Genomic DNA, 72089 nt, shown 5'->3' on the forward strand with positions numbered 1-72089 from the left:
GGATCAAATGAGATAATACAGCACTTAAAACAGTGTCTGGCACGTGCTAGGCTCACACTGTGTCTCCTTGTCCCCGTGGTGGCTCACCCCGGACCAAAGCCTCTTCCTGTGTTAGTGCCTGAGCTTGAACCTGCGTTCCGGCGTGATCTCCTCACCCTGTAGCCACTGCTGAATGTGCTGAAGTCATGTGACAAGGGACGCATTTGACACCGTGAGAGGAACCAGAGTGGAGAGGCTGCACCGGGGCAGGGCTGTCCCTTCTGGGGTCCACACAGCCCTCTCCCCTAGTTCTGCAGCATTCAGTGGGGAAGCAATATAACAAGTTTGAAAAACTAATGACAAGTGGTAGATGGTGAAGATGTGTTATAAATCTAGATCCATCGACCTATAAAAAAGGAAAATCAGTTGAGACGCAAATCAACAAAGAATAGCTCATTTAGACCTGAAGAGAGTGTTGGGCTGTTCATCAGCTTCTCAGATAGACAGCTGCGGCAGCTGCAACGGTGTTAGGAAAGTGTGCTGGTCTGAACGTGATCACGGGAATCCACGGCTTGAAAGGTGTGAGGAGGGACAATAATGAGAAACCCAAACTGAAGATGTTCAGAACTAGCGATACGAGATGAGAGGTGGCCCCTGGGAACTGATGGAATCCATCTGTGCCGTGTGTGTCCTCAATGCAACAGTGCACAGCCACGGAGAACTGGGTCAAGAAGACTGTTGAATAACCTGGTTGTGTGTGCGCTGTTTTGCTTTGGTGATGTGTAGTTGGAACATTATTGATAGGACAAAGGTCATCTTGTGTCATTAACCATGAAGATCTCACTTCGGGTGTAGAGGCGCAGTGGCCTTGCCTAAGGTGGTGGTGACGCTAAAATTGAGAAAGCTCCCCAGAGATTAGCAGGTACAACATTCAAGTTAGGATTCTGGTGCTATGGACTGAGCACACGGCTTTGCACGGGCATTCTACCACTGATCTACACCTCCAAGCCACAAACTAAATAAGATATGTTTTGAGACAGAGCCTCATTGTGTCATCCAGACACTTGAACTACTGATTCCTCTGCTTCAGCTTCCTCAGTGCTGAGATTACAGACGCATGGGAGCACACCTGGCTGCAAACACCTTTTAAAGGATTGATTTCCTATGTGGAAAGACTGAAAAACGTATCATGTTTGGATCATAGTTTAAATAACAGTAAAACATATTAAGAGAAAGAATTTCAACTTCATTAAAAGCAAAAAGAAAAACTATCCCCCTTAGCACAGTCTGTAACGTACCGTAGCACTTCCTGTCTTAGTTGCTGTGTTCTGGTAATACTGGACAACACATTAGATCATTTAAAATGTCAGGAAAGCAAAGATGACAGTGTTGTTCAGGTAGAAGAAATAGTTGTACAGAAAGAGTATCCAAAAGGCTACTATAGACCATAAGAGAATCTAGTAATATGAGGATTAAATTTCTATACACAAAAGCCATTGCATGCATATATATATATATATATATATATATATATTTCACATTTTGGCAAAACAACTAACTATTCAGGAACAAAACTAACTTGAGCTATGCAAGAACTATTGAAGGAGTTTAGGTAGATGCTGTGGTAGGATGCAGAATAGGACTTCAATTAATACACGCTCCTGCTCAAAGGAAGATGCTGAGACACTCTGAACTGATGAGCAACTGTCATGAGACCTCAAGGGAAAATACCATCAGAATTGAGGAGAAAGAAGCATGCAAACTCTCACGTGCATATGGAAGTCCTTTCCTTCTGTCTATGTGTTGCTTTTATTGGCTAATGAATAAATCTGTTTCAGGCAATGGCTTAGTAGAATAGGGCAAGGCAGGAGTTCCAAGCAGATAGAGGAGGAGAGAGTAGGCAGAGTCAGAGAGAAGCCATGTAGCTGCCTCTGGAGACAGATGCCTTTGCTGAGCCCGCAGAACCCTGCGTGTAAGCCACAGCCACATGGTGATACACAGATTATGGAGATGGGTTAGTTCAGGATGTAAGAGCTAGCCAATAAGAAACTAGAGCTAATGGGTCAAGCAGTGATATAATTAATGCAGTTTCTGTGTGGTTATTTAGTCTGGACAGCCAGGAACGAGTGAACAGCCTCCCCCAACACAAAACTCGAGGTAAAATTAGAAAAAGAATGGGGGTAGGGCAAGTGTGGATTGCCAGACAATCGCTGAATAATAAACAGAATAATTAAAACCATGGGGCATGGGCCTGAGGAGATGGCTCAGTAGTTAATATCACTTGTTGCTCTTCCAGAGGACCTTAGGTTCAATTCCTGGCACCCACATGGAGGTTCAAAACCATCTGTAACTCCATTTCCAGGGGGTCTAATGCCCTCCTCAGGCTTCTTTGAGCACCAGGCATGCATGTGGCACAGAGACATGCATGCACTCAACATAAAAATAAAACAACAATTAAGTTATAATGCATAGGTTATTTGTATTAAAAATCAGTGGTAGAGAGCCACGCACTATAAAGGAGCATTTCAAGCCAGACAGGGGAACCTGATTAGTTAAAGCTGGGGACAACTGATCAGCCATCTGGCGTGCGCATTCACTCTCTACATTTAAAGCTGATCAAAGTCTTGGCCAAAATTCCATGAAGAAAGAGCCATAAAAGAACAAAGAAACTGTTACATAAACATTTTTAAATGTGTACACACACAAATACCCTGGTCCAAGTGGCGTTAGAGGCAAATGAGGAGAGAGTGCAGCAGGCACTAATAAGCTCTCATCCAGGAGGGATATCTGGAGGTACTTTAGCCCAGACTTTCGCCCACTCATGCACACATTGCAAGGGAGTTGCAACAATATTCAAGACTCCAATTAATAATTATATATAAATATTACATATTCATTATATATAATATGTTTATATATAATGATAATTAATATTAAGATGATATTAGAGGGCGCTATACCCAGCTGGGATCCAGACAAAGCCCTTGATTAGTACTAGTCGTAAATTGTCCCTACTTGATGTTCTGTGCAAGGTCCAGCTCCCAGCCTGTCACTCCATCTCTTCCCTGTTTGGTATACTTCCCCAAACATCTGGATGACAGTGTCCTATGCTGTACCAGCACACAGTCCCTAACAGAACCTGGGAAGCCCAGCATGACTTCCCTCCCTAGGGAGCAGGCTTCCTCCCTTTGATCAGGTTCTGGGGAGCAACTCTCTATTTGTACCCCATATGACCTGACAGTCAATGCTCAGAACTGTTAAAGGTTTTCTTTTCTTTTTTTTCCATTAAAGTTTTCAAAACAAAACAAAACAAAAACAAACAAAACCTCTTGATGTGTAATTTCTATAGATATTTCACCAAAAGCGATGGAAAAACAAGACCGTCTTCCCCTGAAATGTGCAAAAGTCTTCCTTGATGGCTTTGATCCAGGAAGACAGCAGGTGACAAGTAATACATGAATAGATAGAAGAATCTGAGTGCCAGCAGCCTGCTGCAAGTATCTGCATATGTTTTCTAGACTAATGGAGACTTTCCTGAGTTTACACATTAGAGAACAGATTGTCTTAATCCACTAAACACTTTTGCAGTTAGGGAAGTGTACAGCAAAGCAGCAAGGTGACTTTTGTCCCAGCTGTGTTGACCAGACCAAGAAATTAATGATGTTTTTTATTGATGACGATGCAGGGGGCTGACATCCTTATACCTGAACACTATGTAGAAATGTAAAGTATTGTAAACTATTTAGGAAACAATTTGCCCATATTTACCAAAATTTCAAGTTACACATCCTTGTAGAAGCAATTTCCTTACTAGGGTAAAATGTATTTTCATATGTGTCCAAAGGCGCATGTCTGGAAACCACCTAAATATCCAACAATAACATATAAGTTAGTGAGTTCTCAAACATTTACATATATTAATACATAAAGTCATTGAAAAGGATACAGTAAGGCTGGAGAGATAGCAGCAGGTAGAGGTACTTGCCACCAAGCCTGGCAACCTGAGTTCCCTATCCCTAGAACCCTTGTGATGGAAGGAGAGAGAACCTACTACAGCAGGTACTTCTCTACTCACACACAGATGGGAACGTGTCAGACCAGCATGCCGTGAAGTAGAACATTCCTAGACGTGTTGTGTGAAAGCCTGCACCCTTCTGTGCACTTCCCTCCCTTAGAAGAAAGACTGGTGATTGAAAGTCTAATGCCAGACAAGGACTTCCTTTTCGCCCAGATTCCGTTTCGTCTGAATTTGGTTATATAGATAGGCGTTACCTTTCCCAGGAAATAAATTAGCTTGACAACTATGAAAAATTTCTGGATGTGAGGGAATAACAAGATACCATGAGTTCCACACAGAACAGGAAGTCCACACCACCAATGATGCATAGCAACCAAGAATGCCAGAGAGAAATCTAACCAAGCCAACTAAGAGGACATATGAAATTTCTGCCCATTTTCCGTGGGGAATTTTTTAAGGCAAGATGTCTACAAACTCTGGTTTTGTAGCAAGAAACCAACAGGCAGGTAATTGTTAACAGAAAACCTCCCACAAGACTGATGATCAGTGAACTAAGACAAGCTGGTTTGAACCAGTTCTTTCCAGTCCCACAGTAGATATTTGCTGTCCTAGAGTTATCGAGAAGAGCAGATGGCCCTCTGATAAACCTTGCTGTGGGGAGAACCGGGAATGCAAGCCAGCAAACAGCTGGTGTAGAAACCACTTGAAAAGGATCGAAGAGACGAGGGGAATCTAGGGGTGGAAGCCAGCAAGGGGTGGAAGCGAGCGAGCGAGGGGTGAAGGTCAGCTGGAAAAACAACCCCTGCTTTGCAATGACCACAGCCATGGTCTGACACCTTATGAAAAACTCTCAGGCAAGGTTAGGCAACCCATTTTTGGCTGTACAGTCAGCTGCCTTGAAGACAGGCACACACTTTGTTTAATCAATAATGAAAACGCTGGGAAGAGTTTTAGAAGGACACACGTCTGCCTGACCTTGGGCTTTTTACTAGTGGCTTACAGAGGTTGGGGATGGCTGGCTGCAGAATTCTGGCCTGCATGTTCTAGGCCTCTGTCATTTGGGCACTGCAGAGAGGATGGGTAGAGGGGCTTGTGACACATGACATACCAACACCACACTGTGTGGCTCAATGACACCGAAGTTAAGGATACAATATTAATGCCACAGTTCAAGAATGAGACCACTACCACTGTTTGAGCCAAATTTGAAGCAAGTTTGATTTTTCTTAGGGTACACCTTAGACCAAACCAGTGACTGCCTCCTAAGCCAGGTTAAAGAGAGCCACCCAGAATGCATTCTTGGACCCCTTTTAAGAAGTAAAATCACAAGTAGTTTGCAAAGCAGGTGTCACAACAGAGAGACAATGGAGCAATAAGGAAGTTTAGAAAAATCTCAGAAAATATCATATGATTGACCTGTGATTACGGTTAGGGAAGGACAGGGCATTTTCAAAAAACAAGTCAAGGTCAGGGGTTGGGGCAGGCCAGGCTCCAGGAAACAGATTTAAAAACAGCAGCTCAAATCATTCAGTGAACGGAAGCTTATTTTTAACAATACAGAATAGTGGCTCCTGACTTCAAAATGGAGTCAGGCAGGTTCCTCAACTGCTAGTCCACGGCATGGAGAGCACCAGGAATACCAGGCTGGGCAAGAGGAGTGGGTCAGGGGGAAAGAAGGCCCAAACCAGGGTAGATGGAAAAGTATTTATGACAGAGGAAAGACTTGAGACTCAAGACAAACGATGGGAAAAGAGGCACCTCTAAAGACGCAACATTACTATTTAAGATGCCACTTAAAACATGGGGACTATTTTGTGTGCTTGTGCGTTTGGTTGGCTGCTTTCTGTGCATGTGGTCTATACAAGTGTTCCTGTGGGTGTGTGGATCAGTGTCTAGTGTCTTCCTCTACTAGAATGGCTGGCCAGTGAGTCCCAGGGATGGATCTTCTCCACACGCCAGACACACTGCTGCATGCCCATCTCTCCTGCACTGGAGTTACAGACACATGCCTCTGTACCAGGCTTTCACAGGTGTGCTGAGATCCAAACTCAGGTCCTCATCCTTAATGTGACATGTTCTTTCTTGACTGAAACCATATCACTAGTCCCTCAGTGGTTTTGTTCAGTTGTTTTCAGTTGGTCTTGCTAAGTAGACCATGTTAGCCCCAACTTGTATGTAGATCATGCTAGCCCCAACTTGTGTCAATACTCCTGCCTCTGTTTCCTAAGTGCTGGGATTGCAGGTGTGTAACACCACATCTGAGCTGGGAACTGTTTCATTTTAATATTGATTGTAACAGATTTTATTCTTTTTAATTTTCAATCGTATATAATAAGTACTAATAGATTTTCTGTACCCCGATAATAGGTTTCTCCACCAACACAGTAAGCCAAATCAAGTGGAATTGAAAAAGTAGAGCAGGTTTATTTGGGCAAAGCAACTTCTGAGTGCGTTCTCCAGTCCCAGAGATCAAGGCCAAAGAAGTCACAGGCACCAACTAAAGCAGGGAGCTTATATAGCTTGTAGAAGAGGGGTAATGATGTGCCCATCATAAGCTGGGTTTATGGCCAAGTATGGCCAAAAGTTGAATGCTTTAGTCAGGGACTTGGATAGCTGACAACTTCAGGGCATGAAGCTCCAGTAGCCGCCAAGAATGCAGAATTGTGGTTTTTGGTGTCTTCCCTTGTTGTGGAATGTTATTTTAAGGTGTGTCACATTGTTTATGCTGTGGAATATTTGTTTTAATGATGCAAAGATGTGTTGCATTCTTTTGTGTTGCATTTGTTTAACTCATGAAGCTGTGTTACTTTACCTGTCTACAACACCTGATTGGTCTAATAAAGAGCTGAATGGCCAATAGCCGGGCGGGAGAGAGAAAGAGGCGGGGCTGGCAGGCAGAGAGGATAAATAGGAAGAGAAATCTGGGGAAAGGATGGGTAGAGAAACAAGAAGAGAAGGAGAGAGGATACCAGAGGCCAGCCACCCAGCTATTCAGCAAGTCATGGAGTAAGAAGTGAAGAAAGGTATAGAAAATAGAGAAAGACAAAAGCCCAAAGGCAGAAGGTAGATGGGATAATCTAAGAAATAAACCAAGCTAAAGTTGAACATTTGTACGTAATAATAAGACTTCGTGTGATTTATTTGAGAGTTGGGTGGTGGCCCCCCAAAGAGTAAAGAGTAGAAAACAAAAACCAACAACATTCCCTTTGTTCAGAGATTTTCTGTGGGTGGGCTTTGGAGAGACGGGAATGGGGCTTTCCAGATCATGCAGCGGCGAGCTGGAGGCGCCAACTGAACAAGTACATAAGATACTTTTAACAAAACATGAAGTAAGTAAGGAAAACTAAACCTGTGACAAGTCTTTCTAACATGCCTTTTGTACTGCTGATAACGTTTGATACGAGTATATTAATTGTACAAAGCAGTGAGTCCCATGGTGATACTTTTGTACATATAGTCATATTTCAGACCTTCTCCAGTCGTCCCTCTCACCACCAGCAACTATTTTTAAGTCTTTAAAAAGGAAAACTAACATTGCTTTTCTAACCCTCCCCCTAAGAGATGAATGTGGGCCACAATATTACCAAACAATTACAATAACAGCAAAACTGGTAGACAGCCACATTCTGAGCAGGCGATGAAGGAAGATTGATCTCCAGCCAGGACAGCAGGGCTTTCTCCATGCAGCCATCATGGAGGGATCAGACTGTCCTGATTTTAGGGGCAGAAGGCAACCGCCTGCATTCCTCTCAAGGAGTGTTTTTCCTCTTTACCACCTGCCCATTGCTCATCCTCCTTTACACACATTTAAGACTGTCGGGAGACATGGCCTGCTGAGCATCCTGGTGACCCCAGATCTCTCACAGTCCTGCTCTGTACCCTCCGCCCGGGTCAGAGTGGTCACCCTGGAGCCACAGCACTGTGGCTTTCCTTTCTTTACTCCTTTTTGGATTCATTTCTGAATCATAATAGGACAATGGCCCAGTTAAAAAGACCTTGTTTCTTCTTCTTCTTCTTCTTCTTCTTCTTCTTCTTCTTCTTCTTCTCTTCTTCTTCTTCTTCTTCTTCTTCTTCTTCTTCCTCTTCCTCTTCCTCCTCCTCCTCCTCCTCCTCCTCCTCTTCCTCCTCCTTCTTCTTTCTCCTTCTCCTCCTCCCCCTTCTTCTTTCTCCTTCTCCTCCTTCTCCTCCTCCCCATTCCTCCTTCTTTTCAGTTCTAAAGATCAACCCCTGGGCCTTGTACATTACCACCTGACCAAGCTGAGCTTGACAATGTCTCTTTTTTTCTGGTAGTTGTGTGATGGCTGTCAGTGGGGGCTGGGGGTGTTGCTAAGCACCCCAAGTGATCCTTCTGAAAGTTCTGGCCCCCTTCAAACCTCACCAAAGAAAGGGAGAGAAAGCTGTCGTCTGCATTATGGTCTCAGTTTTGTGTCTTTAAAAGATGGGTCTGGCATCTTTACGGGGGTCACTGTGTCCTCTGGCATCCAGCTTTATAGCCAGAGGGAAGGGCGTGAACAATACGAATGAGGTTCTCTGAGTGGCTAGGAATGTCTGCCCTGAGGGAGCCAAGGATTCCAAAAGGATGCTCTACAAGGGCAGACCACCTCTGCCCCCTGGCTTAGTCGCCTCCAGAGAGGGCCTCCAACACGGGCCCTGGCTTCGGCAAGCTGCTTATTTTTCATCTTTGGGAATAAAAACTGCAATGGCTCCCAGGGATGTGGGGAGGTTTCCATGGGGTGAAACATCTGCCCAGGACGGGATGAGACCTTATTCATGGAAGCAGCACAACTACTGAGGACATCTCCGCAGAGCCATTGTCCAGCTCTGAGGCGGTTCGGGCTCTTGGTGCACGGTCATTTTCAGATCTGAGCATAAGATCTGTTGAGTGAATAAATGACTGTTTGCTAAATGTGGTGGTTTGTAAGAAAATGCCCCCCCCCCAGAGGAAGTGGCACTATGAGGAGGGGTGGCCTTGTCAGAGGAAGTATGTCACTGTGGAGGTGGGCTTTGAGGTCTTTTTTTCTCAAGCTTCACTCAGTGTAACAGGCAGTAGACTTCCTGTTGCCTGCAAGAAGTAGGACTCTCAGCTCGAGCCCCATGCCTGCCCGCCTGCGTGCTACCATGCTCCCCTTCATGATCATAATGGACTGAGTGTCTGAAACTGTACGAGAACCACCCTCAATTAAATGTTTCCTTTATAAGAGTTGCTTATAAAGTCATGGTGTCTCTTTTCAGCAATAGTAAGCTGTAAGACTGAAGTTGGTACCAGGAGTTGGGGATTGTTTTGATAGGCCTGACCATACTTTTGTTTGTTACTTTGGGTTAGGAAAGCAGTGGGATGCTTTAAGCACTGCATAATAGCATATTCTAGTAGGAGCATGTTAGACAGTGGTGCTGATGTGGAGAAGATTTTAGTGTGCTGCCTAAAAATCGTTCTTGTGATATTTTGGTGAAGAGAGTGGCTACCTTTTGCCCTTGTCCAAAGAGTCTACCTGAGGCTAAAGTGAAGAGTTTTGATTAATTCCCTTGGCGTAGGAAATCTCAAAACAGCCTAGTGTAGACTCTGTTGTGTGGATATTAGTGGTAACTCTGATGATGATTTATAATAAAAAGGAGCAAGCTGAGCAAGGAAAAATATTTGAGGAGAAAAAGGGCACCAGAAAGCGGAAAGGGGGTGGCGACCCCACGGCAAGCTCCCACTCAGCTAAGTTTCTAATGTGTGGGGAGTAACTAAAGAAAAGTTTAGAGCCGGGTGTGGTGGCGCACACCTTTAATCCCAGCACTGGCAAGGCAGAGGCTGGCAGATCTCTGAGCTTGAGGCCAGACTGGTCTAAAGATCAAGTTCAAGAACAACCAAGTTTAGGCAGTAAAGGAAAACAGAGAGCTGGTGAATATGTATTTAAACAAGGGGAAAATGTTCTCCAGCCCCAGCAAGCAGCAAACCTGGCCGCTTCGGCCACATGGTTTTGGCTTTAGAGATAGAAGAAACAGGTTATAGAAGTTGCCTCCAAGCCCAAGGACAGCCACTGAGTGAGGCCAGGTATGTGTGAGGGGCGTCCCTGAACAGAGGCCTAGGAGAGAGGCGACTGTGTGAAGCCGTGAAGTTGCAGCCTGGGTTGCCTTGGAGAACCTAAGATGTTGGAGAGGCCCGAGCTGTGGGATACCTGCTGAGGAGAACTGCTAATGGAGCGGAACCAGTCAAGAGAAAGTGTGCTGCAGACAACAAAGCTGGACGGAACTGGAGATGTGGAGAGCACTTTTGACATCAGACATGGAGATACAGTTTGGGGTTTGCCCTTCTGGTTTTGGTCTTGCATTGGTCAGCATTTTCCCAAGCTTCCCTGACATAGCCACCAGTCAGGATGTTTGATTCAGCCTCCCTGACATAACTAACCATCAGGCGGGATGCTTGGCTCAGTGACCCAAACTTTCCCCTTCAACATCCATCTAGAAAGGCTACTTTGGCTTGCTACGTTCTGGAAGGATTTATTTCTGTTCCCTCTTTTGGAGCACCCAGCACCCAGCTCCCAAATAAATCACACACAGAGGCTTATTATTACTTATAAATGCTGGGCCTTAGCTTGGCTTGTTTCTAGCCAGCTTTTCTTAACTTAAATTATCCCATCTATTTTTTGCCTGTGAACTTTAATCTTTCTCTGTTTTATATACCTTTCTTTACTTCTTACTCTGTGGCGTGCTGTGTAGCTGGATGGCTGGCCCCTGGGGTCTTCCTCTCCTTCTTTCCTTGCTCCTCAATCTTATTCTTCCCAGATTTCACCCCCTATTTACTCTCTCTGCCTGCCAGCCCCACTATCCTTTCTCCTGCCTTGCTGTTTATTAGACCATAAGGTATTACAGGTAGGCAAAGTAACACAGCTTCATAGAGTTAAACAAATGAATGTCAAAGAATGTACCACAGCTTTGCATCATTAAACAAATATTCCACAGCATAAGCAGGTGTAACACATCTTAAAATAAGACTCTACAACACTTAACCACTGAGCCATCTCTCCAGTCCTCTAGCAACACTCTCAAAGTTGCCTGAAGTTATATACCAATCTATCCAAGAGCAATTACTTGCCTAGACACTGCTTTCTCTTATCAGAACTCTTTCATAAGCCCTCCCCATTCCTCTTTAGATGCAGTGTACTAGGAAAGAGAAATGAGAGAATGTGTGTGTGTGTGTGTGTGTGTGTGTGCACGCGCGTGTGTGTGCACGCATTCACATGTGTGTGAAAGGGAGGGGGATCATTGGTTTCAAACGCCCCTGTAGGGTTGAGAGCAAGTCATGGGCTTTTCTCCAGGGTAAGGGTCTTCGAATCAGGAGCTGCACATTCAGGCTGCTGGACCTCACAGACTTCAGTGTCAGCCTTGAGAAGTCGGAGGTCTTTAGACTTCATTACACACTCATCCCAAAAATAATAGAATAAGGCAGGAAAGGTTGAACACAGTGGTTCAGGACTAACCTGGGCAACATAGCAAAGAGGAGTGCTAGAGGGACACACACACACATCAGAGAAATGCAAATCAAAACAACTCTGAGATTCCATCTTACACCTGTAAGAATGGCCAAGATCAAAAACACTGATGACAACTTATGCTGGAGAGGTTGTGGGGTAAAGGGAACACTCCTGCATTGCTGGTGGGAGTGCAAGCTGGTACAGCCCCTTTGGATGTCAGTGTGGCAATTTCTCAGAAAATTAGAAAACAACCTTCCTCAAGGCCCATCAATACCACTTTTGTTTTTTAAAAAATATTTATTTATTTATTATGTATACAATATTCTGTCTGTGTGTATGCCTGCAGGCCAGAAGAGGGCACCAGACCTCATTACAGGTGGTTGTGAGCCACCATGTGGTTGCTGAGAATTGAACTCAGGACCTTTAGAAGAGCAGTCAGTGCTCTTAACCGCTGAGCTATCTCTCCAGCCCCCTCAATACCACTTTTGGTATATATCCAAAGGATGCTCAATCATGCCACAAGGACATGTGCTCAACTATGTTCATAGCAGCATTGTTTGTCATAGCCATAACCTGGAAATAACCTAAATGCCCCTCGATCGAAGAATGGGTAAGGAAAATGTGGTACATTTACACAATGGAGTACTACACAGTAGAAAAAAATAACGACATCTTGAATTTTGCAGGAAAATGGATGGAGCTAGAAAACATTATGTTGAGTGAGGTAACCCAAACATAGAAAGACAAGTATCACATGTACTCACTCATAAGTGGTTTTTAAACATAAAGCAGAGAAAACCAGCCTACAAATCATACTTGTGCAAATTCAGTATCAGGACAGAGACCCACAGCCCAACATAAGGCCCAGTTCTAAGGCGCCCAGCCCGACAGATTGAAAAAGAGCCAAGGCAGCTATGAATGGTTGGAGAAAGTTAAGCCCAGTGTGGGGCACAAGTCTCCCTCCAGTACATCATAGATGGGAGGCAACACCTGCCGAGGGAATGCTAATTCCTCGGGGCAGCCATCTTCTGAAACAGCTGGTCCTCCAGGCTGCTGCTCACAGAGCTTTCGCCCGCAGCAGAGGCACCCTCTGGAAGCTGGCTGAGCCGGTCTAAGACCTCCATGCCATTTTCCTCTGCAATCTGCACGATGAGGCTGTCGACCTGCTCCTGAGGTGTGGTCCGCGTGGTGGCAGAACTCCTGGAACCCTCCGTTACCGATGTGTGCTCATCCAGGCTCTGCACCTGCTGCTCAGACCTGTTTATCACTGCAGACACCTTCTGAAGATCCGTGGGACTGAGTGCCTTGTCTAGAGCTTTGGTCACCTGTGCCGTATTCTTGGTTACCCCCTTCATGGTCACAGCCGTCTGCACCTTGGGGGCTACTGCATCCACACGGGAGGCCATCCGGAGCCAGTTTACACCTCCGTTCTTCTTGCGGATGGCATTCTCAGCACACCCACAGGCACACGCCACATTTTTCTTCTGAAGGCCTGCTTAGCCTTGGAGTCCTTCTCTGCCTTCTTGGCCAGTTTCTCTAGCTGTTTCACTGTGAACTTCAACTGGAACAGGGTATCGTCCATGGCCAGTCAGGTAGTGTACCCCTCGGGGTGGCGAAGGGGACAAGATATTAAGGACCCGCTATATCCGGGAGGACTTCCAGGGTCGCTAGCGTTTCCAGTCGCGCGGCCTGCTCTCGTGAGAAGACCCATTATGATATAATTTTTAAAGTATTTAGGGAAAGATAAAACAAAGAGCAGGTTAAAAACGGTCACCATTTCATGATCAACAGACAGGTATCCTGCCCTGCACTTGAAGCTGCTTCCGTCTCCTTTCCGGTTTGCTCAGCCTTCATGTAGAACTTTCAAGTTTTCAAAGTCATTTCTGTGGGGACTAGCCGTGATAAGCTAAGTCTGGGCAGGTCACCCAAAGGAAGTTCTTTAATTCCAACCATTATCACCTGGAACTTTGGCCATCGATGAATTTAAATGGAGTCTGGAGTCTCAGTAGTTTACCCTGAGACAATGCCTGGCAGGCCGAGATTGCCTGACCCCCACCCAAGAGCAGACCATTCAAAGGAAATACCTGGCATTCCAACTGCTGTAGATAGGGTCACCTGTCAGCGCACTTCACCAGGACACCCCTAGACAAATGTCAGCCAATCAGGGGCCCTAAACCTCAGAGACCTCTCACCCCCACCTCTACTACTATAAAATCCTATTCTAATTGAGCTCGGGACGTTGGACGTGCAGAGAGACCGAGTTTGCAAACTTGATTAAAATAAAGGCTCTTTGCTTTTACACATGCGACTCTGTCTCCTTATTGGCTTTTGTGGGGACCCCGCGAATCTGGGCATAACAATTTCCATTTTGCCCTTTACATGTGAGCCCCTGTGCTTGTAAGATAGTGCAGGTATTTCTATTAGAAGCCCTGTCACTAGAAACTGCCGAGTTTCTTTGACTGGGAGGTCATTGAGAGCGTACCCACTTCTTGAGAACTGGCATCGAGTGCTCCTGTAAATGCCAAGTTTGTGTTCCTCCTGCCAGACGTAGGTCATACAGATTACACTTTGCACCAAGCTCTTGCAGGGTATCACTTCCTCGTGTAGTGATCTTGAATCTTCGCCTTTGTCAAATATTTGGGCACTGAATGGAATTCTTAGGGGCCTGGTCTGGCAGCTTAAATGGGTCACGGGTACCTGATCCCAGATCAAGGTCAGAGACCTGCAACCAACCGGCCAAAAGGGCAGTGTGCAGACGAGCAGGCAGCGACCTCAGTATTTTTTTTTCTTATCTTGCTTCTCGGTGTTTCCACCCATCTCAGAGACCAATCTCGACGTCTCCTCCTTCAGGCAGCTTCCCAGCTAGCCCCTGCCCCAAATCAAAGGCTGGTGGGCGTGTTGGACCTGGCCAAGGCTGGGGAAACCAAGCCACTGTATAAAGAGATTGCAGCCACCAGGCAACACAGGCTTTGCTACTGGACCTCACTCGCCTCCAGTCCACAGCTGTTTCCAGAGCCACTTACTACACCGGAAAGATGGCACCGGTGGCCGGCAAGAAGGGCAAGAAGGTAAGTCTGCAGGGAACCTGAGGGCACTCTTAGAGGCACCACCAGCTGGGCACACCCAACGTCAGTGAGGGCAGAGGGGTGTTTGGGGCCCGGCTGTGGTCCTCCTAGTTGGCGGCCTTGGATCAGAAGGGACACCCAGAACTCCTGTATGACCTGGGGCTTCTCCTACAGAACGCACTCTAGTTTCTGTCCCCGCTCCCCTCCCCCGCCCCTCACCTCCGGTTCCACTTTGGACCTGTATGTATGTGTGGGATGATTGTCTTCTGAACCCAAGGCATCCCCGCAAACACTTCGGAAGTCAGGGCGCCCCCTCTCGCCCCTCTGATTCTCAACACTTCCTGAGTGCAGCACACTGAAGACGAGGGAGCTCTCACAGAAGCTGCTCTCGGCCCCAGGGTGGAGTTTCCCACCTAGTGGAGGTGGCCCTGGCTGGGGGCTTGCGGGGTGTCTGGAGGGGTGTCGGTGCAGGAGGAGCAGGTAGCTGCGGAGCCCACCTGACTGCCCGACGGTTCCTCGCTCGCGCCACCTCTCACCGACATCCTGCCAGCTGCCGCTAGGAGAACAGGACTGTGGGGGAGTGATGGTAGGTTTCATCCACAGCTTGTTTCAAGGCCACAGAAAAATGCCTCACACGAGCACCAAAAACAGTTTCGGAAAAGAATAAGTAAATTGATTGTAAAACACCGAGGAAGGGCTGTTCGTAGAGTTCTAAAAACCAAAATACCCTCGGGTCCCACTCCTGCCTAACAAGAAGCTCGTTTCTGCTTCCCAGTGGCCTGCTGGACACAGGAGTTCAGTCCAAATCAGACCTTGTGGGTTAGAGGAAGGAGGGATGGATGGGGAGGAGGGTATAAACTCGGCTCTGATATCAAGCCCACCACAGAGGACCCCAGAAGATGGCTGGGAGACAGATGGAGCCAGGCTGACTCAGTACCCTGCAAGAAAGTAAGGCATGTCCTGCTGAGATACCACCTGGTGTGCCCAGTTTGAAGGGTTAGGCACGGATTCCAAAATTCTCAGGGGAGAAAGCTATTCTTGTTCATATTTGGCAACATCGTGCCCCAGAGGGTGATGGATAAGCGTAGCATAAGAAGGCTGTACAGTTCAAGCTTTTGAATTATGGCCAGCCCTTAATTTACTAAATGATGTTCCCCCACCCCCACCTCCCCAGACACACACTCATTTGACCCCATTTGGAAAATAATGGATTCTAATCCACTTCCCAAACTCAAGTTTAGAAACGCCATCATTTTAAAGGTCTGATGGTAAGGAAATCCCAGCACTCAGGAGAAAGAGGCAAGAGGATCCTAGATCAAGACCAACCTTAGCTGCACAGTGACAGAATGTCTGAAAAAAACTGTGTGTGTGTGTGTGTGTGTGTGTGTGTGTGTGTGTGTGTGTGTTGGGCGCTCTTTAGAGAATTATCAAGAAACAAGTGGCGTAAGGGTGCCTCCCCAATACATAAATGCTAAAATAAGGGCAGTAATATGCATGCCTATATATCTGCATTTAAAAGATGTTACAAGGACACATAGTCACTGCAGAAAAACAAATGTTTAAAATACAAAGAAAAGAGCCTGCAATTGTATTGATATATATTCTGCTAGTTCTCTAGTCTGATCCATGCTTTTAAAAAATAAGCTGCTGTTACATATACTCCTTTGTAAAAATTTCACACAAACTGAGTCTAAGTTTTCATTACTATGCCTTAGAGATCCCTGAAACAAAAATGCCTCTGATCTGCAAGCCCCTTGCCCAAGGACAGACAGTTCCTGAAATGCTGGAGGCTGTTGTTTACAGAAGATAACAAGTCACAGGTTTTCACTCCCCTAAAGAAGTGTGTTCGAGGATTCTGCACCAAATGTGCTCCCTCACGTGTGGGTGGGAGGTTCACAGACTGGAGGTTTGTCAGGATGTATGCTTGCCCCGATGAGAAATGCAATGAATTATGGGTTTTCCTTCTTCCGCCGCTGCAGACTGTGAGTCTGGGCCATTTCCTGTTATTCTGGGTTTGGACCTTACCAGAGCCCATCTCCCTGGCCGGTATTTAATTAAGTCTTGCTTCAAATTTGTTCTAAACTGTGGTAGTGGTCTTAGTCTCAGTCAGTGGGATTAACAAAACAACATTGCACTGTTTAGTTTAGGAACAAAGAAATTCTGATGTCTAGGGAATTAAAAACTTAGTAGAAGTTTTTAATCTAAGAGTATGCTGGCATAATCACTAAACAGTATGATCGGCATGATAATTAAATCACCACTCCCCCTATTTACAAAGATCAGATTCCTGGCCGTTCTGTATATTAAAATGTTGCGTTACTAAAGCTTGAGAATATGTTCAGTGAGCACTGGTAACTGCCACAATCTCACTAGTTCTTTCTGCCCAGAGCAATCATAGCTTATTTCTGGGACCATAGTTCATGTGACTGATACATACATACATATATAACGCATACATATACAATTATGTATATAGAACATGTATATATGTGTGTATACACGTACACCTATATACTACATGTGTATACTTGTTAATTTTAGACAGTATTTAGACACATTATAGTCATGATGAATATTTGGCTTTCAAGATTGCACAATAGCAACTCTGTATCTTTACAGCTGTTTGTTAACTCACAGACTCCCAGGCTTGAAAGCGTTTGGGGTCTGAAAGGAGGAGAAGGCAGCAGGGAGCACACATCCTCATGTAATTTCCAGCTCCGCCGTGAAAATGTCAACGGTTTCTCGCTGAGCACTTGCTACCAAAATGGCCTGTGTGGGATGGAGAGGCAGAGGGCTAAAATGAAGGAGGCTTTCAGAAGATGGGAGGAGTTTTGGTGTGAAAGCCTGTGACTCCTCGAGCGATTCATGTAGCCCGTGTTCTCGCCTTGTTTCTAAAAACCCACAGATGCGGCTAGTAAACAGAATGTAGTAAGCGTGCACACTGCAATGTGTCCCCAGAACGATTCCCTTTCTCAGCGCTGCCCCGCCCCCTCACCTCTATCTGCAATCAAATCTAGAAGCAGCTTAAGGACGAGATAGTCATAAGGACCTTGAATAAATTATTCACAGACTCTGGGCTTTAATTCCCCATTTCTAAAATCAGAGAGAGAACTAGGGTATGTTTAAAGTTCATGATTCTTAGAAACTGCAAAAACAGTTATACTAGTAAATTACTTTTGAATCCATAAAACCCCTTTCCAATTCACAATTCAAAATCCATCTCTTGCACCTGAGCACAGTGGCAATCGTTCCACAACAGTGAAATGGAAGAGCTCTGGGGAGTGGACTGGAAACCATCCACGAGTGCCATGCCTGTCACTTCCCTGTTCTTGGCACGGGATACAGGATGTGCGTACTTACAAACTCATGGGTGCGTGACAGATCTGCCGCTGCAGAGCATGCCAAGCACGGAGCCCATGAGTGATTTGACCACCTCTGTTCTGGCTGTACCAGGTGTCATGTGACTTTTCAGTCTTCTACCAGACGGCATTCTATGCTGCCCCAACCTCTCTGACAGTGTTAACCCTCTCCCTAGTTTCCTGATAGAGCAAGAAGGCTGTCTGTCGTCCTTTAAGAATACGCACCACTGGTGATGGGTCTCGGTAGCAGAGTGCTTGCCTTGCATGCGCAAGATCCCAGGTTAAATTCCCAGCCCTTCTAAAAATGAAAAAAGATGTGCTTCATCAGAGTGGCCATAGTTTACAATCTATTATGTGTTTTATAAGGAGCTAGAGGAAAAGAATTTAAGGATCCCAACCCTCCTAATGATAAATAATTAATGAAATTGAAATCCTAATTGCCCCAATTTGCTCATTATTCATTGTGTATATGAACTGAATTATCATTTTATGCCCACAGTATGTAAAAATTTAAATATATATATGCAAATGGGAAAATATGTGCTCTTCTTTTATGCTGCTGGGGATAGAACCCTGAGTCTCAGGCATGTTAGGCAAATGCCTTACCACTTGGCTATATATCCAAGTACTTCCCCGTGTGTACTGAAAGACACCCAGGCTCTGCACATACCACAAACCCAGTGCATACACACAAGTATGCCAGTTTTCAATAGCTGAGCATTCTAAATAAATTAATGTATAAAATACATAATAGATTGATGTATATAATTCATATGTATGTTTCTGATGTTGATGCAAAAACCCAGCTCTCACCCCACAGGGATGAGACGTTTATTCTGGAGGGGATCACTCTGAATGATTATGGCTCAGGTCACACTAAGCTCCACGTTCCACTTTTGTACTAGTTTGATGAAGTTTTATAGCCATACAACAACAATGGTCATAAGTCAAGGCGCTCTTTCAATACATTGGTGGAAACATTAGGTAGGCCAGTTACAGCAGAGCAGAGAATCTCTGCTACTGCCTCAGACACTATCCCAGTGCTGGCAGAGCAGAGAAACACTGTTACTAGCCTCAGACACTATCCCAGTGCTGGCAGAGCAGAGAAACACTGTTACTGGCCTCAGACACTATCCCAGTGCCGGCAGAGCAGAGAAGCTCTGCTACTGGCCTTAGATACTATCCATTAGCATTCATAGCCCTTTGGCTGCTTGGAAACTGAGGGTCTGTTCCAGAGGGTTTATCTAATGGTCACGATGATGTTAGGTCATATACACGAAGACAATTAATGGTCATAAAAGGGGCAAACATCTGAGATAATTTGGCTCTGAACTTCAACATTTGAACCTCTCCTCATGACTGAAGTTCTTTTTTAAAATTAGTTTATTTATTTTTTGTATATGAATGTCATATCTGCTTGTAAGTCCTTATGTCAGAAGAAGGCATCACTTCCCACTAGAGATGGTTGTGAGCCACCATGTGGTTGCTGGGAATTGAACTCAGGACCTCTGAAAGAGCAGCCAGTGCTCCTAACCAATGAGCCATCCCTCCAGCACTGTCACTGAAGTTATAACCAGCTAGTCATCTTCGCAAAGGTGGAGTGCTAAAGGAACTATGCTCTTCAAGAATACATTTGCAAAAGCACTAAAGGTAGAACTTCTCTTTGAAACTCATCTTCCTTCTCTCCCTCGTCTGGAAATTCAGGGCATCCTAGAACGATTAAATGCCGGAGAAGTTGTGATTGGAGATGGAGGATTTGTCTTTGCCCTGGAAAAGAGGGGCTATGTAAAGGCTGGACCCTGGACCCCGGAAGCGGCTGTGGAGCACCCGGAGGCAGGTTGGTGCATGCTCCATTCTACACTATGATAATGTGTGCTGTGTTGAGTGAACTGCAGAGCCAATCATGAGACAGGAGCATGCTTGCAGGGTTTCCCATACCTGCTACTGAACCTGAGCTCTTGCTGCTAAGCACAAAGGCTGTTCTTGCTTCTATTGGCGGCCGCCTGGCTCCTGCCCTTCACTTTAGACTAGTCTAGAACTTGGATCATCGTCTTTTTCTCTGCACTTCCCCCCACCAATCTATGTGTGTCCAGTGTTCATAAAGACAATCCACTCCGCAGTTTGGTAGCGCCTTAATCTCCTCTCCAGTGAACTTTTGCTTTGTCATTCCTCAGCCACCCACCTCAAATTTACCATTACCAAGAGACGCCCCCCCAGGATGTGCTGACAACAAGCCCCATTTGGCCCCCACCTCCAGTCTTCTGTCCCTTCTCTGTAGTTTTCCCATTCCTCCATCTTATGAAGATGCTCCACCTTTCGTTCCAACCAGCTTAGAGTCTGATCATTCTCCCCCAAGTGTCTATCATTCTCTTATACAAGTTAGGGTCCATGGTGCCACATCGTGTCCCTCCATCGTGATTAGCCAACTAGTTCTGTGCACACTGCTGCAGCCCAGGCCTGTCTGCAGTCTGCTGTCTCCCTGTCTATACCCTCCCCGTGTGCCTTCTTCCCACTCTTGAAACCACCAACCAAGAGTGACGAGAAAGTGCTGCTGGGATTAAAGGCTTGCCCCACCACCACCCAGCTGAGAGCTCAGATCTCATAAGGAGGAGGCAAAGTGAACCCCCAAAATAGGGAGTCTTTTTAAATCTCAAAACTGGGCCTCAGTGATGCACTTCCTCCATCAAGGCCACACCTCTCAATCCTTCCTAAATAGCTCCACCCACTGGGGACCATGTATTCAAACATGAACCTGGGGAGTGTGAGCCTTCTCAATCAAACCACCACAGGACCCTTTCTCAAAAAACAAGCAAACAGAAACTCAAAATTATCTTGTAAAAAAACACTGGGCTAATCACATACTATCCCTGAGGTCCAGAGCAGAATCTTTGGGGTACCAGGCTAGTAGACCATTTACACTCTATTCCCTTTTCAACTTTATGTCCTACCACACTCCAGCATCTCTTTGGTGTTCCTTCATTCCCCCAAACGCCAAACCTGACCTTTCATTGTGTTTGCTCAGGCTGCTGCTACTGCAGGGACTTCCCTTCCCCACCTCCACCCGGCAAGAACCTGAACAGCTCCAACCTGCAGCCCCAGTGACTTCCTTTCCCCGTGGTAGGAAGTAGCTTCTGCAGAGCCCCTCCACACACTGCTTTGGTCAGGTGTCCTTGAATGGATCATAGATTTCCCAAGGACAAGACAAGATTGTCCCCCTCATGTTTATTCGTGACTTTCACAAAGAATCAGTGAGTGGAGAGCAAGCTGACAATGAGCAGACTAAACCAAGAACACAGCACCATAACCCCTGCCCTCTCCAGCCACCCAACCATCCAGCCATGACAGTCTTGAGAGAGGTTCCAGGAGACCCCAGAGTTCCCCCTCCTTAAGCCCAGATGTGTGAGTGCCGAGCCGCTGAAACAGCCATTCTGGTGTCTGCTCACCTGAGAGCTCTCTAGAAAGCGTTGCACTTGGGTGAGTGGGTGACCTCACAGCTTCGCTTGTGCCCCTCCCAGTTCGCCAGCTTCACAGGGAGTTCCTCAGAGCTGGCGCGAACGTCATGCAGACCTTCACGTTCTACGCCAGCGAGGACAAGCTGGAGAACAGAGGGAACTACGTGGCGGAGAAGATATCCGTGAGTACCACGCACCCCGGCCACCGCCTGTGAAGGACCGCACAGACACACCACTCCCAAGAGAAATGATGGAGTTTTGCTTTATTGCCAAAATAAGAGACCTGTGATTCACTCTCAGGACTGAGTTGCACGTGTTAGGATGAACGGGAAGGCATTTATGAAACAATGTATCCTGCTCCTCCATTGCTAAGCAAAGTGCCGTCTTTGCAAGTCCACACATCTCTCCCGTTTCTGAGACAGGCTCTCATTAGGCAGCCTGGAACTCACAGAGATCTGCCTGCCTCTGCCTCCCAAGTCTGGGATCAGAGGTGTGTAGAGCTCAGGGGGGCAGCAGCCTGAACAGCTGCGGTCGCTTCTGTTGGGGTCAAAGCACTTGCCCACCAAGGCTGAGATTTTGTCCTTTCTAAAATGCATTGGGAGTTCTAAAATTCCAGCAGCTGAAATGACCTGTGGTACTGGGTGTCCTGGGGGTTTTCTTTAGTGTGTGTGTGTGTGTGTGTGTGTGTGTGTTGGGTTTTTCGGATGGTGGTTGGTTGATTAGCTTTGTTTTTTTAAGGATAAAGTGGGATTTTGTGGTTGTTGTCTGCAGAGTGAGGGGTGGAACCAAGTCCCTCAGACACGCTGCCCTGCACACAAGTGACACCCCAGGTCAGGTGGTCCCATGTGCACCCCTAGCCACTCAGGAGACTGAAGTGAGAGCGTCACTTAGACCCAGGAGTTGAAGGTGATAGGGTGAGACCATCTCAGCAAGAAACAAGCTGGCCCAGGTTGCGCATGCCTGGGATCCCAGCACTTGGGACATGAAGGCAGGGGTATCAAGAGTTTGAGGACATCCTGGGCTAAATGAGACTCTGCTTCAAAAAACCGAATGGAAATGCCATCCTCTGGGCCAGTTCAATCTTACATGTCTAAGCGATTAGAATGTGCCTAACTAGGTGTGTATTTATTGCTGTGTGAGAAAAATACATACATAGTCATGAACTTAGTCATCATCCTAACTGAATTTTAGTCTTATTAATCGTAAAAGCTATTACCCATTGTCACCATCACAATAGTTCAGGCTAGGTGTTAGAAAATTCTTTTTTAGTTCTTTTTTCATGTAAAAACTGCTAATCCTCTCATAGATTTTTGATAGAGCTGGAGCCTAGATATGACCACTGTGTTCATTGTGGCTTTCGTGATTATTAATGTAGTTTTAAAAACGTCTGGGCTCCATAAACCATTGATCTACATAACCCTTGTTTCCTGGGATAAAGGCAGTGATTTTAAAAGTAAAACTGAAAGGTGGGCATAATTCTTTTCAATTTCATGTGTAAATTGAGATGTGTCCTCCACTTCCCACCCTAGGGTCAGAAGGTCAATGAAGCTGCCTGTGACATTGCGCGGCAGGTGGCAGATGAAGGAGACGCTTTGGTGGCAGGAGGTGTGAGTCAGACACCTTCATACCTTAGCTGCAAGAGCGAAATAGAAGTAAAGAAAATATTCCAGCAGCAGCTGGAGGTCTTCATGAAGAAGAATGTGGACTTCCTCATTGCCGAGGTAAGCGAGGAGTTCTGTGGCCAGACCCCTTTCTATGACCTTCTGTTCTCGTGATGTCAGCGTGGGGTGATGGTCAAATCTCAATGAGGAACAATAACATTTAGCTTCTGAGATCTTTTTCCATCTCAGACGTGTGCTAGCATTGACTCAGTTGGTCTGACACAGTAATTTTCAAACCTTTTTCTTCAATTTACACTAAAAAAACTGTCACTCCGTCCTCTTCTGTGTCACAAATGCTTAGTAAATAGGTTATCATTAGATGGATCCTTAAGTAATAATAGATGATAATAATAATAAATATAATAAGTTATATAATATTACTTATATAATTATATGTATTAATAATTATAACATAATAACTAACAGATATGTAATAATAGGTATTCTTATCGTTTTGTGGGAAACATGGCTAAGGCGTTGTGCCCTTCACTGATTTCAGTATTTCGAGCATGTGGAAGAAGCTGTGTGGGCGGTAGAAGTATTAAAAACATCTGGGAAACCTGTGGCTGCTACCATGTGCATCGGGCCTGAAGGAGACCTGCATGGCGTGTCCCCCGGAGAGTGTGCAGTGCGGCTGGTAAAAGCAGGTGACGATAGATTTCCCTTTGCCCAGTTCGCCTCTAGTGAACTTTTAAAATAACATAGAGAAAACGCACGCTGTTTCAGGAATCCACACATGCTGTGGCATGTACCAAGGAAATACATACAGAAAAGCCACAGATTTACTTTGTATACATGTGGAGGGATATGCATGTCTACGTGTTCGTGTGTGTGTGTGTGTGTGTGTGTGCACATGGCGTGCGTGTGAACATGTGGAGGCCCAAGGTGACCGCTGGATGTTTACCTTCGCCTTACTTCTTAAGACAGGGTCTCTCGCTGAACCTGGAGCTCATGGGTTAGCTAGACTGGCTTGGCCACTGAGCTCCTGGAAGCCACTCACCTCGCCACAACACCACTAATGCTACAGGTGTGTGCCACTACGCCCAGCTTTGTACGTGGGTGCTGGGGATCTGAACTCGGGACCCATTGAGTCATCTCTCCAACTCATGAAATTTATGGTTTTAAGGAACGGTAAAATTTCATTCTTGGATCCCCAAGCCACAAATGCATGGCAGCCTTCGGAAAGGGGCAGCCAGACATATGGCTGGAGGTTTAACGCTTAGAAATAAGAAGAATGTTTGGGTAAGTCAGAAGAAACGTTAGGAGAAATTGTGTTTTATTTAAACGTGTCTCAAGTCGAGACTCTTTAAACATTAATAACTTCAAAGTTAGTTGTCTCTTTGCCAAAATTTTTCCTTTCTCATGGTGGCCAGCTTGCTTTGCTTTGTGTAATTGGTATAATAAATCAAAAGAAACTTTGATATGAAATGCTGACCACCTAATATATCTTTTTATCCAATTTCTGTTCCTAACATTGGGTTTCATTTCAATTAGGGGGAACTCACGGGCTGTTTTCTAAACTGTCGCATTTTAAATCCAAGTTATAACTCAGTGTCATAGGAAGAGCGAGCCCAGTCTGAACTGGAGACACTTCGGTGATGTGTTTTATTTATGATTCTTATCCACCTCCTGATTTTTCATAAAAATCGTTTTCATACTTGTCATTAACAGTAACAAATATTTATATTTAGGAAGGAATTGTATAATCCTAATTTTATGGGAAATATAAAATGAAGGGGGTAAGTTAGCTATCTCCAAGAGGATCGGAGGACATACCATCATTTGTGTGGGTGACTGGCGGGCATGCGGGGCCTGCAGCTAGGCCTCGCCCATCATTCTGCTGGCCTTCTGCATTCTGTGCTTCGGTTATAGCCGTCACGGGTCCTCACTTACTTCATTCATCTGTTTAAAGTCTGGCCCCTCACTAGATTAACATCTGTACGGTGGAGACCAGGTCTGTCTAGGTCAGCTGTGAGCACTCTGCGGCTAGACAAGTGCCTATCCCAGCATGGGTTTTTAATAACCCCTGTCTAACAAACCCAATCCGTCTTCCAATGTTGAGCTCCAATTTTATTTCCATGTGTCTGGCACGATCATCCCTGCCCTTAAAGTGCGTCGCTTTCTACGTATGCCACTCATTTTGAATATCTTCATTTGATAGCTTTCCATCTGTGAAAATGCTGGTAGTCAGATGTATTTAGAATATGCCATGCTAAACCTAGGTGTGCATGGATCTCCACTGCACACCTAGCAGAGTCTTTGACACCTCTTTCTATTGTGTCAATATCCAAGAAGGAAATGCAATGAATAGCCATTACCTAGTTTAATTCATCATAAAATATTACGTTGCATCCATGGGTCAAATTTTGCAAAGTCCTGAGCTAAAATATAAAGTCTATGACATCATAGACCATATTATATTTATATTTCCTCTTATAAGGAAACTTACATCTAGCAAGTATCTAGGAAATAGCCAACCAACATATAATTAATAAATCAGTACAATAAAAGTAAACAAAGAAAGAGAAACTATGGGCATTTCACATTCAAAATCAAAGTAAAAAGATCAAGATCCAGGTGAAAATGGGTGTGTGTACACCCCTATAAGCTCAGTGCCAGGGAAGCTGCAGCAGGAGGATTGCTTCGAGTTTGAGACCAGCCTAGGCTACAAAGAGAGACTTGGTAAGATGATAAACAAACAGAGCTAGGTTGGATGGCTCTCACTGAGGCCAGGTGGCCAGCATGCTCCTGCCTGAGACTGGCCTGTCCCCACACTCGACCCCTAACGCGGTGCTTGCAGTCTTGCATGGCGAGGCCAGAGGTTTGGAGGGCACTGGATTTGAACTCAGATCCTTTTGCTATCACAGCGGGTGCTCATCGAGCCATCGCCTCCAACCCTTTGCCAAACGTTGTTAAATTCAAAAAGAAGAAAGGGAAGCTCTATTGGGAATTCCTCTCGTTTTGAGAAGATAGAACAACAGCATGCTGTCCCTTCAAACCTTAAGGATGAGGAAATTTCAAAATCATACCTAATGGTTGACTGATCATGCTGGGTCCAGACACAGGACATAAGGGACTATAAAGCATCTAAAACATATTTTGTATCATTTAATCAAACATCACAACCACAGATTTCAGAAGAACGCGTTAAGGTGACAGCTTCTCGTAGCTTCCAGTCCAAGAGGCTAACCTGCAAATGAGACCGTTGGGTGTTAGCCATTTAGTCACCTCAAGTCTAAAGAGGTTTTGGAGATTTTTTTTCCCCACACCCCTAATTCTAGACACAAAATTCTTTCTCAAAAATAGAGTTCCAAAATAAACTTTTTCCCTAAATGACTTTCTGCTACTGTGCCCAAGAAGCCCTTGTGAGTTTGTAAGACTTGCCTGGTGAGAGAGGGCATTTATTCCGGCTTCAGATGAACAGCATGGTGGGGAACACAGGTGCCACCCGGCAGCTGAGAGTGTTAAAAAATTATTGTGCTTGCCACATAATGTCAAACACTGAAAAATTGACTGCTGAAATTTAAAGTTAAAAAAAAAGGGCTCTAACAATGATTTAAAAAAAAAATGGACAGCCCAGTGTACTTAAGTGACACTTCAATTACACGAGATTCTTCCAAGCGCTTTTCTCAGAGAACACTTCCTGGCTGCCAGCCATCACTCTTGCTCACAGGTCACACAGGTTAGTGTGCCGTGAAGACTGACCGCGATTCTTCAGTTCGTCGCTGACTACAAGCTTCCCGCTGGAGACAGGAACCCACCAGGACCTGGTGTCTCCCGCACGCTGACACGTCCCTCTCGCTTACAGGAGCCGCCATCGTCGGTGTGAACTGCCACTTTGACCCCACCACCAGCCTACACACTGTGCGCCTCATGAAGGAGGGTCTGGAAGGCGCGCGGCTGAAAGCCTACCTGATGAGCCAGCCCTTGGCCTACCATACTCCCGACTGCGGCAAACAGGGCTTTATTGATCTCCCCGAGTTCCCCTTTGGTAAGACAGACGTTTTTATAAATTGTCTCAATCTCTTTGCCTGAGGAATCCCGGATGAATTTATAGAGCCAGGGAATTTTTGTCATGGAGAGAAATGGCTGTATTGTCATCTCTTGCCCCTCCTTCGGGTCCCTCCAGCCAAAACTCCCATCCTATTAGTCAAGGAAGGACAAATAGAACCACTAAGAGAAACAATAACCGTGAATTCAAGAGTGAAACCAGTGACGGGTGCCTTACAGTTGATGAAAAGGATGTCCTCTGAGGTGGGGGTCTGTGGGGAGCTCTGTCACTGAGGTGTGTGACCTTAGGCAATAGCCAATAGCCTTTCGTCCCTATTTTTTATTTTTTTTAATCACAAAAGTAAGGTTAAATGACTTATTTTCAAAGCCCTATTCCTGCTTCAAAAAATATGTTAAGGCCAGGCGGTGGTGGCGCACGTCTTTAATTCCAGCACTCGGGAGGCAGAGGCAGGCGGATCTCTGGGAGTTCGAGGCCAGCCTGGTCTACAAGAGCTAGTTCCGGGACAGGCACCAAAGCCACAGAGAAACCCTGTCTCGGAAAAAAAAAAATATGTTAATTGTGGGGGGGGGGAGAGAGAGATTACATACACGCAGAGGCCAGAGGAGGGCATCAGGGACCCTACCCTCTCTCTTTCCACATGTTTTAAAGATCGACTTTGAATTTTGTGCGTACATGTGTATGCCTGTGTGTGGGTATATGCACGGCAGAGTCCAGATCTGGGGCTGAGGCTATCGTGGCTTTTGCGAGTCACCAGCGTCGCCCTGCCCAGGTTCTCATACTTGAGCAGTGAGTGCTTTCATTCACCGAGCTGTCTCTCCAGCCCTTTTAATATCATTTGTTCCAGGCCTGGAACCAAGAGTTGCCACCAGATGGGATATCCAAAAATACGCCAGAGAGGCCTACAACCTGGGGGTCAGGTACATCGGCGGCTGCTGCGGATTTGAGCCCTACCATATCAGGGCCATTGCAGAGGAGCTGGCCCCAGAGAGAGGATTTCTGCCTCCGGCTTCGGAGAAACACGGCAGCTGGGGAAGTGGTTTGAACATGCACACCAAGCCCTGGGTCCGAGCAAGGTCAGTCCCTCTCAACTCGGGCTGCTTCCTCTGTGTCGAAATGAGGCCATTAAAGACCCTGCTCATTTCCTGAGCGATGAGGGCAGGCGGGCTAACTCCTCACCTCAGGGTCCCTCACTGAACTGCTCATGAACTGTCTTCCTGGTGATTTAAGGAGAAAGCTTCAAGACAGATTGTAATTTAGAGAGCATGGCAATGTGAGCCTGCGTTCCGGGGAAAGCCCCACCCATGGTGGTGTCCGCTAACGCTGAACTTTAAAGAGTTGAGTGTAGTGGTGCACACCTTTAATCCGGGCACTAGGGAGGCAGAGGCAGTCGGATCTCTGAATCCGAGACCAGTATAGACTACAGACCAAATCAGTGTAGCCATGGCTACACAGAGAAACCCTGTCTCAACAAAACAAAACAGACAAGCAAAAAGAGTTTAGTTATAGCCTAGGCCTGGGGCAGTTCAATGGGAGGGTGGTTTCCTCTGAGTGAAAACTACAGCAGCATTAAAAAAAAATCAAGAACTGAATATAACTTTGTATTAATATTTTATATTAATATTTATATTAATGCTCAGTGTTTTGTGTCATGACTTGCAGAGCTGGTAAGGAGGTGGTAAAATGGGCTAGGCCTTTCCTCAGAACTCACATTCCAATGGGGGAGACAAACAAAGAAATAAGGCCCAAACTGGCACCAGGCCAGGCACCTACAATGTTGAGGAAACAGGAATGCCTGAGTCTCACAGGGAGAAAGGACTGAGAAAATCGGTGCTGGCATAGTGGTGCACACTTGTAATCCCAGCACTTAGAAGGTGGAGGGGAGGAAATAAGGAGTTCAAGGCCAACCTCAGCTACATAGTGAGTTTGGGTCCTATATGGGTCACACTTTTAGAAGAAAAAAGAAAGACAGGAGAAAGACAAGGCTGTTGTTCTACAGAGTAAGAGCTTAGATTAGAAGTTACAACAGAAGAGAATGACTGTGTCTGCCAACCAGGACAACATCAGAGAAGAAGGGCTTGAGAGAGCTGGGATTTGAAGGCTAAGTAGGATCCCACCAGGTAGAAAAGGAGGATGGGAGCTCCAGGCCAAGGGTAGAAACCGCTTTCAACAGATATCAGTCAGGTCAGATACAACTGTGGATGCTGAAGTAGCAAGGCACAGCCCGGTCCCCAAAGAGTTAGCCTAAAAGACAGAAAAATAAAGCAGAAAGTTCAAATGACGTGGTAGGGTCAAGTACAGAGACGTGCAGCAGAGTGAGCTCTAAGTTAATGGTCCACAGCACGAAGGGGCAGATAGGGGTTAACGAAGGAACCCATGGAAGCTGCAGCTGGGGCTGAATTTTGAGGGATGAATTACATTGCTGGACCAAAGAGCAGCCTGATGGGAGGCACCAAGAGCTGGAAAGAGGGCAGGGTACTGAGAAAGTCTGAATGGGGCCCGAGTTTCATAGAAAGCTGATGCCAGGATAAGGAGGGGCGGGTCCATCGTCACTGCTGTGCTGGTATATGACCTCACTCCAAGGTGATGGGGAAACCCAGGGCAAAGGTAGATTTTCAAGTTTACTAAATGCAACGGCCTTCTAGCCTGTGTAGATGCCTTCTAGACAGGCTGACCAGACATGATGAGGCCAGAAGCAGAAGGAGATGGTGAAAAGAGAACAAAGAAGGAGGAAGGCAGAATCCAGTCACAGGGGCCAACGGCTCTCCAGACAGGTTTAAATGTGGGCACAGGACGAGAGCGGTAGAGGGAAATTGGGGTGGCTGTGATTGGTCAGAGATGTTATCCACACATAAGAGCGCCAACATGAAGCACATTGTTGCACAATTAATCTATTCTAATAAAACTTCTCTGTGTAGCCCTGGCTGTACTAGAACTCACTCTAGACCAGGCTGCCTCTGCCTCCTGAGTGCTGTGATTAAAGGCGTGCACCATGACCACATGGCTAATAGAAGATTTTTAAATGTGGCCAGGACACACAGACAGAAAGGTCATATATATTTGATAAAAAAAAAAATCCTGATTCTAAATTTTAGGCTTTTAGTCTCTATGCTTAGGTTCAAAGAAGGTCTAAAGATTTAAGGGGTGAAAAATGCCCTAGTCTGATTAACAAACACGTGTTCATGGCCATACTTTTAGAGACCAATAAAAGCTCTGAGGCTGTATTGGGGATCCTGGTGTGTGCTTCTGGTGGATTGTGGATCCTGATATGTGTTTTGATTCTACAGGGCCAGAAAGGAATTCTGGCAGAATCTTCGGATAGCTTCTGGCAGGCCATACAACCCTTCAATGTCCAAGCCAGATGCCTGGGGAGTGACCAAAGGGACAGCAGAGCTGATGCAGCAGAAGGAAGCCACCACTGAGCAGCAGCTGAAAGAGCTCTTTGATAAACAAAAATTCAAGTCTGCACAGTAGCCACGGGGCAACTGTTGGGGCGAATTCTTCTATGTCTGAGCCACAATGTGCACATAGAAAAAAAAAAAGGTGGCTGCAAGCAATGCTTACGTCTTACCTGTACCTATGCTTGGCCTTAGCTAGACAAAATGAAAACACAAAGAGCGTTTTACAGTTATAAGAGGATGCCCTAGAAGCAAAGAGAGGGAAAGTCCACAGTAAATCCTACACAGGTTTCCTAAGTGTGTGCCATGTTAGCAGGTGTTCCGGAAATCACTGTAGCAAAGAGAAAGTCACTCGCATGTTAACCCCACTTCAGGTAGGAGGCTGGAACAGAGCAATCACTCAGGGACCATATCATACATGGCACAGCAACTAACTCTATCTAAGGTGTTACTGGCAGTGGACCCCAAGGTCTTTGGAGCATGACCCTTAGTGAGAAACGTTTCATGTAACAGCACTGTAAAACAGAACATAGAAGCGCAAAGAAGAAACAAATTGTCCATTCTGGAATTTTCTGTTCCTATTTCCTCCCATCCCACTGCATTAATAAAAGCATGCTACTCGAAAACCTTCAAGGCAATTTTTTGTGGACCATTAATGGTTTTCATTACTGCAGCGGAACACTTCAGATATGGGACCCACCCAAGGGTGGGCCTTCCAACCTCCAATGATTCAGATTCAGAGTGGGGTTCCCCACTCCAAATGATCTAACCAAGAAAATCCTTCACAGGTGTGCCCAGCTGCTTTGGTTTTAATCGATTCCAGGCATAGTCAAATTGACAATAAGATTAGTCATCAAAGCAGCTCACACCTTTAGTCCCAGCACTCTAGAGTGTGTAAGTTCTAGACTAGCCTGGTCTCCTTACCAAGTTCCAAGCCAGCTAGGGCTGCATAGTGAGAGCTTGTTTCAAAAAACAGGTAAATAAATTCTTTTTAAAAAGATAGGTCTGGAAGCCGGGCGGTGGTGGCGCACGCCTTTAATCCCAGCACTCGGGAGGCAGAGGCAGGCGGATCTCTGTGAGTTCGAGACCAGACTGGTCTACAAGAGCTAGTTCCAGGACAGGCTCCAAAACCACAGAGAAACCCTGTCTCGAAAAGCCAAAAAAAAAAAAAAAAAAGATAGGTCTGGAGAAATGGCTCAGTGGTTGAGAGCACGCGAGGCTCTTGCAGAGGACCATGAGTTGCCATAGCTCCTCAGCTAGAGATGGGCCTTCACAAGCCCCTCCCACATTTTTGGCTGGATTGACTGTGTGTAGGTCTCGCACCTGCACCTGTGATCACGGCCACTGTAAGGGAGTGTGTGCCGTCACCCGGTACTTCCAGAAAATTCTGCCGTGCTATAAAGTTTTCTGTCTACCTGATAGAAGCTAGTTATTTAGGAAGAGGGAACCTCAGTTGAGAAAATGCCCCCACTAGATTGGTCTATGGGCAAACCTGAGAGGAATTGTCTTCATTGATTGTGGACATCAGAGGGCCCAGCCCACGGTGTGTGCTGCCAACCCTGGACAGGTGGTTCTGGAGTATATGAGAAAGAAAAGGGAGCAATCAAGAAGCAGGGTTCTTCCATGGCTCCACGTCAGTTCTGCCTCTAGGACCTCAGATGAAACAGATCCTCTCCTTTCCAGACTCCCTGTGATCGTGGTCTATTACCCCAGCCATGGAATCCGAAGACACACTGTTTCCTGGCGATCATCACTACAGCTGGTTGTTGAAATCTCCCCACACCCTTTTCTGATGGTACCTGAGCCGTGGTGGGAAGGGAATGAGACATACTTGTTCCATTGGGACTGAATGCTCACAGTCCGATCAGAAAGTGATTGGCGGCTTTCATAGCGTTGAACATAGCTTTGCGCCAGTGGGGCTGTCACCGTCAGGCCAGTTTGTTACCGTACTCCAAACCTGTAAGAGCGGTGACGCCCCTCCCTTCCCGGCAGCCATCAGTGGCTGGTTTTGCACGCAAGCGCATTCTGGCAGCACTGAGTACACTCTGTGGGTTTCAAAAAGAACAGAGGCAGTTGAGAGGTGAAAATGGTAGCAGTGATATGGGAAGCATTAGAGAGGAGGGAGTGGGGTGGATTTAATCAAAACACTATATGTGTGCGGGAAACTTTTAAACAACAAAGCAGGGAACGGTGAGCAGCGAAGCTGCCTTGATGATGCTTGATTCGTTGTAGTTCTATCGTTTAAGTCGTGAATAAAATTGCTACACCTCAATTTCCCCATCTATAAAAAAGTAGCAGCAATGTTTATTTCATGGGAATACTAGAATATTAAAAAAGATACTGTGAAGGGAAGAGAAACTTCTAGAATTTTCTAAGAGTTACTCTCCTGCTCCCAGAACATGGATCTAAAGCAGCACACCTCTCAGAGGAAACCAAGTAAGAGTGGGGTCTCACCCCTACCTCCAGCCTCCAACCCCTGTCCCCCCACTCCTACCTCCAACCCCCAGCCTCCCACCCCTACCTCAGCCCCCAGCTTCCCACCCCTACCTCCAGCCTCCAGCCCCCCACCCCTACCTCAGCCCCCAGCTTCCCACCCCTACCTACAGCCCCCAGCCTCCCACCCCTACCTACAGCCCCCAGCCTCCCACCCCTACCTCAGCCCCCAGCTTCCCACCCCTACCTCCAGCCCCCAGCCTCCCACCCCTACCTCAGCCCCCATTCCCTCACCCCAATGCCAGCCCTCATCCCTGTTTTCTTTACCATCTGCTATCTTCCATTTCTCTCATGTTCTCAAGGCAAGTTCAGTATTTTTCCACCTCAGATGATAGAAACGCTACCAGACTTACAGTTGTCTTACTCTGAAAAATGTATCGCCCTTTAATATTCTTTCCAGAACTTTATTACTGCACAAAATATTATAGCCTTTCATCATTCTTATAGCCTTTGATTTAAAAAAAAAAATCTTGTCAGATGGAACAATGGTGTTGGGGTTGTTCTTGAACTGTACATCAACACTGGCTCCTAGTGGTAGGCTTCGCTGGTTGACTGCTTTTTTGAAAAAAAAATCCAGTCCCCCTCCAGGCACATATTACTTCCAAACTCTTGTTCATTAAAAGGGAAGGCTCATTTAATGCCTCAGAGTTTATTTGAGTTAAATAGATGTTTCTTTCCAGTAAAGATTTTTTTTTAAAGTGGAACCAGAGCCCAAGGTAGCTTAGACATCAAAGTCCAAACGCTCCCTTTTAAGGGCAGAATTTCTAAGGCAGGCTGCCAAGTCAGGAAGCGCCCTTGCTAGTCCAGGCAGCCAAGAAGGATGGTATAGTTTACTTAGTCCCACAGGAGAGTGGAACAAGAACAGATGGTTTATGAAGCTAAGGAGTCGTCCCTTGCCCCGGGAAATAAAACTCCGTGAGTTACTCGAATTCGGCATAAACTGAATCAACTTTTCAGATCATGATCTGGCATTTCTTCACACTTCAGTAAAACACAGTTGCAAAGGACAGCCAAGCAAACGCAAATGCAGACGCATAGGGACGTGAGACCTGGACTGGAACAGATCAGAAACTTCAGTTCCCAGCGTCTCCAGATGGGGGCAGCAGCTCGCCAGCAGCGACTACCTGAGAAGCACCGGCTTTGCTTTGAAGAGCTGTTTCATGCACATAGATTAATGTTACTTGGCAGAAACGTCTGTATCCCTTTTTGTTTTGGTCATTTTTTTTCCATTCCTAAGACATGTGAATCTTTGAATAACATCCAGGACAACTAACCCAGCAAGAACGCCTTATATGTCTTCAACCAGATTCCCTAGAATTCTCCCCTGCTGTGAGGACGCGCACGTGCTTCTCAACATTACCGACTGTTTTCCCAAGCAGCCACCCTTTCTTTATTCAACAACACGTCCTCAGCCAGTCTGGAACTGCTCACTAGGGCAACGCCTGAGTCTGAAACAATAAAGGAGAGAGTGATCTGGAGGGAGGAAAATGGAAGCATACATGAGCGGCTTCGGGAGTAAGCACGCATGGTCTTGTGTTAAAGAACTACAGATGGCCAGGTTCATATTTCTCAGCATCTTCAAAATGCACGTCCAGCATCCCAACAACAGCAAAGCATGAAAGACCTAAAAATGCAAGGTCTTGTTCCAAAGGCAATAGGAAGTGCAGGACACCTGCCTAAATTTGCAGGCACACAACCAGGGATGGTAACACCTGCAAATGCCTCCCATTGGAGAGCAGCTGGAGGCACCCTGCTGGCCCTGGAGAGGTGATAAGCTAAGGGATGGAAAGTGAGGGGACCGATGTCATTGCGTGTACTGCTGTGAGCTACAGAAATATTGCCAAACTAGTCCAACACAGCAAAACCATAAAATGAGAGAGAGAAAGGAGAGAGAGAGAAGTCAGATTGAGAAAGTATTTTACTCTCGTGAGAACTCCAAGCTGACCACTCCATAGTCTTAGGACATACTGTAGAATATTATTTTAAGATGTCTTAACATTTGTTTATGCTGTGGAATATTTGTTTAATGATGCAAAGATGTGTTGCATTCTTTTATGTTGCATTGTTTCACTCTGTGAAGCTGTTAGTTTTGGCCTGTCTAAAACACCTGATTGGTCTAATAAAGAGCTGAACAGCCAATAGTGAGGCAGGAGAAAGGATGGGTGGGGCTGGCAGGCAGAGAGGATAAATAGAAGGAGAGCTCTGCAGGAAGAAGGGGAACAGGAGAGATCAAGGAGTGAGAAAAGAAGGAACCACCACACAGCCAGCCATGGAGTCAGAGTGAAAGAAAGATTACAGAAGTAAGAAAAGAAAAAAGCCCAGGGGCAAAAGGCAGATGGGATAATTTAAACTACGGAAAGCTGGCTTGAAGCAAGCCAAGCCAAGGCTGGCCATTTATAAGCAACAGTAAACCTCCGTGGGGATGTTTATTTGGGAGCTGGGTGGCGGGCCAAAAGAGTAAAAGAGCAACAACCCACAACAAGGACAAATGTGGCAATCCCTAATGTGTAGTAAAGGGTTTTCTAAAGAAATGCACTGGTTGGGTGTTGGGTTTTTTTTCAGCTATTAAAATTGAACACACTGAGTGTACTGGCGAATCCCCACAATTCCAATCCTGAGGGAGGCTGAGCCAGCCTGGGCTACGTAGGGAGACTATGTCACAAAACAAAAAAGAAGAGGGAGGAGGAGTGATAGTGGAATGGGAAGTGCCCAGTTGTATTTGTTTCTTATTTTAGCATTATAGTTTGTCATTAAATTTGGTTAATTTATATGCTATTAAACACATAATGGTTTTTTTGTTTTGTTTTGTTTGTTTGTTTTTTGAGACAGGGTTTCTCTACAGCTTTGGAGCCTGTCCTGGAACTAGCTCTTGTAGACCAGGCTAGCCTCGAACTCACAGAGATCCGCCTGCCTCTGCCTCCCAAGTGCTGGGATTAAAGGCGTGCACCACCACCGCCTAGCAAACAATGAGGCATTTGATTTATGCTTACTTTTAAATTTGTGAGTTTTCTATGCATATTCTTTACATGAAAATAAGCTTTATTTTATTTGTTTGTTTGTTTGTTCGTTTATTTATTGGTTTTTTCTTTTTCAAAACAGGGTAGCTCTGTGTAGCCCTGGCTATCATGGAACTGGCTCTGTAGACCAGGCTCTGCCTGCCTCTGCCTCCTGAGTGCTAGGGTTAAAGTTGTGTGCCACCACTGCCCAGCGAAAATAAGTTTTCAAAGGAAGTAATTAGCTTACTTTTAACAAAAATGTATTCCCCCAAATTCCTAAAATGTCATTAGCAATTACCAGTTACATGCAAATTATTTAATGCGCCATTTATAGAGTAAATAAATGTGTGTTGATGTCTTTCGAAGGGGTTCGGTTAGACCTACGTGACCCCATTCTGTGCCTATTTGCTCTAATTTGCCACATGGCCTTCAAAGGAAGAAGATGAAAATCTTTTTAAAATAGCTCAAACCTTTCTCCAGCCCAGTCTGGCCAGTCTTCCAATTATTTGGACTTAATGAGATTTTACTGTTCTTTGGCGAGGTTGACATCACGAACATCTGAACCAGCTTGGTGGGACTCAGCCATTTCTCAAAAACACCACCAGGGCAATACAGCAGGGGCAGCGGTAGCCGATGCCCTTAGTGTCAGGAGATCAGGCGTTTGGGGCACTCATTCCTGCCTGCTGTGTTCCTCCTGTGCTGTGAGAAGCCCAGGAAGTCATCACTCCTCTCTGGCTCTCCCAACTTCTCTTGTTCTCTGCGATGCCAAACCTTCCTAATTTGATGATACCTTAAATAGCAGCCTCAATCGCTGTCAATATTTACCGAGTGCCACTTGGTGGTGCGTTTCCAGCAGATTTAATTGTTAATTAATTATTCCCGGGCTAAACAGACATCAGAGTAAAATAACACTCACTGTTCGCGGGGGCAGGGCTGCCTTCTGAGTGGCCTTTGCCTGGTACTGGAAACTGAAACCACCACACACAGAGACCCAGTACTGTTTCCTAAGGGGGTTTGAGTCTGTGCCTTCTCAGAGCATGGCTGTTTCCAGGGCTGGGAGTTCTCTGTAAGTTTACATAAGCCACAGAAATTCTAGAAACTGTCGTGTGGATAATCCCTGTTTTAGAGTGCTGTGTCTTCCTAGGAAGGTACAGAACTGGCTTCTCACATTTTGGAAAGATGAAAATTGGGGAATGAGAAATCTCAGAATGGTCCTCTCATGAAGCTATTCTCGGCAGTTTAAAGATGCTGTCAGCCTGGACTGCTCCCAAGGACGTGAGCACACATCAGTTCAGCCTGGACACCTAAGCCAGCATCCCTGTCTACACCCCACGCCCCTTCCCAGGGTTACCCAAACAGTGTGCCCAAACCTGGACTGGGTCCTGTATGATTTCTGCTTACCAGGGGTGACTTCCTCCAAACTCTGTCCTCCTCCAGGCTAGGAGTGGCCAGTGCCCCCTGAGAGAGGCACCCCAAACCCGAACCAGATGACACAGGACCCAGTCCTGGTTTCTCCCTTTCTGGTACACAGTGTCCTCCTGCATTTAATTTTTTTATCCTTCATCCGTACCCTGCTCTGGGAATGGCAGAGGCCTGCGTTCTAGGAAGAGGCCCCAGGAACCCAATGGCTTTCATTGGCCAGCAGATGTTCCTGTCACCAGGTCCGGTGGGAATGGGATGTCTAGTATGGGACTCTAATTTGGGGTGTTCTCGTGTCAGATGCAAAGCAAGGTCAAGGTTTTGGGCCATGGAAACTCTGCCAGCCCTTGCCTGGAGTGGTCTACGGAGACTGTGTCTCGGCTCCACCCACAGCGTTGCTCAGGGCAGTCAGATGGCCCCTCCACAGGATTCCTTACTCAATTCAGGCCATTTTCTAGAGTGCTTGTACCTTCTCCTCTGAGGTCACAGTGTCAACAGGCTATTACAGTCAGTGTCCGTGGCCTCTGGAGGGAACAAACACCCTTGTGGTCTCTGGGCTGACGTGAAGTCATGTGAGATGAAGAAGGGGCATTCCTTGAGTGAATGAGACCTCTCCCAGGCTCACCCAGACTCCCTCTCTCCTAATAGAGGTATGTGGCAGCTAGGAGGGCAGGCAAAATCCAAGGTCACATTTTGCTGCTGATACCTAAAGAATTAAAGTCTAAAAGATGTGTTCTCCCACAGAACCATAAAATTCAAAATAATAGGGGCTTGGTGTGGGAAGTCCTGTCCATGTGTTGCTTTTATTGGTTAATGAATAAAGAAACCGCATTGGCCTGTGATGGGGCAGAGTAGAACTAGGTGGGGGGCGGGAACTAAACTGAATGCTGGGAGAAAGAAGGTGGAGTTGAGAGAAGCCATGTAGCCCCGCTGGAGACAGATGCCAGATGGAACTTTACCTGGTAAGCCATAGCCATGTGGTGATACACTGACTAATAGATATAGGTTAACCAAAGATATGAGAGCTAGGTAGCAATATGCCTAAGTGGTTGGCCAAGCAGTGATTTAAATAATATGGTTTCTGTGTGGTTATTTCATGGCCTGAGCAGCGGCCTCCTACAACAGATTGGGTCTCCTACAACAGGGGCTGGAAGGATAGATGGCTCAGTGGTTAAGAGTACCTGTTGCTCTTCCAGGGGATCTGAGTTCAGTTCCCAGCATCCACATGACAGCTCACAGTTCTCTGTAACCCCAAGGGACCCAACACCATCTTCTTGTTTCTGCAGGCACTACACACACATGTGGTATATGTGGGTGACACTACCTTTTTTTAAAAAAATTTTTGCCATGGGAGATAAACAGAGTATTTGCTAACAAAGACAGAGACTTCTCTGTTCTTCTGTCTCATTAGGAGCGGGTGAGTCTGTCTGCCATGATGAACTTCTGTGGACATTACTGGGCTAGCAAAATAGTTATAAGGACCTAGGCACAACCTATTATTCTAAATCTTCAATCAGGTCGTCAAACCTCACAGGGGATCTCTCTTTATTCTTCAGAGTTCCCCTGAGCCAGTTTCGACCTCAAGGGTTTTGTACTGGGTGCTCCTCAGTCAGATGCCTTTTGCTCTCCTGATTTCCCCTAGGCACTGGCTTCCTGTCATTCATGCCTCAGATCAAATTCTTTCCAGAGGCCCTGCTCAGTGGCCCACCTATCCCAGTCCCCACCTCAGTCACTGCCAAACATCCTTGCTCTCATCCCTCAGGGCGTTCACAAGATCTGCTGTTGCCTACGGGGGTCTCTGGGGCTTGTCCCTTAAGCCCTGGGTGGACAAGGACATTGTCCTGCTCCCCTCCTCTGTTAGTTACTTTTCAGGTCGCTGTGACCAAAGACCTGACACAGCGTCTTAAGGGAAGGAACATCTATTTGGGTCACAGTTCCAGTGTTGGGAGCAAAGACACAGAAACATCCATGGCAGAGAAGGTGGCCGAGACTTTCGTATCGTATCGTGGTGGATCAGGAGGAAGAGTTCAACAGGCACTGGAAATAGATCCCACAGTGAAGGCCCACTCCTAGAGAGCCGCGGCAGCTATGTGGCTCTAAGCCTCGACAACCTTCCCAAACATCACTGGAAAGAACATGTTTAAACACACAAGCCTGCTGGAGACGCTCCACATCCAAACCACAACCCGCTTCACCCCCAGCTCCTTCAAGAAAGCCAGGCACAGATGAGGGGCTCAACCATACCAGTTGGGTGGCTATTTGGAAAATAAGGATGCTTCTATGGAGACATAGAAAGTGGAGGACTGTCAGTGTAGGGGGGAGGGCCAGCATTCTACACCAGGAGAAAGCTTTATTTAAAAATAAAAAAAGTGTGTGGTGGGAGCTGTTTGGGCCATTTTCATTGTCTCCCTGGAGGTCCCAACTTCAAAAGTCCTCAGTTGTAGGTGATACGGGGGATCATAATCTCAACTTCTGTAATTAAAAGTATTTCATACTAAACATAAACAAACAAACAAAAATAAATAAACAAGTTTTAGGGCCCAGTAAGAAATCTAAATGTATGAAACAGGTCAATTTAAAGGCCTGGAGACGGTCCGCTCCATACACGCAATCATACCCAATCATTTCCCATTGGGAACTCCATCAAATGAGGAGAAAGCCAGCCAGTTGCGATCCCAGCACAGGACAGGCCAAGTCCTGACTCCCAAATAACCTAGCCACTCCACTCTGCAAACCATTTAGGAAGGAATTTCCGACTGCTCAGAGACCAAACCCCCAACGGAGCGGAAGCCTATTCCTCCCGCCCAGGCCCATTCTTCTATTTCTGTTCCATTTCACGACAGACGGCTCCTTTTCCTATTTTCTCCCAAACTCCCCACAGGCCAGGTTGGTTGCAGTTCCTCCAGGCTCCAGCTGCAATGTCCAGCCCTCCCTGTCCCCACTCTTCTCTCTTGAGGCTTGGGCCGCAACCACTCACAGTCCCCTCAGTCCTAGTTCTTTCCGGTTCTTTCCCAGCTCTTTTAGCGTAGTCAGTGGAGCCTGACCACCTCCCTCCAACTGAGCGCCATCATCCTAGAAAATTAGAACCATCCAAGACAGTGTCCCAGCCCCACCCTCCTTCCCTGAGAGTCTCTTCCTGCCAAGCCACTCTTGAAAGAGGATCGCTTTCCATTCTAAGAGTCCAGGTGAGGAGGAAGCATCCTCCATGGTATCCCACACCTTACCTTTCTGTCTTTTTCAGCTCTTCAGTCCTATCTCCTTCCACTTCTTTTTTTTTTTTTTTTTTTTTTGGCTTTTCGAGACAGGGTTTCTCTGTGGCTTTGGAGCCTGTCCTGGAACTAGCTCTTGTAGACCAGGCTGGTCTCGAACTCACAGAGATCCGCCTGCCTCTGCCTCCCGAGGGCTGGGATTAAAGGCGTGCGCCACCACCGCCCGGCCTCCTTCCACTTCTTTTCCTAAGCCACAGCTTCGGTTTGGCACCTAAGCTAAGTGTTAGTTGCCGGGGGAGCTTCCCTGATTCAGGATGACAGGCTGGCCTTAGTGACACCCTATGCTCTGGAGATCTCAACCCCAGCGCCTGGAGGCTCCTCAGGGGATTTCCAAGAGCAAAATGGACAGCCTATCAAGGGTCCTGCACCCACCACCAGGGGTCCCAGGGTTCCTCGCGGAATGCTTTCCCTCTCTGCCGTGTATTCACTAAAAGGCCTCAACCTTGGAGCTGGCCCACCCACGGTGCACTGGGATTTCTACTTGAAAGCCCCAATACTCTATTAAAAACACATCAGCATTCAGCTGAAGGCAGGTCTTACCTAAGAGGCTGTCCTGGGCGATTTAAAGATTACCAGGAAGCCATAGCAACCAGCCCTACTAAGTGTTGGGGGGAAGGGTGAGAACCGTGAATCCAATAGGAACACAACTTACCAGCCCTGCTAAGCGCTGGAGGCAGGGCGAGAGCTAGGAATCCAATAGGAACAGAACCTACCAGCCCTACTAAGCGCTGGAGGAAGGGCGAGAGCTGGGAATCCAATAGGAACAGAACCTACCAGCCCTACTAAGTGCTGGAGGAAGGGCGAGAGCTGGGAATCCAATAGGAACAGAACCTACCAGCCCTACTAAGTGCTGGAGGAAGGGCGAGAGCTGGGAATCCAATAGGAACAGAACCTACCAGCCCTACTAAGTGCTGGAGGAAGGGCGAGAGCTGGGAATCCAATAGGAACAGAACCTACCAGCCCTACTAAGTGCTGGAGGAAGGGCAAGAGCTGGGAATCCAATAAGAACAGAACCTACCAGCCCTACTAAGTGCTGGAGGAAGGGCGAGAGCTGGGAATCCAATAGGCACAGAACCTACCAGCCCTACTAAGTGCTGGAGGAAGGGCGAGAGCTGGGAATCCAATAGGCACAGAACCTACCAGCCCTACTAAGTGCTGGAGGAAGGGCAAGAGCTGAGAATCCAATAGGCACTTGCAGTTTTCAGATGTATCAGGAGTCTGACTGACAGATGGGATCAGCTGTCCTTTCCTAGTCCCACCAACTGTGCCTGGAGCCAGGTGGGCACACAGCAGAAGAATGGCTGACTGGCGGCTAATGAGGGAGGCAGGCTGAAAACGCTGAAGCAGCGAGCACCTGGGACAAGCTGTTCCTCCTCACGGGAGGTGGAGAAATTTAAGAGTCCTGAGTTTCTGAGGGGCCAAGGCTGTGGGGAGGAAGAAGGAGAAGAGCGAGACAGAGTGCAGCAGGAGGATCCGCCCTAATGTGTGCCGGACCAAGTCTGTTCACTTCCGGTACCAGGTGCCGCAGCGTCCACATGTTCATCTGCAACATGCAGGGCTCCACAGGAATCACGTTGGACTAGTCCGTTACCAGAGCAACGCATTACTGTTTACAAGGCAGATGAGAAAAGAACAACACAGGGTCCATAGACTATCTGAAAGAATGTGAAGGTTAGAAAAATAAAATATTGCTACAGAAAACAACAACAACAAAAAAAAAACTCCCCCCCTCAACAAAACCTCCAAAACCCACTAGGGTGGGAGAAGGCCTGGCTACAGATACCTTTAAGGTACGACAAGCAACTGGGATGCTATCTGTCACATCTGCCTGGGAAACAAGGGTGATGCACGGCGTGGCTGTGAAACAGAGGCGCTATTACAGAGGAGCATCTCCAGGTGACTGCCCAAGGGTAGCCACCTGTCGGAAGCATATGACTGGCGGGATGAATCAGAGCCGTGTAAATTAACCAGCAAGTACACTGTAGGCAGAACTCTGTGTTAGTGAGAGACAAGAGCCTTGACTGTGTGGGCAGGAGTGGGCGTGGGGAGAATGAAAAACAGCTTGAAAAGAACAAAACAAATTCCCAGTTCTCTTCCACTGTGGATGCGATTTCGTAGCTGGGCTCGCGTTTGCCACGGGATAAAGGGTGGCCAACAGCAGCATCAGTTAAAGGGCCAGGGGAACCCAGAGAATGGCGTGTGTGTTTTTCTCACAGAAAAGCAAGTCTGATAAAGGACAGGTACTTATTGTGAAGGTGAACTCAAGTGCATAGTTCCTCAAGCAACTCAAGACTGCTCCATGCAAGCAAGTGGGTCATTGATGAGCCTGTTCTCCACTTCCTAGGCCTCATTAAGTTTTCAAGTTGTAATAACCCACACTCCCAACTTAGTGTTTAAGAGCAAAGAATGGGATCTAAGTCAGTGAAGAGCGCATTAAACCCAGTGTAGTGCTCCATACCTGTAGTGCCAGCACAGGGGAGGCTGAGGATGAGGCAGGAGGATTGGGAATGTGAGCCCAGAGTGAGGGCTCACTCACTCTGTCTCAGAAAACAAAAGTAAATGGAAAAGGAATGCATCCCAGTTCAGGTTATGTGTACAAACAGGATCCGACTGTGCTGTGTCACAGGCCCACAGTGTCAGGTGCCATTTCCTCTCTTCCATGTCCCCAGAGTGATGTCCTTTGAGGATGTATTCAGAGACAGAGGTGGGGAGAGGGGAGCAAACACAAAGAGATCCTAGGGAAGACCTCGGAGGCCTGGGACTTGAGCCATTTACCTGGGAAAGGGGAAGGACCGTTCAGCCCATCCCACTAACCCGCACATGATGTATCTTCTGCAGACCTCATGACTCCGCTCTCAATGAGACTCTGAAGCCCTGGTCTCCCACTGCCTTCCAAGATGTAAAATGACTTTTCAACTAGATCATTAAGTTTCGAGGAAACCTTCCGATTTCCTGGAAGTATGTTGTATAATTTATAAAGAGCCCACAGATTCACACCCCAAAGACTCTGCTAATAAAAGAGACAGGGAAACATTGAAATAGGCAGAAGCTCTCTGACAGGGAGATTTATGGCTCCTTTGGACAGTAGGAGAGAAAGAACCATGCTAAAGAGACGTGCAAGAGAATGCATTGCACAGTGTAAATGGAACTATATGAGCATAGCCTGCCGACCATGTCCTGCCTTCCGTCCACCAATGGGACGGATCATTAAGATGGGTGTTATTTTCAGCTGTTTGCCAATTCTTTTGTTGACCCGGCAGCATTCAAGTGTCTTTCTCTATGCTGGCACTGTCGCAGGTGCCTGGGTGGAAGGAGAGAAACAATTGCGACAAGAATAGCACAGTTTCCTGCGTGCTTGCTGCATGACTGTCTCCTAGAGTCCCGAAACAAGACTGTGAGCAACACGAGTGTTTTCATTTTCCAGGAGACGAAACTGAGCCTTGCCTGAAGCCTGACATGCTGGAAGGATACAGTTTTAGTCTACCGAAAAGGGGCCAAGGGTTGGCTCATCTCTACTGATTTTATGCACACCTTCCCGCAATAAGCTAATTAGGTTAGAATTAATTTCAAATTCTCCAGCTGCCAATATATTCTTGGCATCTATTAGACTCGATAAATATTTGCTAAATAAAACATTTAGCTAAATTGACAGCCGAAAATATTTGCTAAATTTAATAATTAAAATGAATGGGATAAATTGAAAATATTAAGCTAAATCATTGAAGGCACTGAAAATATTTGCTAAATGGAAAATGAATCATCAAACCACCAAATATTTTCATTTCAGTTTAACTTCATAAAAGGGTGATGATTGCTTGCTGAGGGTGATTATGAGGAGCCTTGCTCTTCCTAGCTGCCTATGAGCATCATGTTGGTCATCCAGCTGCCACGCCTGAACGTCCTGGATAAACAGGTCCCCACAGAAAGCTGCTAATCAGAAAGTATGTGCTGGAACATTCCAGAGCTCAGAACTCCTTTTCCTCTGTGCATTGCTCATAGTTTGGTTTTGGCCGGAGTTGCTGGGGCTTTATAAACTAATTGCACTTGAGTAAATTCATAGATATGAATATATGTGTAATTTTTAATACTACCATTTCTAAGTGTGGAAGCTACAGAAGTGTAGCCTGGACACTCGGGTCTCACCCATGTTTTCTATGACTCATGCTGTGACCCCCTGAAGAGCTCAGCTTTGTACCTGATTCAAAACGCACGGTTTTCCAGCCAGGGATGGGGACATTCCTCTGGGGACACAGAAGTGGCTATTCAATTTCTGTTTCTAAGGATTCTCTCCACCATTAATCTTCTGGAAAACTCACCCCATGGTCCTCCTGCCCACCTTTCCTATAATGGTGACTCTTTGCCATGAAAAGAAACCGGAACAAGACAGTGCCCCCATCCCCCTTCCAAGCCTTTCTATGGCACCTGGATGTAAAACCCAGCTCTCCTGAGATGTAAAACCCTTCGGGACCCCAAACACAGACACCTACTGACACTGTTACTGCGAAGCTGAGCAACTTTAATGTTGATTGCGTGATCTTCCAAGTCAGGTGACTCTTGATTTATCATCAGTATCTCTAGGGCAGGGCGTCCAAGCTGGCAGAACATTGTAAGACTTGGTGATAGATCTCTGCATAGTTTTTGAAGTAAAACTTGGAAGGAGAACTGAGTGATGTTGCAGAAATGAGAGCTTCCATTCCCATCTGATTACTAGTGAACTCAGAACTCACGGCTCCCAAGCAGTAGATGGGCTGAGAACGGATGCCCAGCTCTGTCTCACTCAGGTGCTATCTTGGTGTCCAGGCAACAGCATCTTATCCCCACTCAGAGGCCCACCTCACACAGCTGCTGTTGGACAGTCACGACCCCAAGAAAGAGCGTGGGGATTGGGAACATCTTCCCACCCGCCACAAGAGCTGCTGATGTTGTGTGAGCTGAAAGAATGAACTGGCCCTGCAGAATGTCTGAATTAAGAAGTCGGCTGTGTCTTCGGGTTCACATGTGACAATGCAGTGGAAAGATACAAGGATGAACTTCCTGGAGTCTTCTCCTGACACTGACAGTGTTAAACACAAACTTCGCAGCAAACCAAGAGACCTATGAGGTGCTCCTTATCTATCTCGTGCTGAGCTACGAACCACTGGGGCAGGACAGATGATGGCACTGCCTTTTAGTAATGTTAATCATGTGTTTATGGAAATGAAGTAAAAATATCTGAAGCCAAAAATGAAAAGAATTTGATTTGGAAACATGTGATAACATCAATGGCTTTTCTATTGTTTGGGAGGCTCAGTGAGCAAGGACGTTTGAGGGCTGTTATATCAAAGGCTCAAAGCTCATGGAAACTAAAGAATATGTGGTTTTATTGTTTCAAAACTCCCAGTTAACCTCCTGTACTATCAGGTACAAGCTCCTGCTTCAGTAAAGCATCCTATCAATCACAATTAATGTTTGTAACACTACAGGATACGCAACTGAGATTAATTAAGTTGGTTTTTATAGAAAATCAACATTCATAAATTCTAATTCTAACAAGCTCCAGAGATTGACGCTAAATATTATTTAACATCCATTGACCCATTCGGCAATGAATGACAATACATTGATTCCCCTCTCCTAGGCTGCACCATGAGGACCAATTCCCTGTTCTCGGGAGCTCTCACTGCAGCCAGGAGAAGGTGGCGTGGGAACAGGTATGCACGCAACTAAAACAAGAGTGAGAGAAACAAAACCAGTGCTAAGTGACACAAGCCATTGGCGGAGTGGAGCTAGACTCACAGCGAGTCGGTCTAAGCTTTGCAGCTCCTCCTCTAGCGACAGAACCCTCCTGAGCCCTGGGAAGAGTACTAACCCTGGGCTGCAGACACACATATACACACTACCCATATGACATGCAAGTATACCTCACCCCACAGATAGTTCACAGATATACCCCACTACTACACACACGTGCACACACACACCAACCATAGAAAACACACTACCACATAACACACACATATATCATATAGTATACTGCACATATACACACACATACTATCACTATAAAATTATACCACACCACATACATGTACTCTGAGCACAAATACACTCTAACATACACATACACCATGGATACACACCACCACAGACAATACACACAAACACCATGAAGATACAACACAGAGGCATTAGACAGGTACACCACATCATATACATAGCACAGAAATACCTCATCATACACCTCACACACAGATATACATAGAAACATGAGACATATACCCCACCATATATACCACGCCCACATGCACACATCTCATAATTATGCCCTGCCCTGACACATGCGCATATTCCTGCAGATATACCCCATCACATACCACAAAGTCCAAACACTTGAAACACCCTAAAAATTGAAAGCTTATATAAAAATTAATAGATATTTAATAGATGATAAATATGAACAACCTTAAAACATTCACAACATTGCTGACAATGAATAATGAAATACAAAAGTTGCTTTTTATTTGTTACATAGAAAATATCACACAATCATTGTTTATGAGGAGGTAATCAATGAGAATATAGTCAGAAGTGCACGGTAAACAAAACTGTATGTGTCAGGTAATCAATAAAACATGTATTGTTCTGGCCAGGCTATTTATCAGGTTGTGGAGTTTTGTTTGTTTTATGTTTTTTTTAAGACAGGGTTTCTCTGTGCAACAGTCCCTGCTGTCCTGGAGCTTGCTCTGAAGACCAGGCTGGGGCCCCAAACTCCCAGAGATCTGCCTGCCTCTGCCTCCAAGTACTGGAATTAAAGGTGTGTGCCACAATCACCCAGTTTATTTATCAGCTTTTTAACTTGTGTTTTTTATGACTTTTTATATTTGTAATTTTGTATTCTTTCTCTCAAATTATATAAGCTTCCACTTCTACAAACCTATGGAGTCCTGGGGTGGAGCTGCTTCACATGGAAAGACCTGGAAAATGCTTCCTGAGCTGTTAACTTAAATGAAGAAAGAAAGGGTGTTGGACTCTCAGGGGAGATACAGGAGGCAGAAAGGATGGCAGATGGCTCCTTTGGGCTGTGGAAACTGATGTGAAGTCTGGATCTCAACCTTGTGGCTGATACTTAAACAGCAATATCAATGTGAAGTGTGGAATATTAAGAACAGCCTGAGGGTCAGGCATAGTGGCGCATACCATTAATCCCAGCACTGGGAAGGCAGAGGCAGGTGGATCTCTGAGTTCGGGGTCAGCCTGCTCTACAGAGTAAGTTCCAGGACAGTCAGGGCTACACAGAGAAACCCTGTCTCAAACAAACAAAACCAGCCTGAAGTGCTTAAACACATGTTTAAGCATTATGTCATCACTCCTTAGTCGTGGCAGCATTGCGTCATCACTCCTATTCATGGCAGCATTACATCATTGCTTCTATGGCAAGGGCTGGCTCCTTAGAGGCCTTTTAAATGTAAAGTCAAGTGTGGAGATGCATGCCTGCAATCCCCGCTTCAGTGGGCTGAGGCAAGAGAATCTCTAGTTTGAGGCCAGCCTTGGCTACATAGTAAGACACTGTCTCAAAACAAAAAAAGTCAACAATAAGCAACAGAGAAAGAGGAATCACTTCAGTCTGGGCTAATATAACAAGATTTTGTTTAAAAAATGAACAAACAAAAACTCAGAGTAACATGGTCTTGAACAAAGTGAATAGAAAATTAATTTTCCTTGATTCTCCCCAAAATAGCAAACAATAAATACCCAAATTTCTGTAAAAAAAAATAAATTTTAAGGCCACAGAATTAATAATGCGATTTTTAAGTGAATCTGAGAATACTAAGCCTAGACACTAATGGCTGGTCACTAATGCGCGAAACAATCCCACACCACTTAGGGGTATTTATTTTGAGGAGTAAAACTCACAAAACACCAACCATTAGGAAAGAAGCATAGTCACTGGAGCAGGAGCCGGAACCAAGCACTGGAACCAAGAGAGCGAGCTGAGGCTTGCCGCTCATTTTTAAAAATAAATAGACCATGCCCCCAGCGGGCTGGTATTTCTGCAGCTATTGGCTGAAAGAGCGGAAGGTCCTCCGGCAGCAGGTCACGATCAGTGCCCAGAACCGTTCATTGCAATCATCTCTGAGGACCTGTTAGGCATCCGCACCCTCTCATCTCTCCTGGCTCCCTTATTAGTTCTCTCTGTCCTCTGCCTGCCCCAATCTTCTCCTCCTGCAAGTGTTCCCTGCAAGGGGCCTCTGGAGGGCACGCACACAGCCTTTGTACGCCTCCTGTACACACGCCTCCTGTACACACACCTCCTGTACACACGCCTCCTGTACACACACCTCCTGTACACATGCCTCCTGTACACACGCCCTTCTGAAAATGAAGCAAGAGGTGCTCCCCACACCACAAGTATCAGAGGACAGTTTTGGAAATCTCTGCCCAATATAGGAGCCTCTAAAGTGCACGGCTGCTGTGAGGACCTGACTTTGCAGACTCAATCTTAAAGAGGGGGCATCATCTTATGTCACATAATGAGCAGGGGCTGATCTCAGCTCCAGAAATGTGCTACCATAGCGGAATTTGAACGGATACCCTGAAAATAGCCAACTAAGGAGCTAGGGAGCGGGGGCCATAAAATTTAACAAGGTCCAGGTGTTCCTAGGAGGCATCCTGCCCTTGAAGACACCTTGTCCGTTATTAATGGCTCTTTGTTAGGTTTTCACGCCTAAAAACTGACCAGGGGTTTCAGAAACTACCCTATCCTGTTCCCTCCTTACCCAATCCCAAGATTACAAGACATGAACTCCCCTGATTATGGGGTTTCTCCTTTAAAGGTTTGCCCCTTCCCCAAGCTTGGGGCTGCACTTCCCTCACCCACTGCGTTGGTGTGGTAGAGGCATAGCCCAAACTTGAGTTCAAATATTAAAAACCCTCTTGTGCTTTACATAGGAATCCGGTTCTGTGGAGTTTCTTTTTGGGGAAAAGTTAACTTGGGCCCAACACTGAGAATTTAGCAAGGATACAGCCATGGGGAGGGGCACTCCAGGCAGAGAAAGAAAGAACATTGGCAAAGGCCTTGAAATAGGAAGGAGAATGGGCTCAGAGGAACTGAGTGAAGATGACCAAGGAAAGTGTGGAGGGACAGAGAGGAGGCAGGAAGAGGGGTGGAGGCTCTGTTACAAGCACCAACATATTGCAATAAAGACTTCAGACCTACACCTAAGAGCAAAGGAGAGTGCTAAAGCCTTAAAGAAGTGGCTCAAACGGTTGCTTTTTTGTTGCAAGAAAATAAACCCTAGTTCCCTATTGCCTCTCCACCTGGACACCTGGCTTGGAGGAAGCCAGCTCACCAGGACTTTGTAAGCCCACACAGACAGCCATGCATGACCTGCCAGCTGGTCAGCCTTTCATGTGCAGGACACAGAGTAGCCTCCACAGATATTGTCTGGATTCTTTTTCTTCTCTAGGCCCTTGCTTTTCTTCCCTTCTTTTACAATTATATTTATTTATGTATTGAGAGTTTTGCCTGAACGTATATGTGTACATCACGTGTGTGTGCCTGATATATGTGCAGGTCAAAAGAGGGCATCAGTTCTCCTGGAACAGAGAGAGCTGCAGATGGTTGTGAACCACCGTGTGGCTGCTGGGAACCGAACCTGGGTTTTCTGCAGAAACAGAGCCTTCTCTCTGGGGCCCTTTCTTCTTAGTGATTATTTTGGCAACTGTCCTTTATTAGCCCACAGAGAACTGCCTCCCTTCTTCCTCTGGACTATGCTGTCCCACGTGTGACTAGTCTGTTATTTATTGACCCAGCCCTCTACAGTAGACATGGAGACTGTCCCCAGGCTATTGCCATTTCTCCAAAGGCACAGTGAATGTTCTAACACACCTACCTATCAGGGGACATCCTGGGGTAGATTGCTGCCCTAGGGGTTGTTTGGAACTTCAGTAAATGCCTTCCTTCAACTGATTTAGTTTATACAATGGCCAGGATGTGGCAGGTGGAAGCAGAGGTCTCAACAGGCTTTAATTTGAATTTCTTTCACTGAATCGAGCCCGAGCAGATTTGCTCTGATTAAAGCAAGAGCTTGTTATGAATTAAAAATGACCCAATTAGGCTGGGAATCGAGCAAAAGCCTGCAGCTAGAAATGATGACTCACTAATCCAGCAGCGTCTAAGAACAACCCTGTAGTAAAACACTCGTTGCTCTGATGAATCTGAGGTGAGGAGCCTGTTGTACCCTGGCTGAGCTGCAGTCTAAAGAAGGAGAAGGGTGTGGAAGCATGCTTTCCGAGGCCACGTTCTATTGGCAGCAGGAAGGGATGGTACAGTGGTTGCAATGAGATGACCCGCGAGGTCTCAGCATTTGAACACTTGGTCGCTATTAGTGGGGCTGTTTGAGAGGTGCAGCTTCACAGAGGAAGTATATCAGCAGAGGGCGGGCTTTGCGGTTTCAAAACCCCAGCTCCATTCCCAGTTAGTGATCGGCTTCTTGCTTGAGCCAGGCCTCAGCTTCCTGTTTCTGCCACCATGCCTGATACTTGCAGCCATGATTCCCTGTCATGATAGACTCTTATCCGTCTGGATAAGTCCACATAAAGTCTTCAATACGTGGCCTTGGCATGGAGTTTTCTCACAGCAACAGAAAGTAACTATGTGCCAACCCTCACGTGCATTTTCTCAAGCACCTGGCAATTAGTGTAGCTGCATTTTTTGAGGTCTATTTGAATTTCTATTTTAAAATGTGTCTCTGAAATCGGGTGGTGGTAGCACACGCCTTTAATCCCAGCACTTGGAGGGGGGGGGGGGCAGAGGCAAGCAGATCTCTGTGAGTTCGAGGCCAGCCTGATCTACAAGTGCTAGTTCTAGGACAGGCTCCAAAGCTACAGCAGAACCCTATCTTGAAAAACCAAAAAATAAAAATGTGACTCTTTGTGTTACCAAAAGTATCTGTGACTGTTTTAATAGAATTGAGGTAACAAAAATGTCTAAAAATGATTTAAAAGCAGAGTATAATATACAAAGCAATGGCTAGTCATTATTATTGTCATTATTTTTATTACTATGTTGCCGTGTTCTGTGTGCCATACATAGCAATGTGCTCTGGCCCTCATGAAATGACAGGGCAGCTGGCCTGCTTCCACCAGCCACATAACCATGTGAGTTTGTGGCACCCAGTTATGACTAGAAGAAAGAAATTGTCTAGCAATTTCATAGTCGTCTGTGGCCACCAGCACAGACACAGCCCATAGTTGACTGAAGCGTTATTAGGAAATGCATGACCACATGACTGGGTACTTACTTAGTGATAGTTAGTACCTAATTTGGGCTGGGGACACAACAGTCTCTCACTTTCTCAATGGCTCAGTGGAAGATCAAAGGGTCAAAATGGTGGTCAGAAAGAGCGAGTCCTGTATTACATGTTTCTCTAAGTTCCAGGCGGAAAGAGCTCAGGAATTTAGGGTCTCAGAGCAAAAAAATGCTTCAGGCACCATCTTGCCAACTGAGGTAAGTGAGCCCTTCAGTGAGTGGTCTGACAGGACCAGGTACCCATCCAGGCAGCTGGGTGGGGACCTGGGCTTGCATGGGTGCTGGGAAGGGGGAAGTTCCACCAGGCGTTGGATAACAAACCTGTACCTCCTGGGCTGGTACCTGTAACTAACACGATCAGGGACTTTCCATGTGTAGATTTCCTCACAAACATGTGGACTTGCTCCTAGTGAGGACAGTCTAAAGTGTACCAGATTTACCAAATGCTACAGAAAGCTGAACCTGGGACCTGAGGATGCTCCTCAGTCTTCTGTGAACTCTATCCTGAAAAGTTGACAAGTCTTGTTCAGAATATTTTTTTAATTTTTATGCATATCCTTGTGTGCTTGTGTTTGTGCACATCTGTGCAGGAGCCTGTCAAGTCCAGAAGTGGTAGTGGATTCCCTGGAACTGGAGTTACAGGTGATTGTGGAACACCAGAAGTGGTTTTGGGGAACTGAACTCAGGTCCTCTGGAAGAGCAATAAATGCTCTTAACCACTAAACCATCTGTCTGGCCCCTAGAAGTCTTAACTGACAACTTGTCTATATACAACTAGTCAGGATCCATCTTTGTCTATGGAAGGAAGGACCTTCATCTTAATATGGGGTGGGCTTTATCTGTATCATGGTTTCACGAGATCTTTCATTTTACTCTCTCAATCTTCTCCACAAACACCATGAGCTATGTATGTGGAACAGTCTTTCTGTTGGGTGGCACACCATGGAGCTCACCATGGAGCCCAGGCTAGCCTTGAACTCACACTGTTCCCATCTCAGCCTCCTGTGTTGGAATTACAAGCATGCATCATCAGGCCCAGCTGTGGAACTGCCTTCCAGTCCCACTGACTCACATGCCCTGAAAGAAGTGTAAAGGCTGGAGGTTGCCATGAATCTGCAACTCCCTTCGTGTCCTCACCAAATACAACTGCATCAGGCACTGTTGTAGCCACTGAAGATACAGAGTATCTTTTCCATCCAGGAAAAGGAGGCAAAGAGTAAACAAGCGCAGTGAAATGTGAGTCTTTCTGCGGCCCTAGGGGACCCCAAAGGAGAAAGCACAAAACTTGAGGGAGGGGATAACTTCCTGTGGGGAAGAGAGAACCAAAATTCTTTAGAGGAACAGATGTCAACTACCATGAAAAATAAAGAGGAAAGATGGAGCAGGGCATTTAGGAGAAGAAATCTCAGAAACAGAATCATAGAAATTACCAAGTAATATGTATAAAATATACAAATATATTTGCTATCAAACACTTTGAAGTGGCAAAGCACTGTTTATATATCCTTCAGTCAATAATTATGCCATCCTCAAAAATCCCCAGACTCTAATTGTTGGGGACTGTGAACCCCCAGACCCTGAATTTCCAGTGACCCCCCTCCCTGCTTGCTGGAGTAAACAACTTGTTTTCCTGTGCTTGCAGCTGCTCTGAGCAAGCAACTTGTTTTGCAGCTGCTCTGAGCATGAAACCCTCAGGAGTTCCCTGATGGCCGGGCAGTGGTTTCTGGTGGGCTTGCAGTTGAGAGTTGGGACATGGCCGTTAGTCAAGGAGACCCAATATAAGCTGCCCTGGAACACAATAAAGAGGGCATTCTCGGTGCTACCCGTGTGTGTGTGTGTGTGTGTGTGTGTGTGTGTGTGTGTGTGTGTGTTTTAATCTCCAGTCCCTTGCCTGACTCGTGGACTATACCATAGTGTGTGGCATATAGGGCAGGCAGGCATTGCCCTACATCTAACCAGGTGTAGTGGCCCATGCTTTGAATCCCAGCACTCAGGAGGATCCTGGAGTTTGAGGCTAGCCTGGTCTACAGAATGAGTCCCAAGACAGCCAGGGCTACACAGAAAAGCCCTGTCTCTAAAAACAACAAGAGAGACGGCAGACTGTGTTAGACGCTAGGGTGAAAAGAACAGAAATGAGCATGACAACACTGTCCTCGACCTTTGGGTTGAGATAAGAATATACAAGTTCAGAGAGCGATCATGCAATGAAGAACACTGTTGTGGACTACCGTTTAACTAGGCAAAGATGTGTTACATTTGTTTAGGCTTTGGAATATTCAGCTCTGAAAAGGTGTGTTACTTCCGCTTATGCTGCATTTGTTTAATGATGTAAGGATCATTTAATTATATAATTAATATATAGAATTGTTTACTTATATAAAGATGTGCCACATCTGTTTCACCTTGCCTGCCTAAGGCACCTGATTCATCTAATAAAAAGCTGAATAGCCCATAGAAAGGATAGGTAGGGCTGGCAGACAGAGAAAATAAATAGGGGGTAGCTCTCAGCTCCAGAGAGAAGAAAGAGGAGGAGAGAATAAGGGAGACGCTCAGGGCCAGAAGCTAGGCAGCCACCAGCGGGCTTGAGAAGGCCTAAAGTAAGATATACAGAAGACAGAAAAGTAAAAAGGCCCGAGGCACAAGGTATATAAAGAGAAACAGATTAATTTAAATTAAAAGAGCTAGCCAGAAACGAGCTTAAGCTAGGCTGAGCATTCAGAACTAATAAGAAGTCTCCATTTCATGATTTGGTTGGTGCCCCCCCCCCCAAAAGAAATCTTGGTATAGAACACAAACCAGAAAAAAGAACCAAGTGGTAGCAATGGTATGGTGTCTCAGATGGCCCCAAAGCAGAACCCATCGTGAAAACAATAGATGAAAATCTGGGGACAAAGCACCCCACAAGACAGAGACCCCAGGCAGGTATCACCTGAGTGAGTCAAGGAACGACAAGAGGGTCAATGCTAGATGGAGTAAGCCAGTGGCCAGTGGCTCCCAGCCTTCCTACTGTTGCCATCTTTAATACAGTTCCTCATGCTGTTGTGACCCCCAACCATAAAATTATTTCATTATTACTTCACAATTGTAGCTTTGCTATTGTTATGAATCATTATATAAATATCTGATATGTGGGCTGATATGAGACCTCTGTAAAAGGATTATTGGATTCCTAGGAGGAGTCATAACCCACATGTTAGGCCCACTGGAGTAAATGAAGGAGGAAAGCTAAGTAGGCACAGGTTGCTCTTATTCTAGGTAAGATGGGATTTCAGAAGGTTCTAAGAGGGCATAGTGGCGGCCTGAACAAGAGTGGCCCCATAGGCTTGCGCTGTCTCTCCCCCCTCCCTCCCTCCCTCCCTTTCCCCCTCCCTATGGGTCAGGATATAGTTTTCAGCTACTGTTCCAGGGCCTGCCTGTGTGCCCCCATGCTCCTTGCCATGATGATAATAGAGTAAACCACAGAAACTGTAATATATATATATATATATTTTTTTTTTTTTTTTTGATTTTCGAGACAGGATTTCTCTGTAGTTTTTGGTTCCTGTCCTGGAACTAGCTCTTGTAGACCAGGCTGGCCTCGAACTCACAGAGATCTGCCTGCCTCTGCCTCCCGAGTGCTGGAATTAAAGGCGTGCGCCACCACCGCCCGGACTTCACAGAAACTGTAGGCCAGCCTCCAGTTCAACGTCTTCTTTTATAAGAGTTCCCTTGGTCAGGCTCGCTCTCCACAGTAATCAACAGTGACCAAGACAGGCATGTTCTACGTGGCTTTTAGAATTACTCTGACAAGGGCCAGGTGGTGGTGGCACATGCCTTTAATCCCAGCACTCGGGAGGCAGAGGCAGGCAGATCTCTGTGAGTTCGAGGCCAGCCTGGTCTACAAGAGCTAGTTCCAGGACAGGCTCCAAAGCTACAGAGAGAAACCCTGTCTCAAAGAGGAAAAAAAAATTACTCTGACAAGCCTTGGGAAGAAGGATGAATCAGGAAGTAGTGAAGGCTATGATCAGTACAGTAGGCACCTCAGATAAAACTGGAAAACAGTCCAGGGCTCAGGTGCATCTCTGTGAGTTTGAGGCTAGCCTGTTCTACAAAGAGAGTTCCAGGGACAGCCAGGGCTGTTACACAGAGAAACTCTGTCTTGAAAAATCAAACAAATTAACAAATAAAATCTGGGAAACAGATCCAACCCTGAATTTCCTTTTCCTGCCACCTCCAGACAGTCCAACCCTTGTCTGATCATTACCTCTCTATCAGTCAGAGCCAGGTCAGAAAAACAGAACACACAGTAGGCAGTTCAATTGAAGGAGGTTTTATTAACTGTACTAAGTATGGAGTTTCATGATGGCACTTCCAGGAGTGTATCTGCTAGACTGATTGTGTCGATGGTTACATATATGTATGTGCATGTGTAAACATATGTGTGTATACATATGTGTGCACCTACGTACATGTGCATGTATGTATGTACATATATGTGCATATGTGTGTATGCTTACAGATATTCATATACTCATAAATACAGACAAACAGACAGACAGCTAAAAGAGGAACCAGGTGGCTGAGGCAGCCTATACACTGGGGAAGGGAGGAATTTGTTTTCACTCAAAGCTGAAGCATCATGGAGGTGTGTTAGTCTAAGAGTTGGGAGCTGAACTTTGTCATGCTAGATGACAAAGGACGCTCAGTCACAGAACAGGGAAATTGGAAAAGATGCTTTTGGCTTCTGTTCTGGCTAGTTTTATGTCAACTTGACACAAGCCAGAGATATCTGAGAGAAGGAACCTCAGTTGAGAAAATGCCTCCGTATTATAGTCTTTGACACAGAAAGGTACTCTGCAGGACGCCAAAAGAGAAAAGTCAACACTAACCCATCAGGGAAACCTCTGCCCTACAATCTTTCTGCCTGTAAAAATGTGGTAGGGCAATGATGGCACAAACCTTGAGGGAGTAACCAACCCATGACTGAGTTGACCTAAGGCCCACTTCATGAGATGGAACCCGTACCTGACACTGCCTGCGTGACCAGGAATCAGAGACTAGATAACCCAGACACTTAGGGTAAAACTAAATACTGCTGGTCTAAAACAAACAGTAAGATGACTCCTAATGATACTCTCCTATACTCATAGATTGGTGCCTTATTCAGCCTTCATTAAAGAGGCTCCCTCCTGCAGCAGATGGGAACAAACACAGAAACCCACTGCCACACATTACACAGAAAAAGACGTTGGAACCACAACTCTAAATGAGATCTCTCCATCAAATCCCTCCCCTTGGTGCTCAGGGAGGGATTTTCGGGAGAGGAGTAGGAGCGGTAGAGACAGCCGGATGGAAGACACCTGAAGAACAGGGCCCTCTAAAACAAATGAGCAGAGTTCATCTGAGCTCACAGGACAGAAGCAGCATGCACAGGGCTGAACTAGGTCCTCTGCACATACCGTAGCTTTCAGTTACTGCTTTTATGGGGCTCCTGAATGTGTAAATGTGGGGGTCTCTGATCCTTGTGCCTCTGTTGGGGCTCTTTTACTTTTCTGTTGGGTTGCCTTGTCCAACTTCAATATGATAGATTCTGGTTTATGTTATTATATTTTGTTTTGTTGCTATCTCCTAGATGCCTGCTCTTTTCTAATGAGAGACAGAAAGGGAATGGATCCACATGGGAGAGGAGGTAGAGGAACTGGGAGAAACAGATGAAGCAGAAATGACACGCAGCTTTATTGTATGAGAAAAGAATCTGTGTTTAATAAAGGGGGATCTCTCCTTGCTGGTGTGGTGGAACCACCTTTCATCCCAGCATTCAATGGCAGAGGCACATAATCTCTGTATATACATAGAGAGTTCCAGGCCAGCCAGAGCTACATAGTGAGACCCTGTCTCAAAAATGAATAAATAAATAACTTTTAAATTTTTATTTATTCATTTATTTTATTATGCATACAATGTTCTGCCTGATGCATGTATCCCTGCACGCCAGAAGGGGACACCAGATCTCATTACAGATGGTTGTGAGCCACCATGTGGTTGCTGGGAATTGAATTTAGGACCTCTGGAAGCGCAGCTTTGGAGTCCACAATAATTCAAAAACATTAGCCACCTACCCTGCTTCTTCCGTTACATGACCCTTGTCCCATATTCTCTGCAGTTACCAGAACAGTTGGTTAAAAAAATTAAAACAAGACCCCAGCTGTGTCAAGAGCTGTGTTAAGATAACCAGACTTGTGTAAACAAGCTTCTAGTAACCCCCTGTTAAGCCTGTACAAACACCTTGGTATCACAAATTGGACTACCAGCTGTGAAATGTTATCACATTCCTGGAATGTACTGTCACCCAACTTAACCTCAAATTGTAAAAATTCTTTCTTATATCACCCTTGACCCCCCCCCCCCCCCACCACCACCACCACTTGTGGCTTTTGCTTTAAAAAGAGGCCACTCTCTCTGTTCAGAGTCACAGCGCCAGAACCTGACCTGCTCGTGGCCTTAACTAATTAGAAGTCCTGGTACCCCGTGGTGAGAGAATAAAGTTGCCTTTGCTCCTCTAACTTTGGTGGTCTTGTCCTCAATAGTTGTGCGACTCCCAGAACCAACACGGCCAGTGCTTTGAACGGCTGAGCCATCTCTCCAGCCCCAATAAATAAACCATTTTAAATCAAATAAATAAAAATACCTCCTTTCTTCTGGACTCAGACAAACAGAAGCCTCAGAAGTGGGCTCCTGCTGTTCACGGTGCTGCACTTGAGTAGCAAGTGGGTCCTTCCTGGTGGAGCTCACTGGTCATGCTGTCCACCAACGTCCTGCACTATCTACGCTGTACTCTTGTTGGTTCTAGATTCCCGGTGATCTCCTCCATCAGCCTTTACTGCTGGATTTTGGAATCAAGTTTTATTGGAGCAGGGCCAGGCTCATTTATTTACATATTGTCTGTGGCTGTTTCACAGAACTAAGCGGTCACCATGGAGACTGACAGCCCTCAAAACCTAAAATAAAACCTAAATATCCTTTATAGAAAAGATTTCTCTGGCTGAGAGATGGCTCAGAGCTGCTCTTCCAGAGGTCCTGAGTTCAATTCCCAACACCCACATGGTAGCTCATAGCCATCTACAATGAGATCTTCTGTTATGCTGGTATAGATACAGGCAGAACATGGTGTATATAATAAATAAATAAATAAATAAATCTTTAAAATAAAAAAAGAAATACTTGTCACTACCTGTCTTCACTGGTTTCTTAAAAGGACTTTGAGATCTTAGCTCAGTGTCTGACATACAATAGGCACTCAGTGAACCTTCATTCAATTATAGGGAAAGACACAGATATGTAGGTTCAAGAATAAGAGAAAAAGGAGCTAGAGAGATGGCTCAGTTGGTAAAGTGTCTTCTGCGTTAAGTGCGAGGAGCCAAGTTGAGATCCCCAGCTCTGACTCAAAAGGCATGGACACAAGGGCCTGTACTGAGCCAGCGGCTCCCTAAAGCCCCTCGACCAGTTGGCCTTGCTCAATCAATGAGCTCCAGGTCCAGTGAGAAAATGTCTTAAAAATAGAGCATGATCAAGGAAACATACCCAATATCTGTTTTCCACATATGTGTTCACACTCACACACTCACACACACACACACACACACACACACACACACACCATATTAACAAGTACATACACCACACACAAACATGAAGAATCAAATAGGGGGAGGAAGAGGAGAAAAAAACCATAAACAAAGGGCATGTCTAAGGACCGGTGGGATGACTCAGTCTTAACACCCAACCGTAGGAAGGACAGACTCCTGCGAACTGTCCCCTGACCTCCATGAGCGCTCTGGCACACACACACACACACACACACACACACACACACACAATGTAATAAAAAATAAAGCCATATTTGTATGACTATTAATGTAGTTAATTTTCTAGAACCACCAAAAAAAAAACCCTAAAAAAGATGAAAACAAAGAAGAAGAGGGAACTCAATGTGTACAAAGGGTTATTTTCAGAGAAATAGCCTTGCATAATGGCATTTCAATTGTATGATAAATAAAGCCTGCCTGGGCATCAGGAGAGTGAAATAGCCCCACTGGTCAGCCGTATAGCCAGGCAGTGGTGACACGCACCTTTAGTCCCAATAGCCACACTAGTTGCCATAGAAACCGGGTGGTGCATGCCTTTAATCCCAGTGGTGCATGCATTTAATCCCGGAACTAGAGAGGGTTATAAAATGGGAGGAAAGAGCTCTCAGACAGTTTCATTCTGAGACTCCTGGAGGCAGGATCTCCATTTTGTACTGAGGTGGAGGTAATAGCCAGTGGTTTGTTGCTTTGCTTTTAGGGTCTCCAGGTTGAACCCCAATTTCTCTCTCTGAGTTTTTATTAGGTTTGTTTCAGTTGTGTGTGTTTCAAAACAAATGAACACAAAGACTTGTTTTCCTTCTACACTGGGACCCACCTTGGTCCTGAGCTCTCTCTCTCTCGCGCGCGCGCGCGCGCGTGCGTGCGTGCGTGCGTGCGTGGGTGCGTGTGTGTGTGTGTGTGTGTGTGTGTGTGTACGCGCACGCGCGTGCGCGCATGTATGTGTCAAGGAGAGGTGTCACTTTGCTAACATTGAGTATCTAGAGCTCTGCAGATGTGAGTGGACATATATGCTGGATGTGACTTCAGTTGCGTGAGGTTTATGAATGAACTAAAAAGTACTCAGGAGCCTCTAGAGCTCGAGACTCAGTTCACATCGGCAGTACAGCCTGTGAGTCCCCAGGATGTATGTGTTTGGTCGGAAGCGTCCCCTCAGCTACCTGGCACCCCTTTATACAAAAAGTATGAAATATTTAGCTGGGGGCTCCACCCCAGCTCCTGGCATAAGTTCCCTCCCCTGGGAGTTGCTTCAGTCCAAACTCCACCTCTGAGAAATGATGATCCCTCTCCAGGGAAGGTCGGGACCACTCCCACAGGCTATTTAAACTGCCCCTAGAGAATGAGCACGTGGTCTCCGGGTTTCCTGTGCTATCCCCTTCTCTCTCTTCCCTCTGCATGTTTTCCCAGGGCCACCCGAGAGTATTATCATCTATTAAACACAGGCATCTTTAATTCAGTCTAATTTGGTTTGATTGGGATTATTTGCGTTGGCCAAGATGCTTGTTTTAAGAAAACACTTAACAGTGTGAAAGGAGAAGGCAGGTGGAATTGGCGTTAGTGGCATTAAATATTTTGAAAATTACATTAACAAAATATTTTGCATGAACCTAAAAATAATTCAGCTGAGCACACTCAAAGTTTTTGTAATTACTTTACATACTAAAGTGAATTGTGTCTGCATGCAGAGTTGACTGGAAGGAGATTTTGCTGTTTAACAAACAGGACAAAAATGTGAATTGATTTTACATGGCATTAATGAATAGAGCATATGACCTTATTAAAACTTAGATAATATAACTTATTCCTGCTAACATTTTTATTATGACTTTTTAATAAGGGGGCATTTTATTTCAGTGTGTGTGTGTTTGCGCGCGCGTGCGCACACGTATGTTTCTGTGTGTCTGTACGTGTGTGTCCATGTGTACCATGGCCTCCATATGAAGGTCAGAGGACAAACTGTGGGACTCTGTTCTCTTTCTACTGTGTGGTGTCAGGTATTGAACTCAGGATATCGGACTGGCAAGTGCCTTTACCCACTGTGTTGTCTCACCAGCCCTTTGACTTCCTTCTTCCTTTCCTCCTCTTCTTTTACCTGCATGTACATGTGTGCAGTACATGCACGCCCGTGGAAGTCAGAAGAGGGCGTCCAATACCCCGGAACTAGAGCTAGGATGTGGGTGCTGTTAACCGAATCCAGGTCCTCCCCCAGAGCATCAAGTGCTCCAAACTACTGAGCTATCTCTCTAGCCCCTGACTTTTCTTTTAATTGGAGGTCTCTTATTGGTCCTGCTTCCATAAGAGCCCACACCAAGGGAAGAGGAAGGGAGACCTGTTTGTTGCCAGGAAGGGTCATTTTCACGGCATTCCATTTGCCACAGAACTAAACAGACTCACTAATGGGATTAGAAGGAGGCAGTGTGGAACTAAGAGGTGTCTATCTGGGATCCTCTCAAACTGGATGTCTGGCAGGGGCGGGTGGGGGTGGAGGTTTAATCTGTTTTAACCCAAGAATCACAAGATCAAAAGTAATTTGTGGGGCTGGAGAGATGACTCAGCAGTTAAGAGCACTGACTGCTCCCTGACTCTAAGTCCCAGCTCTAGCAGGGAGGCTTACTACAGTGCCCAGGGTCTCACTTTCTCTTCCAGCCTCTAAGGACACCACTGATACACATTCAGGTGAAATAACCATGCACATAAAATAATTAACATTTTAGAACTGCACGTTGGGAATGCTAGAACTGCCAGAACTAAAGGAAGAAGGGAGGCGGGGCAGAGTTGCTGTTGGGGGCTGTCTATCAGCTGGGATGAACTACTGCACTCTCCTGCTAGGAATCCCTCAGCGCCTGCTGTCTGCCAGTAAGTGGGCAACCTGTAGCTTCTTATGGCATGGCTGAGGCTGCCAGATGCCCCAACGCAAGAGCTGAGGAAGATCACAAATGTTTACCCTCCAACTCCAGCGGACACACACACACACACACACACACACACACAGAGTGTTGTCACCCAGCCTCTCTGAGCTCCTCAGAGCTACTTGCTAATTCCCTCTTGATCCTGGTCAGCCTCTTCTTTAATGTGTCCTTGAAACTGCAGAGACCACTTTGAAGAGGTGCACTCTCGGGGCTCAGAAAATACGCACAAGGTTCCCCTCCTTGCCTTTTTGCACTCTTTGGTCTACTAGGGTACCTCATGGAGAACCATGTCGGAAGCACGGCCACAAGGGTGGTGTAGAGGATGTGCACTGTGTGTTCACCTCACACCTGCCAGGATCTCCTTGGCCTCCTCCAGGGCGATGTCCTTCTTGTCCTCACTCTGGCAGAAGAGCACCGCCTTCCTTTCCTTCTGTCTGAGGAGGAACATACTCTCAGGTCATCGAACACCTTTGTGACACCGTCAGAGACAGCTACACCCTAACCCTTGTTTCCAGAGGCGAAAGGGAGCAGTCAAGGAGTGGCTGGAAAACATCAGCTGTGAGCGTTGCTGGGATACGACTAACAAAAATAAGAAGAAAATAATTTTTTAAAAGATATTGTCTCACATTGCCCAAGCTGCTCTCAGACTGCCAGGCTCAAGTGATCTTGCTCCAGCCTCCAGTGTAGCATCAGGCATGTGCCAGCTGAGAAAATAATTAATTACTATTACAATCAAGAATTCCAGACTAGCCAGCGTAATAGCACCCACCTTTAACCCCGGCACTTGGGAAGTTGAAGTAGGCCTGAGTTCAAGGCCAATCTGGTCTATCTAATGAGTTCCAGGCCTGCCAAGACTGCATAGTGAGACCCTGTCTGAGAGAGAGAGAGAGAGAGAGAGAGAGAGAGAGAGAGAGAGAGAATGAGGGAGGTTAGGAAAGGAGGGAGGGAGGGAGGAACAGCTTCAACAATAGACTTTTGAGAGATCATTCCCTGCAAAGTAAAATTTTAGCCATTGAAAAGACATACTAAAACAAAATGAATAAACTGGAGGAGAAGATCTAGTCTATATGTGACAGGTAGTTCTTCATTTACCAATAGCTGATAGATTGGTTTTTAAGATATTTTGTAAGCGATAAGAATTCTCTTTTATTATTGGTGGGAACACAAAATGGTACAGGCACTTTGGGAAACAATACAATAGCTTCTTACAAAACTAAATATGCTCTTCCATAAAACCTGTCATCCTTCGACATTCCCTGGAGGAAACCGAAAATTATGGGAAACCTGCACATGAGCTAGGTATGTGTCACCACATAAATGAGGCTTGCTGTGACTCCATCACCCAGAGGCAAGGGCAAGAGGGTCATGAGTTCAAGGCCAGCCTGGACTACACATTGAGGCCCTGTCTCAAAAGCAAAAACTAAATGGCTGTAGGTCACTGTTTATATCTGGTTATTTAAAACTGCATGAACCTGCAAATCAGTAAATCCTTCAACCAATTAGTAAATCAGCCATAGTTTCAACGTCTACACACTAAAAAATCATTCAGCGTGAAGGTAAATGAGCTACCAAGACACAAAAAGACAGAAAAGAACATTAAATTACTATGGTTTATGCTCATTGGTAATAAAACGCTGATTGTCTGATAGCCAGGCAAAAAGCATAGGTGGGGCAATCAAACTGAGGATACTGGAGGAAAGGAGGGTGGAGTTAGAGAGATGCCAGCCAGCCCCCAGGGGAATAAGCTATGATAGAGGACAGGTAACACCACAAGCCACATGGAAAAACATTGGATAATAGAAATGGGTTCATTTAAATGTAAGAGCTAGGTAGTAATAAGCCTGAGCTATCAGCTGATATAAGCCTCTGTGGTAATTTGTAAGCAGCTTCTAGAACAGGGAAAACTTTGCCTATATTAAATACTTGTTACTAAGTCAAAGAAGCCAGTCTGGACTACATACTGTGTAGTCCCAATGATAAGACATTATATGAAAACAGTAGGAAGATTGGAGGTGCCAGGGGATTGAGGGCAGGATAGTTGAACATGCAGAGCACAGATTTTTAGGTACTATTCTGTATGCTCATGCACTGGTGAATATATACATATCATATGCATCTTCTGAAACCCATACAGTGTACTTTGTTGGCTTTCTGTAGCCATGGATTCTACTTTTGTGGATTCAACAAACCTCACAGTTTACCTAGCTATGGTAGTTGTGTCTTTACTGGACATGTGCAGATATTATTTTCTCATTGTTCTCTAAATAATACCATTTTAAAATGCTTTACATAGTATCTATATTCTATTGGGTACTAGAAGTAAACCAGAGATGACTTGAAGTGTATATGTGTGGGAATACATATGTAAGTTGTATGAAAATACAACATCATTGAATATAAGTGTCTTAAGCATCCATATTCATGGATTTTGGTATCCTAGAGGAGGGGGTCTGGAAACATTCCCTGGGGATACCGAGACAGAAGTCATAAAATACAAGGGAGAAATGCCAGTGTGAGGTGTGGACTTCAGGGAAGAGTCAGGAAAGAGCATTGACTCATCAATGGTAACGTATGTACTACGTCAATGCACGGTGCTAATAACAGAGGGAAATGGAGGGAAGGAATGGGGGGGGATATTGAGAGAGTGGGTGCGAATGCACATGGGACATCTCTACTTTCCATCCGTTTCTGTAACCCTGAACTGCTCTGTAAAGCCTATTGATTCAACATGGTAGACAACCAAAATGGGCAACAGTAAAGAATTACATCATTCAACTAAATTGCTCGCTATCCCAGCACCTAGGAGGCTGAGGAAGGAGGATTTTGAGTTTGAGAAATGTCTGAGCTACATAAAACCTTGTCTCAGAAAATGAATAAACACATAAGTAGTTAATAAACCAAAAGTATCTTGAATATTATTAATAATGAATAACTATGAATATAAATGGCAATGAATCTCTATGTATCAGTTTATCTTTGAAAGGTATTTTAATGACAGTAGTGTAGCATATGCCTAGCACAGATGATCTCCAGGACTGCAAAAAGAAATAAAGCACAATGAGACCAGATTCTATATACACTAGCAGTGGAAATAAAAACCTTACTCTTCCTGGGCTGAATGTGGTGACTCACACCTGTAATCCCAGCACTTGGGAGGCTAAGGCAGGAGGATTGCCATGGACTTGTTGAGACTAACCTGAGCTGCAGAAGTGAGACTGTCTTACAAAAACAAAACAAACAAACGGAAACCACACTGGGATGGAAACCTCAATGTGTTTGTTTCTTTTGGTGTGTTTGTTCTTTTCTAGAGACCTACACTAGAAGGGCTTGTATGTGTCTGTGTGTCTTTGTGTGATACTGAAAAGTTAGTACAATAGGTGAATTATTCCATGTTCACATGACATATTACATAAACTATAAGGTTATGTTTTTGAGGAAAATTTAATGAGAAAATGCCCAACTTATATTCAAATTTTTTGTGTGTGTATGTGTGTTATACATGTGTGTTTGCCTGGTCACATGTGTGTTAGCCCATGTGTATATGTGGGGTCCACATGCATGTGTGCACATATGCGTGTGAAGGCCAGAGGTGAGCATCAAGTGCTTTCTTCAATCACTTTCAGTTTATAGACTGAAGCAGGATTGCTGTGGACAATGGTCTTGTAAAGATTTGTTACTTGTATTATTTTAATAAAACACTGATTGGTCAGTAGCCAGGCAGGAAGTACAGAAAGGGCGACCAGAACAGGAGAATTCTGGGAAGAGGAAAGTTTCAGTCTGCAGTCATCACCCAGATGCAGAGGAAGCAAGATGAGAATGCCTCACTGATGAAAGGTACCAAGCCACATGGCTAACACAGACAAGAATGATGGGTTAATGTAAGAATTAGTTAATAAGAAAGCCTGAGCTAATAGGACAACCAGTTTATAATCAATGTAGACCTCTGTGTGTTTCTTTGGGACTGAATGGCTGTGGGATAGGGCGGGATAGAAACCTCTGCCAACACAGGATGTCTCACTTGACCCCAGATCTTGTTAATTCTGCTAGTTGAGTCATCTGGTTGCTCTAGGGATCCTTGGCATACCTCCCATTGGCTGGGATTATGAGTGAACTGAACCTACCCAACACTGACTGGGGATCCCAACTCCAGTTCTCATCTTCTCCTCCTGCTTACGTGGCAAAAACTTTACCTGCCAATTCATCTCCAAACCTTTCAATGCAGATTTTTTTGTTTGGTTGGTTTCGGTTTTTTGTTTGTTTGTTTTTTGAGACAGGGTCTCACTATGTAGCTCTGGTTGTCCCGGAACTCACCATGTAGACCAGGCTGGCATGGAACTCACAGAGATCCACCCATTCCTCTCATGATGGTGAGTTTTGAGGCACCCACTTAGATGCAACTGTGCTGAGGAGCTTCGAGATGAACACAGGATGAGATTCCTCTCTCATGTTGGATTGTAACCTTGAAAACTTGGCTGTGCGAATAAGAAAATCCTTTCTTGGTTCCAATTCCAAGGGAAACAAGCATTGCCTTGTACCAGGTGGTCAAGCTAAAAGGATCGGGAAACTTGAGACAAACACATTCTGTAAATGTTGACTTGATAACAGGCACGAGGAGAACCCAGTCCAGAGGGCCTCTCAGTCTGCAGATTAGTAGATCCAGGAGTCCGTGTGCAGCTGCCCGCGGATCAGGATGTAAGCTCTCACTTACTGCTCCAGGGCCCTCCTGCCTACGCCGCCATGCTTCCCACCAAGAGAGTCATGGACTAACCCTCTGAAATTGTAAGCAAACTCCCAATTAAATGCTTCCTTTTATTTAAAAAGAAGAGGAGGAGGGGGAGAAAGAGGAGGAGTGTACATACCCCTGAAGGCCCCTACACAATGAACATCCTTAACCTCTTCTATAACTCTTTTGTTTGTTTGCTTGTTTGTTTGTGTTCCAGGCTGTCCTGGAACTTGTTCTGTAGAACAGGCTGACCTCGAACTCACAGAGATCCACCTGCCTCTGCTTCCCAAGTGCTAGGATTAAAGGAATGCACTACCACATTCCAGCTTAACATCAACTTCTGAGTGTGAATTTGGGGCATTATGGGGCCTACTTCTTCTGCATCTTCTTCAGGATTACTTTCTGTCTTATTGTAAAAATGTATTCTTGGTATTTCTATAAAGCGATCGATTAGATGTTGGACAAATGCATCACTGTGGATCCTATTTGCTTATGCCCAGACAATGGGTCATCTACTTTTGTTTTTTGTTTTTTGTGTGTGTTTTTTTGGTTTTTTGATTTTTGAGGCAGGGTTTCTCCGTAGCTTTTTTGGTTCCTGTCCTGGAACTAGCTCTCGTAGACCAGGCTGGCTTCGAACTCACAGAGATGCGCCTGCCTCTGCCTCCCAAGTGCCGGGATTAAAGGCGTGCACCACCGCCACCCAGCTGGGTCACCTACTTTCAAGGAAAGCAATTTGGGAACTCCTCAGACTTCAACAGTTCTCTTATTGGTGACATGTCCCGTGTGTGCGTGCGTTGGACTCTAGCGTCCAAACACCAAGAAGGAGTCGCCCTCAGAGACCATCTCACACACCACAGCCGATGCAAAAGCATGAGGATTTTATTAATTCTGTCATGACAGGGTCCCCCAGCATTCGGGAAGCTGAGGGACCTCGAATAGCTGGTACAGTCTACTTTTAAAGGGGCCATAGAAGCAAGGGGGGTTGTTCTTTGACTATTCGGATTGGCTTATTTGAAAGGGCTATTACCAATAATTGACTGGAGAGCTGTTGCCAGATCAGATGAGGTAAGAGGTCATTTTGACCCCGTTTCCCAGGGGACTGAATCACAACATACGTATACGGGGAATTGTTCAGGAACTGAGTACGTGCGAGTGTAGCTGTTAGGTCCTTGGTTCCCAGGGGAGGAGGGGAAGCACTATGGCACAGAGGCTGAGAAGATTCAGAATTGTCAAAAATGGCTTCAGGATTGTCTTAAAGTCTTACATGTGTGCTTTATAATTCTGGTTTATACCCCCAAAAGGTCGGGGAATTGTTTGCTGCTTTGCCTTTTATTTACAGAGCTGAAATGGAACTATAGAGCCCTTTATTAAAGCACTTTAAAATAGATGGATCTGGTTGTGCACACCTTTGATCCCAACACTCAGGAGGCAGAGACAGACAAATCTCTGAGTCTGAGTCTAGCCTGGTCTACAGAGCAAGTTCCAGGACAGCCAGGGCTACACAGAGAAACCCTATCTCTAAAAACCAAATTTAAAAAAGGTTGGGCCAGGCAGCAGTGGTGCACGCCTTCAATCCCAGCACTCAGGAGGCAGAGGCAGGCAGATCTCTGTGAGTTCAAGGCCAGCCTGGTCTATAAGAGCTAGTTCCAGGAAAGGCTCCAAAGCTACAGAGAAACTCTCTCTTGAAAAAAAAAATTACTTCCATCTTAGAAATCTGCCACTGATACCCAGGAATAAATTATAGGTGCTAAAGAATGAGCGGAAAACGCTCTCTACCCAGAGTTGCCAGTCTCCTGCTTCAGCAGTGCTTGAATGTGGGTACCAGCCGTCTGCTCCAAGCCAGAGCCGCCACCACCTTATCACCACCATGACCATGCAATCACCCTCACAGGTGGCCCAGAACTACCACCAGATGCAAAGGCTGCTGTGGACCTCCAGATCACCCTGGACTGCACGTCTTCGATGTCTGTCTGTCCATATCTCGCTGCTTCGACCAGGATGTGCTTCTGAAGAACGTTGCCAAATAGTTCCAACGTCAGCTGAGGAGCTGATGAAGCTGCAGTACGAGAGGTGGCCAATGTTGCTGCAGGATACCGAGACCTGATGCCTGGGTTGCGACGGCTAGAAGAACAGGCTAAACACAGTAGCGTGCGCACTGCATGCGGAAGAGTGTGAACCAGTCGTGACTGGAACTTCACAAACCCCCACTTGTGTACCTTTGTGGAGATGCGCTACCTGAGTAGGCGAGATCCATCAGAGAATGGGGGGACCACATAACCAACTTGGGCAAGAGAGGAGCTCTGGAACCAGAACTGGCTTGGCAAAATACCTCTGTCAAGCACGCCCTGAGACACAGTGATAACGAGAGCCAAGATGGACCCCCAGAACCTCCAGTGACTTTCACGGTCATGGAAGCAATGCATGCATACCTGGCTACTTTTATCTTCTCTAGAAGCAATACCACAACCTCCACTTAAGTTTTTCAATTTGTATCATTCATTCAAAGAAAATTGGTAGAAGAATAAAAAAAGAGTGCATGGGCCAACTCCACATTTAATTCAGGCTGCAGCACGGTTCTTACAGGTATTAAAGGCAACAGGGCATCACTGTTAAACTGAGCAGGTACGAAACTAGGAATGTGTGTCTGAAGCATAAAGTTGTGAGCTGAAGCCCCCACCTACACACACACACACACATACAAAACCACCCTTGTGTTAAATACTGTTCAAGGATGATTGACAGATTAGACGCTCTATGCCGGGACTAGAGAGGCAGTTTAGGAAGGGTTACTGCTCTACAGAGAACCTGTCACTCACATCAGATGGCTTACAACTTCTAGTTCCAGGGATCAGACACCATCTTCTGGGTTCCACAATCACCCACACTCACATCTGCATATCCTATACACACACACACACACACAATTAAAAATGAAATCGTGGACTGGAGAAACTATGCAGGGGTGTCTTTGCAGGGAACTAGGTTTGTGAGCCTTCAGAACCCAATGGCGGCACACGACTGTCTGCAACTCTGGTCCCAGAGGATAATGGCAGCTTTGCCTCGGCTTACCCGATGTTCCTACCAATGCAGTTTTAAAAAGATCTATTTTTATTAATTTGTCATGTGTGTGTATATGTGTCTATTTGTCTGTCTGTGAGAGGGTATATACACATGAGATCTGGTGCCCAAGGAGGCCAGGTGTGCCTGATTCCCCTGGAGCTGGAGTTACAGGCCAGTGTGAGGCACCTGATGTGGGCGCTGGGAACCGAACTCAGAGCAGAGCATGTTGCTCACCGCCAAGCAATAGCTCCAGTCTGCCCACCAATATATTTTTAAAGTCCCTTGATTTATGACTTTTTTTGTTCTGTAGAAATAAACATTCCATGAAACTAGTACCAGTTGGGGTAACAGGAATCTGAGCTCCCGGCTGTGGGCACTCATACTTAGCTCCTCCAAGGCAAGAGCTGTGTTTCTACATCAACAAAGCTCAGCTACTTATTTCAAATGTTTGCAGAGACTTCAAAAAAATCAAGACACCGCAAAGAAAGAAAGAAAGAAAGAAAGAAAGAGGGAAATTCTAAATAGTGCTTACTTAGATTTGTAATAGTCAAGTATTAACATCCACCCCACCCCTAGCTCCTCTCACTTCCTCGTTTGAAAGGTTGCAGTATTCCTGTGCCGGGTTTTTGTGACTTGGTTTGGTTCTAGTTTGTGAGGCAGTGTCTCATGTGGACCAGGCTGCCCTCAGACTCACCATATGGCTGGAATAATCTTGAGTTTCTCATCCTAATTCCACTTCCCAGAGTGCTGAATTACAGGCTTGAACAACCAAGCCCAGCTTGGGCAGTGCTGAGCAAGACGCTAAGCCCCAGCCCCTCTGTGACTTTTTGGTTTGTAAATTTCCATTTAGTCTTACCAGAAGAACCCCACCGCTAGCCTTAAAATGAAAATCTCAGGGAGGTCTCTCTATAGATAGATAGATAGATAGATAGATAGATAGATAGATAGATAGATAGATAGATCATACGTACACACTACTCATGTTCAGACATGATGGGGGAGAAGGAACTTTATTTTGTTTATGGGCCAACTGCTATGAAAACACCTTCATTCAAAATTTAGTTCACAGTCTAGAAGAGCTCTCACTCGCTCCCTCCCTCCCTCCCTCCCTCCCTCTCTCTCTCTCTCTCTCTCTCTCTCTCTCTGTGTGTGTGTTAGTGTTATGAGTGTGTGAAATTTTTCACTGTAGTAGCTGCCAGTCTATAGCCTGATAACTCACACCTGTCTATATAGCGAGACCTTGTCTCAAAATAAAACAAAACAAACAACAAAAGTAAGTCAGCCTACGTGGAAGCCGATGTCCAGGTTCCGGTTTTTAGGCCCTTCTATTCTCGGTGTTCAGTTCCTTTCTTCATGAAAACACTCAGCCCGCTGTGAGCTCTTTCTCTGGAGTAGCTAGCTAATAGCTGAATGAAAACGAGGCTATGACATGAGGAGAAGGGCTTTATTGTAGACATGAGAGTTCAGCCAGAGGCATCTGGAACAGTCCAAACTGAACATGGCCAGCAGAACAGACCGGGGCCATGAGAGGAGAAGGGGAGAGTGAGAGAGAAAGAAAAGAGAGTGGGGGAGAGCATGGAGATGAAACGAAGGCATATCCCAAATGGCCGAATTATATAGGAATCAGAGGCTGGGGGAAAGGAAGGGAAACGTGGTCCCCCAGTCGGGGAGGTTGCAGGAAGCCCGGCTGTCTGAGAAGGACTGGGCGGAGCCACAGGTCCTGAGTGATCCTTGTACCAGGTTTCACAGGCTCCTGTTTAAGAACTAAACGTGTTTCCCAATTGCTCCCTAAGACCCAGTCTCTCCTTTTGTTTCAGCCCGTCCTTTCTTCTGTCTTAGCACAGAAAAGTTGCTACAGGCCTCCTTTTGCGGGGTCTTCTGTCTTCGTCTTGGAGCCCCAAGTTCATACA

At 45.8% G+C, this 72089-nt stretch overlaps 1 protein-coding gene and 1 pseudogene across 1 annotated transcript; one reads left to right on the plus strand and one right to left on the minus strand.

Moving 5' to 3' along the window:
- Positions 1–12458: 12458 nt before the first annotated feature.
- Positions 12459–13036, minus strand: LOC121455993 (annotated as a pseudogene).
- Positions 13037–14228: 1192 nt separating this feature from the next.
- Bhmt (betaine--homocysteine S-methyltransferase) lies at positions 14229–31036 on the plus strand. Its single transcript, XM_041663550.1, has 8 exons — positions 14229–14522; positions 19583–19715; positions 21394–21512; positions 22860–23051; positions 23491–23638; positions 26800–26982; positions 27848–28076; positions 30288–31036. Exons 1-8 carry the CDS (start codon positions 14490–14492, stop codon positions 30472–30474), a joined length of 1224 nt encoding a protein of 407 aa, XP_041519484.1. The 5' UTR covers positions 14229–14489; the 3' UTR covers positions 30475–31036.
- Positions 31037–72089: the final 41053 nt, after the last annotated feature.

Source organism: Microtus oregoni, unplaced genomic scaffold, assembly GCF_018167655.1.
Source record: "Microtus oregoni isolate MIOR12 unplaced genomic scaffold, Mior012 000014F_ref0000157, whole genome shotgun sequence".
Lineage (NCBI taxonomy): Eukaryota > Metazoa > Chordata > Mammalia > Rodentia > Cricetidae > Microtus > Microtus oregoni.

What these genes read in the sequence shown, in the direction of transcription:
- Bhmt (XM_041663550.1), top strand. Translation starts at nt 14,490, where the DNA reads ATGGCACCGGTGGCCGGCAAGAAGGGCAAGAAG. An exon ending in TGTGGAGCACCCGGAGGCAG is followed by an intron (nt 19,716 to 21,393) that starts GTTGGTGCATGC and finishes TGCCCCTCCCAG; the next exon opens with TTCGCCAGCTTCACAGGGAG. An exon ending in AAGCCCTGGGTCCGAGCAAG is followed by an intron (nt 28,077 to 30,287) that starts GTCAGTCCCTCT and finishes TTGATTCTACAG; the next exon opens with GGCCAGAAAGGAATTCTGGC.